The following is a 72,089-nucleotide window of genomic DNA, read 5'->3' on the forward strand; positions in this document are numbered from 1 at the left end:
TGTGGTTCCCTGTGGCAGAGGATACCACTCCCCTCTACGTGCCAGGTTCAGTGCTGGAGCAGCAACTCAGTAGACATGAAGGGTACCTCCACAAGCCCCACAGCATGCAGGCTCACCTGGTCTACCGGCCGGCCAACTTCCCTCCTGTCTCTCTCTCTCTATCTCTCTCTCTCTCTCTTTCCCCCACGGTAAGGCTTTGGCTCGGAGCAGGATTAGCGTCCCTTTCGATTATGGAGGCTGGCTAGGTGACGTCAGCCACGCCTGCCTCTCCCTCTTCCATGCCGGCACACTGACTGGCCTGGCACAGCCGGGAGGAAGATGAAATGGTGAACACAAGACAGTCCGGCACCCGTGTGGTCAAACTGGTTCAGCTCAGACAGAACCGGTGTGGTCAAACTAGTTCAGCTCAGACAGCACTGCTCACATACTAAAGTCAAGGAGATGTTTCACATTCAGATGAGACTCTTCTTCCTCTCTGTCCCTCTGTTTGTTCATGCATCTTTCTCTCTCTCTCTCTCTCTCTCTCTCTCTCTCTCTCTCTCTCTCTGTCTCTCTGTCTCTCTCTCTCTGTCTCTGTGTGTGTTTTAGTGGATGTACTACAATAGATTATTTTATTTGATTGGTTTGTATTGGTTTTAAGCTAGTCATTTTAAATGTATTATTGTATAGGTGTCAGTATATAAAGGCTCTCTCTTTCTCACAGACACACACACACACACAGAGATAGAGAGAGAGAGAGAGAGAGAGAGAGAGAGAGAGAGAGAGAGAGAGAGAGACACACACACACACACACACATACACACACACACACACACACACACACACACACACACACACACACACACACACACACACACACACACACACACACACACACACACACACACACACACACACCCTCCAGTGTTTGTCATTCATTACTCCCATACTACCATCAATGGATTTGGATTTGGACGATTCAGGGAATTAGCCCAGGGATCAAGGGCTCAGGGATATATATACATATCCCCTATTGCATATATATATATATATATATATATATATATATATATATATACTGTATATATACGCTACACAAACAGAGCACCAGTAGCAGCGCTGTGTAATCCCTTCTGTAGGCTATGATTTTGGTGGTAAAAACCAGCCAACTTAACATGCAGAGTGTTTACATCTGCAGAAGAGAACAGTTTGGCACATGACGGGTTCAGGTCTTTTCTACTTCAGGAATTAGGGTTTAGGGCTCAAGTATTTGGATTTAATTTAGTGTTTTCAAGAGTGTAGTGTAGTGTGTGTGTGTGTGTGTGTGTGTGTGTGTGTGTGTGTGTGTGTGTGTGTGTGTGTGTGTGTGTGTGTGTGTGTGTGTGTGTGTGTGTGTGTGTGTGTGTGTGTGTGTGTAGGTGTGTGTGTGTGTGTGTGTGTGTGTGTGTGTGTGTGTAGGTGTGTGTGTGTGTGTCTGTGTGTGTGTCTGTGTGTGTGTGTGTGTAGGTGTGTGTGTGTGTGTGTGTGTAGGTGTGTGTGTGTGTGTCTGTGTGTGTGTCTGTGTGTGTGTAGGTGTGTGTGTGTGTATGTGTGTGTGTGTGTGTGTGTGTGTGTGTGTGTGTGTGTGTGTGTGTGTGTGTGTGTGTGTGTGTGTGTGTGTGTGTGTGTGTGTGTGTGTGTGTGTGTGTGTGTGTGTGTGTGTGTGTGTGTGTGTGTGTGTGTGTGTGTGTGTGTGTGTGTGTGTGTGTGTGTGTGTGTGTGTGTGTGTTATTTGTGTAAGTTCTGCTCAACGTGTTTGGGTGATTGATAGTGCAGCTTAACCTAGAATTGACCAATCCCAAACCCCGCCCTCTTTTCTTGATCCTCCAATCACAACTGTTGCTTTCCCCTGACAAACTTTGAAAGCAACAGTTGTGATTGGAGGATCAAGAAAAGAGGACAGAGTTTGAGACAGGTCAATTATGAGAACAGGACGGGTCACAGCCACGACGTTCTCACAGAACACGCTCAGCACTGGAAGACAACCATACTTGTTACAACGCGATTAGTCTCCCAGTGGAAACAGGGAAGACATTTTCTAACGTTTAAGTTTAAGTTTACGTTTATTTGGATCCCCATTAGCCACAGCAGTGCTTTGTATATATATATATATATATATATATATATATATTTTTTAGCGATGTTCGATATTGGCTTTTTTACCAATACCGATATACCGATATTGTCCAACTCTTAATTTCCGATATCAACCGATATCAACCGATACCAATATATGCAGGGTTTCCCCCCCCCCCAAAAAACGGAATAATTTCAGGTAATTTGTCACAATCGTGGAGAGAGCCGCCATCTCTCTACCTACTTCCACGCCCTTATATGGGCAGCTTCCGACGCCATCTATCAGCCCAGCTGAGAGTCGTCAGCTCATCAGCCCAGCTGAGAGCCGTCAGCTCATCAACGGTCCGGATATCAACCCTGCGGATCCTGTTCCTGATCGTCTCAGTGTTATCCTATCTACCCTAGGTACGAGGACGTACTTAGCCTTGCCTGCTCTGTCTGTACTGCCTGCCATGTCCTAACCTCTGTTCTCCCTGTGCCCAGGACCACCACTCCCGGCCGACGCTGTCTCCTGACGTACTACCTGCCTGGACATTCCTGAGGAACTCTAGCAAGAGTCACTACTCGTCCAAAGTCGCACATTCTTGTATATTCTCTACTGCCTTGTCTGCTTGGTACCCAAAGGAATTAAAACCTACTTAAAACGCTCCATTCTCTCTCTCCCTGTGTTCTGCTATTGGGCTCCGCCACCGCTGCCCTAACATAATTAACATTACATATATCTTGTCGTGGAATTAACACAACATTATGCATACTTTTGACAATAAATAAAATCTGAATTTGTTCTTACTTGCTTGCCTGGGTAAATAAAGGTTAAATAAATGTAAAAATTTTAAATTTAAATAAAAAGAAATTACACAAATTATACATGCATATCTAACTAACGTCTGATTGATTGATTGATTGATTGAGTAAAAAAAAGATACAGTACGGCTCAATACAAACAATTGTTAAAGGGGAACTCCAACATTTTGGGAAATTAGCTTATTTAACATCTTCCCTGGAGTTAGACAAGAAGATACATACCTTTTTTGTCTCTGTGCGTGCATTTAGCTTTGGGAATAGAGAATAGACGCTCCGTTAGCATAGCTTAGCTTCATCACTGGAAGTGAGGCAGATCCGTAGCCTTACAGTGCCTTACAGTGTATTGCAAGGTCTGACATTGACCAAACTTGATATGCATGACCTTGGTGGGCTCTAGGTCAACTCCTGAAAAGGGGGTCAATGTCAGACTTTGCAATCAAAAGTTAGGGGGCTAATAACCCTTGCCATAATTTCAGTGCGCCCCCTAACTTTTGATTGCAAGGTCTGACATTGACCCCCTTTTCAGGAGTTGACCTAGAGCCCACCAAGGTCATGCATATCAAGTTTGGTCAATGTCAGACCTTGCAATACACTGTAAGGCACTGTAAGGCTACGGATCTGCCTCACTTCCAGTGATGAAGCTAAGCTATGCTAACGGAGCGTCTATTCCCAAAGCTAAATGCACGCATAGAGACAAAAAAGGTATGTATCTTCTTGTCTAACTCCAGGGAAGATGTTAAATAAGCTAATTTCCCAAAATGTTGGAGTTCCCCTTTAAGGGGATGCAGACCAGAAAAATACTTTCGTCTTGTTTACATCAGGGTCCCCCATTTTCTATGTATATAATAATATGTACACACACATAGAAACACACACACACTCATGTACTCACGCGCACACACACACACACACACACACAGCAACTGTGTTTTTAGTGAGCTAACAAGAATTCTAAGAATCTTGGTGAAGACTTCTTCACCACCAGTTGTACCTAATATAACTAGCAAAGCCAACTGCTTTGTAGTTGACCATTAAACACTAGTAAACTATCTATTGAACCCTGGATTGTGTGTGTGCACGCGTTTGTGTGTGTGTGTGTGTGTGTGTGTGTGTGTGTGTGTGTGTGTGTGTGTGTGTGTGTGTGTGTGTGTGTGTGTGTGTGTGTGTGTGTGTGTGTGTGTGTGTGTGTGTGTGTGTGTGTCATCTGCCTGCATCAGTCGCTCCTTTTAATCTTTTAAATTATACTTGGTCTTGAAGTTAAATGTTTCCTCTTTCACTACAAATTCCTTACATCTTCAGGAGCTTCAACGCCTTTTACGGGCTTCCAGGTGATTCCAATGATGGGCTGCCTTCTAGACACCAGGGGATTGGCAGGGGAACCTGTCCTGTGTTCTGACTCGTCTGCTGAGTAGTCAAACCAGACGAAACATTCAGAGCATCCACTCTTCTGCAAGACATCAACAGGTAAAGTACAGAGCTCTTAGCTGGATAGTTTTGAAATGTCTTTTCATAGATTACAATTATTAGATTTTTTATTTATTCTTTGTCATACAGCTATCGCCAATCAAAATACCATGTAATACCAGCCAATATCTTATACAAAAGCTTTGAGGAAGTTAAATTAGGATATTGAAAGTATACTACTGTAATACTGGGATGCAGCCAACTTCATTGTCGTATCTTTTCAGCAAAAGAGTGTCTGTCATCATCACTTGAAGTTTTGATCATGGATTGTGAACCTGGTCGCGGGGACAACAGTGGCAATTGTAAAAAACCTGGTAATAGAAAAATAACATCACACCACATTGTATAAAAAGTTATGCCTACATTGACATATTATTTTAAAATGGTTCACCTCATGGTGTGGGCCCGCGTCCACCTAGCGCATATTTCTCCGTGAAACATGCTGGGAGTGCGCCGGCAGAGCTGGCTTGACGCGCATCTTGTAGATGACAGAAAGAAATCTACAGCCATGCCGCGGTTTTGCACATATTATAGCATATTTGAATAACTTTATTGTATATTAATTATATATATAGTTATTGCCTGACACCACAGTTCGCCCTTTGCTTTTTATTAGCTTTTTAGTAGTGTATTCGTGTAGTTATTATTATTAGTTTTGTCGCGAATCTCAATGGTCTGTGTGGAGACAGCCAGACAGGCAGGCAGCTCCGGTGTCAGGTTACAAACACAGTGGTAGATGAATGGCTGTGATTGGTTGTTTGAATATGCGCTCGGCGCACCGCTCTAGAAAAGTTCAGCCAGTTTCAACTCTCTGGCTTGTGCGGCCGCATAAAGGCGCTGAAAAAAGAAGCCGACGGCAGCGCACTTCCTAGAGGCGGCCGCATGGGGCCGCATGCGCTCCCCCCCCATTGTAATACATTGAAAACAGACGCGTGCGGTCCTAAATATGCGCTAGGTGGACGCGGGCCCCACCACCACCACCATCTGCACCATCTGTGGAAGAATATGGAATATGGAAGAATATAAGGCTTAGGACATAATTATCTGAGTTATATCTGTGTATACCCATCAAATGGAAACAATTGTATTTGTGTATTTTTTTTTTACTTAAAAGGGGCCCGCGTCCACCTAGCGCATATTTAGGACCGCACGCGTCTGTTTTCAATGTATTACAATGGGGGGGGAACGCATGCGGCCCCATGCGGCCGCCTCTAGGAAGTGCGCTGCCGTCGGCTTCTTTTTTCAGCGCCTTTATGCGGCCGCACAAGCCAGAGAGTTGAAACTGGCTGAACTTTTCTAGAGCGGTGCGCCGAGCGCATATTCAAACAACCAATCACAGCCAGTCATCTACCACTCTGCTTGTAACCTGACACCGGAGCTGCCTGCCTGTCTGGCTGTCTCCACACAGACCATTGAGATCCGCGACAAAACTAATAATAATAACTACACGAATACACTACTAAAAAGCTAATAAAAAGCAAAGGGCGAACTGTGGTGTCAGGCAATAACTATATATATAATTAATATACAATAAAGTTATTCAAATATGCTATAATATGTGCAAAACCGCGGCATGGCTGTAGATTTCTTTCTGTCATCTACAAGATGCGCGTCAAGCCAGCTCTGCCGGCGCACTCCCAGCATGTTTCACGGAGAAATATGCGCTAGGTGGACGCGGGCCCAAACCCATTCCAAGTAAGTCTCCTACGTGCTTTTTTGTGATCAACTGTTTTTATTTTTATATTTATAAATACAAACACAAACATATAATTGAAACAACAATAAGCACTGCCTACCACCGCAGAGACCCGGGTTAAATCCCCTGTAGCGTCCTGGTCGTTGCAACAGCGACACTTACTGGTTGGTCAGGGCGCCTGTTCAGCAGGGAGGGGATCCGGGAGGCGTCTATGCTTTTACCAACGCGTTCGTGTTTCCGGGTTCCCGTTTTGCGCTCTGATTGGCCACTGACCTACGCTAGTACGCCCCCCTCGCTATGAGCGTAGCAGGACGCTAGTGGGCTAGTCGCTAAAATATATATCGTTTTATATATAATTGTACCAACACAGATATTAGGCAGTACACACATTGTCCTGCAATACATGTACAGTGAATGCACAGCTACATTCGCCATATATTTCTATCGCTGCTGCGGTCTACAGTGAAATGCAATATTATTATTAATATTATTGTAAAGATTATCATTACAATCGCAGCCGCCTGGAGAGGCAATAGGCGTGTCCGAGATTGGCTAGGCGGACATTTAGAATGTTGTCCGACTTGCTCTGGAAATCTCACGAGGCGAGGCGCGGAACTCTTGCGGGAGCGAGCCACGCACAGCCTTCAGAGCGAGGCTCCACAGTACCTCTCACCCAGAGCCGTTGAAGATATTATTAGTAGATATGTATAGGTTGTATATTATTAGTAGAAATGTACAGTCTCCTCCCCACCCACCGTATGTATATTTCTCTCCCACCCACCCACCCCTCCTAATGTACAGTCCCCTCCCCATCATATGTATATACTCTGTCAGGATCTATGGGTAACAGTACTGTATATTTGAATACCGTTTATGTCACAAATGTATCAGTACTAAATACCTGTGTGTCCCTATGCCATAAATGTCATGTATGTTGTGTATGTCATAAATGTCAATATGAATTGAAAATGGGAGACCCTAATGTAAACAAGACAAGAGTCTTTCTCTGGTCTGCATCCCCTTAACAATTGTGTGTATTGAGCTGTACTGTATTGTACCAATTCTGCAATCTGTTAATAAAATGTTCAATCAATCAATCAAAACATTACTACACACACTGAATGGATAAAAATTGATATGTATAAAGGAGGCAAAATAGTCTCTTTGTTTGAATTACACATGTATAAGTATGATATGAATCTATTTGTGTTGGTGTACGCCCTTTTTTTACTAATTGTATATTTGGTCTCACACCTGTGTATGTAAATTGACAGTGTCTTGTACGCCATTGTTGGGCTAGGGCCCAACATGTAATTCATTAATTGACCTATCTCCGCCCTCTTTTCTCGATCCTTCTCGGATGAGGGAAGCAACAGTTGTGATTGGAGGATCAAGAAAAGAGGACGGGGTGGGCGTTGGCGGCTGAGAGAGTGGGGGAAGAAATGTCTTTTGTAATGTCTCTGGCAATATAATTTTATTTTTACATTATGTTTTTATTATTTTTATTATTTCTAATTTATCTCTATATGGGATGGGATGTTTTGGGCCCTTAATGTTATGAGTTTGGTGGTTTGCGGTCTCGGGCTGGTGGGGGCCCCTGGTTCGGGGTCTCGGGGGGTCGGAGTGTTAAAGAGGCATGATGCTCTGACTCACTGGGGCGCTGGACCCGGGGTCCTCATGGGGTGGGGGCCGTGGAGGTCAGCATAGGGGCTCGGGATGTTTCACTTTATAGTATGTCTTTTAATTTTTTATTTTTATGTCTTTAAATTTTATTTACTGTATATTAGAACTATTTTATTGATTTAATTCATTTTATTTAATTGTCTTGTCATTATTGTCATTATTATTATTGCTGTTATTGTCCTGTGAAGTCTTGTTTATTATTATTGTTACTGTATTGTGTTGTGTCTTGTTATATGTGGAAAAAGTGGAAAATAAAGAAAATGTAATCACAAAAAAAAGAAAAGAGGACAGGGTTTGACATATGTCAATTCTATGCCGTCTAATGGCCAATTTCTCTTCTCGTCCCAACTCCACTCTAGGCAAAGTTGTTGCCTTCACAGCCAAACTGAGGATTTGCGACAGCTACCCATGTTACTCTGGTGTGCTGAAGTTCACCAGCGTGCTGATCAATGAGGGAGGCGCATACAGCCCTGGGACAGGCATCTTCACTTGCCCCCTGGATGGTTTCTATCACTTCAGTGTGCACATGTCTGTCTATGGACGGGCCCAAAGTGGCATATCTAAGAATGGCCATAAGGTAGTCTCAATGTATCACACTAGCTTGCCAGATAAATGTAGCCAGGTGGCCAGTATCAGTAGTGTGGTCCAACTCTCCCAGGGAGACCAGGTCTGGGTTGATATCTGGGGGCCCGGTCGACATGACATCTTCGCTACTGAAGATAATGATACTGCATTTGTTGGGTTTCGTCTGGGGTCATGATGTTGTAAAGCCATTGGCAAGGCCTGTACCTGTACCTGTGTTTATGTGATTACCTATTAAGGCCTATACTGATAACTATCTGTAATACGTTTGTTTAAGTTTGATTAAAAGTGAATGGTTGATCTTGATTATGAGACTATGTATTGACAATTTACTAATCCACTGAAATTGTATTTCTTTGAATAAAATGCCTACAACATGTAAAATAATTGCATTGTGTCAAAATGTGTTGTTTGGTCCTCCGCCGCCTAGGAGGCGCTGTGCAGAAATATATTATATGATTAGTAATAGTCATTTGCGCATGTGCGTGTTATAGTGTTTTCAAATACGACGTGAGACGACATTGATGCCAGGACACTAAATTATTCCAACTTTTGCGTCTATTCTATTAATCAAAACCTTGTTTAGATGGATTCAGAAGTTGGCTCATTTGAGCCGGGATTCGTTGGGATCCGATTTTGCCAAGAATGGTAAGGTTTAGCTAAAACTGTGACTCAAATAAGAAGCGACGTAGATCTAGTTAGCCGCACACTGAAATAGTATTTCGTTTTGGCGTTATTTCACGTTAATAAACAAGCACGGAGGAGAGCCTTTCATCACAATGTCTTGACACTGATTCTGTTTTCCAGCAACAACATGTTGTATCCTAAAGAAGACAAGGAGAATCGTATTCTGCTGTATGCAGTAAGTGGAAATGTTGACTAATTTGCTCTAGAAAGTTCTGTAGCCCTACAGTCGTGTAACCAGTCGAATGTCATCTCTACACCATTCCGACACATAGTGACCAAGCTACCTCTTCATTCCCTTTGTTTACATGTTGTACTTGCGGTTGACTGACATTGACCTGGGTCTCTCGATTCTCAGTGCAGAAACTGTGACTACCAACAAGAGGCAGACAACAGCTGTATCTACGTCAACAAAATCACCCACGAGGTTGAGTAAGTACAAGGAAACTATATTCCTACACTGTCATTTTATATAGACTGTTTCAAGAACTGAAACGACCCAGTTTATTTCCTGTTGCAATGTTGGCTAATGCAATAGTTGACAAGAAATACATTTGGGTCCCAAACTGTAGCAACATAATTCCAGTGAAACGTTAACAGAAGGTTAACCTTTCACTACCACACTACAGACGGTTAGAGTGGTAGTGAAAGGGTTAACCTTATGTAGTGTGGTTGTGAAAGGGTTCTGTATTGTCGCAGTGAAAGGGTTAACCATTTGGTAGTGAAAGGGTTAAACAATGTCGGTTAGCCCTAGAATGACTCATTCAAATCACCCTAGTGTCCCTGCAAAGCAGTTTGCAATTCTACAGCTTTCAAGTGTGTGACAATCACTTTGCAATTAATCTAGCTGGTAGACCCAACCTCTACTATACTCAACCGCCTCACGCGGCGGCGGTTAGGTGAAAAATGCTTGCCAATGGGGCGCAACGTGATGTGAAATTACGTTGTTGGCTTTGTTATTACACTACCTTGGTCGTGTCGATGGTTCAAAGTTGCAATATTGAGTAGATCATTTCTAAAGTGCAATATTTATAATCTTTTCCTCAAACTGAGTGTTACACTATCTGACACGATAGTGGGTTTCTCTAATTGGAGTTACCTGCTGGTCACTTCATTTTTGCATAGCCAGTCACCTGCAAATGCAATCATGTGTCAGATTGCGTAGCTCAGGTTGAGGAAAAGCCATATGCAAACAGTGCTGGGATTTTAAACATTGCAATTTACAATCGACTGAATATTGCACTACCAGGTCGAGTATCGCCTAACTTTTGAACTCAGAAAGAAATTGGTCAGGAGGGGCAAGTGGGAGGAGCTCCTGCAAAGCAATCTGCTCGCCTCAAAAAGGGCTGGGCGATATGGCCTAAATATGATATCACGATATTTTCTGACCTTTCGGCGATACACGATACGCATCACAATGTTTTTCTTTTTTTCCCCAAACAATTCATTGAGGCTTACCAAGACAGTATTTGAGTTTGCAAGCTAACATTAAAGACAAAATAAAATACCCATGCATTTAGCATTTTTATATTATATATTAGATTTAGATTATTGGATTATTAGATTATATATTGCATATATTTAGCAATGAGATATTATATGATTTAGATATGAAATATGATGAATTGAAAATGGGGGACCCTGATGTAAACAAGACGAAAGTCTTTCTCTGGTCTGCATCCGCCAGTCCACTGTTGACTGTTGTTGTATTGAGCTGTACTGTATTGTACCCATGCTGCAATCTGTTAATAACGTTTTCATTCATTCAGACGGCAAACAGAATCATTTTGATTGACAGTCGAGTCTGCCAATTACATCACACCGCTTGCACCCGCCCTGCTGTTCTTAGCACCAATCGGCAAGCGCGTATTAATTTTTTACTTCCGCCATTGGAGAGCTCAATGACAACAACAATAGCTCCCCGCGGCCGACGTTTAGCTTTTAGCTCCGCAGGAAGACTAAACGACTGGAGGCATAATGATTTTACTGCAACGGATGTTATAATAAAAGCCTTTCCATACATCTGTCTGATTGAAAACTTTATTAACAGACCGCAGAATGGGCACAACTGAGTCAGCACGGGCTGAGATATGAACGACTAACGCTTGCTATATCTAGGTCGACCTCGGACGTTGCTATGTAAATACGCTGATGTTATTGAACATGTAACTATATAACGTTAATGCCACAAAACGAATGCCTTTGTTATCATAAGTAGTAACTTTGATGCAGTAGTGTGTGTGTGTGGGGCGGCGCTGTTCAAAAGTTTCAACGGTGTGGACCAGATTGACGCGACACAATCCTCTTGGGCAAAACATCACGATATCCACAATATGTTTAAAAAGTGTATCGTTAATGAACTGTACCCGATATTTATATAATATCGTCATATCGCCCAGCCCTACTCAAAACCTATAGTGTCCCGTAAACACGTGTAATTACACTTTATTCACTTTATTGTCATTACACAGTACGAGATTGTGTACGTCCAATCAGGATGTGAGTTGGACGATCAACAGTCAGTTGCAATATAAGACACATATAAATAAAACTGTACAGTAAAGTGCAATGGTTAGCACAATGTGCAATGGTGAGAAAAAAAAATCTACATAAGCTACTATGGCTATATATAGACAGTTATACAGTGAGGTGCAGTGGGCTAGGTAGAGTTTTGATTCAGAAGTCTGACATCTGAGGGGAAGAAACTATTCGTGGTTCTGCCTGGGAGGCTGCGGTAGCGTGCCCCAGAGCGAGTACCCCGCAGGCGGGTGAACAGTCCATGGTTGAGGTGAGAAGCGTCTTTGATGATATTCCGTGCTCTCCGTGAGCACCGCTTCTCATAGATTGATGAGATGGGGGGAGTGGGGTCTTTGTGATGCATTGGGCTATTTTCACTACCCTCTGCAGTGATTTCCGGTCCTTAGCAGTGCAGTTGCCGTACCAGACTGAGATGCAGGTGGTGAGGATGCTCTCAATCGTACAGCGATAAAGGTTCGCTAGCACGGGGGTGGGGTGGAGTTTGGCCAACTTCCTCAGGAAAAAGAGGCGCTGTTGTGGGCCTTCTTGACCAGGGTCGAGGTGTTTGTGGTCCAGGACAGGTCCTCAGATGTGGACTCCCAGGAATTTGAAACTACAGACCAGCTCAACCTCCTCTCCATTGATGTGGATGGGGCTGTCCGTTTTATTTTTCCTGAAGTCCACCACTATCTCCTTAGTTTTTTTGGTGTTGAGGGCCAGGTTATTAGCACACCACTGAGCTAGGTAGTAGGTAGTGGTACTAGGGGTGGGAATCACCAGTTTCATCATGATACGATACGATATCGATTCTTTGGACAACGATACGATATTTGCCGATATCACAAAGTCTCTCACGATACAATACGATACGATTAGATTCAGGTGCCTGCGATCGATATGAGATGATATCATATGCCCATTTAACACAATCAGTAACATTTAGATCAACAAAAAAAAGGTAATGAAAATATCATTTGACATTTGTATTTTTGAGCTCTTCCAGACATTTAAAGGAAAATCAATCTATTGTTTTTAATACAAATAGACCTCCTGTTCACTGTAAAGTGCCACGTTTTTATATATTGAGCTTTAAACTTTAAGCTACATTTTTTGGAACTCAAAACTCACAACCTCCCTCTCCCAAACCGTTCCTACAACAATTTGTTGATGTTGCATGATCATGTATAGGCCTACATTTATTATGTATTATATTGTTTATGTTTAAATAACATTTAAACATCAAACTCCTCTGACCTCATCTGGTCTTTCCAAAGACGCGCGCACACACACACACAGAAAGGGAGAATGCTATGCTGTAACGTCTACACACACAGAGCTACTGCTGTTGTTCTTGGGCGGATATGAGACTCGCCACAGGATTTTCAAAATAAGAGTATCGATATGAATCGATCTTATTACATCGCATCGATCCGATTCGATTGTTGATAATTACATCGATGTATCGATCTGGATCGATGTATCGTCCCACCCCTAAGTGGTACTAGACCTTCTCTCTGTATGCCGACTTGTCATTGTTGCTGACTAGTCCCACCACGGTGGTGTCGTCTGCAAACTTGACAATGGTGTTTGAGCCATGCACCGGTTTGCAGTCGTAGGTGAAGAGGGAGTAGAGAAGAGGGCTCAGCACGCAGCCCTGTGGTACACCAGTGTTCAGGATGAGAGTGGAGGACTTGAGGCTGGTCCAGTCTGACATGGCTGTCGGTCAGGAAGTAATTGCGATCGCCGATGGGATCATTGGAATTATTCTTTTTGGAGTATATTTTGTGAAGGTACATATGTACATGTTATATACCTTTTTTTATTTGGGGTTTCAGGGAATCAACCACGATTCGGGCTTATTGCATATAATGCATCCTATCGGTCTACATGTAACGTATGTGCATCAGGGATATATATGCACAATGTATAGTAATGTTTTTTTTTTTGTAAGTGCTTTTTTAGTTTCCATGTCAGTTGTTAATGTGTTTGTATGAGTCTTTTGTATGTTTTGTATGATGTTACGAAAAAGAAAAAGACAAATCTTGGATGTTGCATATTATTGTAAGATTCTGATCAAACTGGCCAGTATCACGTCTTCGTCTGTTTGGCTCTCCATCCAATTCCTCTGCGTTGTGTACTTTTAATGGTCCTGACGTCTCCGATACTGGTAGATAAGATCCTTATCTTCCCCCCCGTTAGTGCAATCCATAAACCATAATACTTCTCCACTTCCGTAAGAATTCGACACTTCGACACTGTGAGATACCTTATGAGGAGAAGCGTTGTTTATTGCTATACACAGAACCTCCTAATCAGATGTTATCAGATGTTATCAAATTGTATCGTCCTTGAAGAGTCTATTCTAATGATCTTTCGGTGTGTTCAGATTATCGTCCTTTTGCTGTTCAGTCCAATAGTGTTCAGGCCTGTTCGTTAGCCTAACCCTCCTCGTGTTAGCCGAAGCTACTGTAATGATGATGTGGCATTCTCCCTTCCCCCCCCCCCCTCCGTGGTGGAGGAGGAAGAGTCTCTCCTCTGTGTGATCTCAGTCCTACTCGCTCTTGGTCAGATTCTGGTCTGCCTTACACCCGGAAACACCGTCCGACTTATAGATGTTCGTCGTCGCAACGACGGCCCCGCCTTCTGGTTGTCATGCGACGTGTTGTCATGACAACTGAATAACCTTTAACACTAATAAACTCACGTTTCATTAAGATGAACCTCTCTCCCTCCTGTCCTGGGAGACAGTACACTCTAATCTCAGATGTTCCTCTAAGGAATTCATAACAAAACCCTCGCTGACGCGGCCTGTGCCTGTGAAACCACTGGTTCCACCACCGTTCTATCACCGTCTCCTGCTTCCATGCACATTTCGTTGTTTTACCATTTTAGCTGTCATCTCTCCCCAATCTATACATCACATACATTGAAAAACCACCATTTTCTCTCAATCCCCCCTTGATTCTTATCACCCCTTCAGAATCATAAATCATTATTTGGTTTTTTAATTAATTATGCCAAAAATAGCCTGTGGTTGAAGCAAACCAACCTCGTCTCTCGTGCACAAGAAACGAAGACGGCCCACGGTCAACCCAGTGATCCTGCTGCCTGATGTCTGTTTGCGCCCCCCTTCGTGCACAAAGGGAACCGAAACCGACCACCACAACCAACAACATCCAACGACTCATAACCATTGGAGCCCCCCCTGTCTGCTCCCAATAATTATATCCTGTTGTTTTACTGTTCTCCCTCTTATCTACCTTCTATATATATATATCCTTCTATACATATATCTTATATATGAATCCTCCATTTATATCTCATACTCCTAATCAATGAACACAGGACTTCTCGCTGTTGTCTCGTCTCTCGATCTCCTGATTGACTCTGAAAGGAAGTCCCTGTTTTGTTCATGATTCACCGCCCGTGCTCTGTTGTTTCAAAACGCTCTCTAAACAGCGTCTCCGCCGGGAAGGCCCCTCCGATGTCCGCCTCGTTCTCCCCTGGGCAACACCGCCTGCGACCGCTGGACTCCGCCTCGTCGGCCGTCTCCGCCCCGTCGGTCATCTCCGCCCTGTCGGTCATCTTGGTTGAGGCTCATCTCCACCGCCGCCGTCTCCTCCCTCTCGTCGTGGATCATCTGTGTACCAGGCTGCGGTGCCTGGCCCCTGCGGCTTCCTCCTCCTCCAGTCTGTCTCCTGGCCATCTCCATCGCTGTCGGTGTCATTCCCCCCTTGAAAGCAGAAACACAACACCGGCAGTCTTTCTGTACACTCGACCCTGTGTTTTCTATTAGTCTACCGTGGCTTTGGGCCTGCAGCTCGTTCTCTATATATTTTTTCCCTCTGCAAGCCCCTGCCATGGCCACGCCCTTTCAGACTGTTGGACGGTGTGAGTGTCCTACAGCCCATGGCGCTATTTGTTCTCTATTAGTCCCCCACCTTCTCAACACCCATATCTAATCCTACAGGGCTGTTCCCTGTTTTGTTGTCTTCCGGCGTGACACCAGCAGCTAAACGATACCCACTCGGCGCTCTACGTTTGTCCCACGGTTGACCCCCAGCGCGCGCCAGTTCTTTCTGGTGACGTGTCCCCTCAAGACTCTGCCTATTTATTAGGTGTGAGAAGGCCCCACTGGAGATCGAACCTCCCTCTTTATTCAATAATTAACCCATTCAAATAACTGCACCATCTTTCTGTGCAATTCTTATTTAATCAATTAATAATTAAACTTATTTAATTAACCTGTATATCGATCTTATTATTATGATAATAACATACAACCGAGCACACAACATAAGCCCTGTCCCCCTATCTTTTGGCATCCCACGCACTTGGTATCCTCACGCACGGACCCTCTTCCCGCCTCTTTGTGATAACCCAAAAACAGTGCAACAACCAAAAAACCCAGAATCAGTGCCTAAAACTATTTGCATCGCTCTAACATACAACAGAGCAGGTTGGTTCCCTGCTCCTAACTCACATACGTACTCGTACTATCATCTAACATACAACAGAGCTGTCCGTCGCCCTATACCCTACGGGGCTGTCTACCGTCGCCCTGGAGCTGTCACCGTTGCTCTATACCCTACGGGGCTGTCTACCGTCGCCCTGGAGCTGTCACCGTCGCTCTATACCCTACGGGGCTGTACCATCGCCCTGGAGCTGTCACCGTCGCTCTATACCCTACGGGGCTGTCTACCATCGCCCTGGAGCTGTCACCGTCGCTCTATACCCTACGGGGCTGTCTACCGTCGCCCTGGAGCTGTCCCGTCGCTCTATATACCCTACGGGGCTGTCTACCGTCGCCCTGGAGCTGTCCCGTCGCTCTATATACCACACTTTGAGTTCCTTTACAAAGTTCTCACATACACCACCGTGTATACACACAAGCAGTTGCTAATTTTGAAAAAATTAAACTCTAATTAACTTAAACTCTACATATTCGCCTATGGGTAATGGAAACTCCCCAGCACTACCCCCCCCCTCCGCAATTAAACTCCTTAATTGAATTAAACTCTAAATATTCCCCTATGGGTAATGGAAACTCCTCAGCACTACCCCCCCCCCCCCTCCGCCACTAGGTGGCGACCTACTCCTCCATTTGCCTGTATTAGTTGACGTGTCACTTCCTGGTTCTTTATCTGTTATCTCCTCGTGGTGCTCACGGCCATTTTGACTCGCTCATAATGGCTACTCTCTCAAACAAACAAACGCTGCCCTTCCTTCTACGGCCTAAAAACACAGCTGTTTTTCCTCTCTTTCCTATCCATTATCAGGGGACGCTTTCTCAGACTAATACTCTTGCCTGATCGGACATAATACACACTGGTACAATCTCCTTTCGACTTTCCTTCTGTTATGAAAACAGTCCCGCCATAACAATTTTTCGATCTGATTCAAGCGCCCCCCCCCCCCTTTCCTCATCTCGCATTTACCCTCCTTAAACCAAAACTGTGCAGCCTGCCTCGTTTGCTTTTCATTCTCTGTAGATAACACCCTCGATTTTCACCATGGCTCTCTGCTCATATTATTACAGCTGGCATTCTCTCTGTCGAACTAGAAATGTTTACGTTTACGGATTCACTATCTGTTCGTTTTTATTTGGCTTAAAATCAAAACAACCGTGTGCACAGTGAACTCACATTTTTGATCGGAGCGCTGTTTCCCCTACAGCGCTGGTTCGCCTCCTGACCGCTCGACTCGCCGCTCTCTCCCAGGGCTGGCCGGCCTTGCTTCGATCATGATTCTCCCACACATTGATGACTGTTGTCCACTGTCGCCCCATTATTGAAAAAGTCTTTATCCGTTGTTCTTATCTCTTGCAAATCCGGCTGTCATCAAACTGGCCAGTATCACGTCTTCGTCTGTTTGGCTCTCCATCCAATTCCTCTGCGTTGTGTACTTTTAATGGTCCTGACGTCTCCGATACTGGTAGATAAGATCCTTATCTTCCCCCCCGTTAGTGCAATCCATAAACCATAATACTTCTCCACTTCCGTAAGAATTCGACACTTCGACACTGTGAGATACCTTATGAGGAGAAGCGTTGTTTATTGCTATACACAGAACCTCCTAATCAGATGTTATCAGATGTTATCAAATTGTATCGTCCTTGAAGAGTCTATTCTAATGATCTTTCGGTGTGTTCAGATTATCGTCCTTTTGCTGTTCAGTCCAATAGTGTTCAGGCCTGTTCGTTAGCCTAACCCTCCTCGTGTTAGCCGAAGCTACTGTAATGATGATGTGGCATTCTCCCTTCCCCCCCCCCCCCTCCGTGGTGGAGGAGGAAGAGTCTCTCCTCTGTGTGATCTCAGTCCTACTCGCTCTTGGTCAGATTCTGGTCTGCCTTACACCCGGAAACACCGTCCGACTTATAGATGTTCGTCGTCGCAACGACGGCCCCGCCTTCTGGTTGTCATGCGACGTGTTGTCATGACAACTGAATAACCTTTAACACTAATAAACTCACGTTTCATTAAGATGAACCTCTCTCCCTCCTGTCCTGGGAGACAGTACACTCTAATCTCAGATGTTCCTCTAAGGAATTCATAACAAAACCCTCGCTGACGCGGCCTGTGCCTGTGAAACCACTGGTTCCACCACCGTTCTATCACCGTCTCCTGCTTCCATGCACATTTCGTTGTTTTACCATTTTAGCTGTCATCTCTCCCCAATCTATACATCACATACATTGAAAAACCACCATTTTCTCTCATTATGCTGTGGAAAGATGTCTTGTGAATATTGGAAAGATTTGTGCAAAAATATCAACAAAAAAAAATGCGTCCTATCTCGCGATTTATGGAAAAATACTGGATTATTCCGGAAATTGGGCTCTGTTTAGCGTGTAGCGTGTAACAAACTACAGTGTGTAGAAATGAGCTGATTAGGCAGTAATGGACTATGAACAATGCCTGTAAAATGGAACAAAATTAACTTTTTGGCTTACCAGCCAAGGTGGCTGGTAGATTAAAAAAACGACCAGCCAGGCAGATTTTTTACCAGCCAAAAATTAGAAATAGCTTTTTAGTATATCGCCATGTGTTATTATTATTACTATATACAGGGCTCTACGCTAACCTTTTCCCCAGGGAGCACATGTGCTCCTAAATAATAAAAAAAATTAGGAGCACACAAAGAAATTTAGGAGCACAGTGAAAATGTTTCAAGTAACAAAGTTCATTAACAAACTATTTATTACATGCATATTATACTGTGCGTGCATGTGCATACTAAGGGTCAACATCTGTGCAATAGCACATATCACCAAAATCACACATTGGCCCATGCCTACTAGACACAAAGGATATCGGTTGTCAATAGGGCTGGGCGATATGACGATATTATATAAATATCGGGTACAGTTCATTAACGATACACTTTTTAAACGTATCGTGGATATCGTGATGTTTTGCCCAAGAGGATTGTGTCGCGTCAATCTGGTCCACACCGTTGAAACTTTTGAACAGCGCCGCCCCACACACACACTACTGCATCAAAGTTACTACTTATGATAACAAAGGCATTCGTTTTGTGGCATTAACGTTATATAGTTACATGTTCAATAACATCAGCGTATTTACATAGCAACGTCCGAGGTCGACCTAGATATAGCAAGCATTAGTCGTTCATATCTCAGCCCGTGCTGACTCAGTTGTGCCCATTCTGCGGTCTGTTAATAAAGTTTTCAATCAGACCGATGTATGGAAAGGCTTTTATTATAACATCCGTTGCAGTAAAATCATTATGCCTCCAGTCGTTTAGTCTTCCTGCGGAGCTAAAAGCTAAACGTCGGCCGCAGGGAGCTATTGTTGTTGTCATTGAGCTCTCCAATGGCGGAAGTAAAAAATTAATACGCGCTTGCCGATTGGTGCTAAGAACAGCAGGGCGGGTGCAAGCGGTGTGACGTAATTGGCAGACTCGACTGTCAATCAAAATGATTCTGTTTGCCGTCTGAATGAATGAAAACGTTATTAACAGATTGCAGCATGGGTACAATACAGTACAGCTCAATACAACAACAGTGGACTGGAGGATGCAGACCAGAGAAAGACTTTCGTCTTGTTTACATCAGGGTCCCCCATTTTCAATTCATCATATTTCATATCTAAATCATATAATATCTCATTGCTAAATATATGCAATATATAATCTAATAATCCAATAATCTAAATCTAATATATAATATAAAAATGCTAAATGCATGGGTATTTTATTTTGTCTTTAATGTTAGCTTGCAAACTCAAATACTGTCTTGGTAAGCCTCATAATGAATTGTTTGGGGAAAAAAAGAAAAACATCGTGATGCGTATCGTGTATCGCCGAAAGGTCAGAAAATATCGTGATATCATATTTAGGCCATATGGCCCAGCCCTAGTTGTCGAGCTGCTTTTGTATGTTGTACTGTTGTCACAATACCAACATTTGGACTTTGATACAGATACAGATAGGAAAGGTAATGGAATATATTATTAGATGACAGAACATGGAAAATTCTTTATACAATTATTTAATTCATTATAATTTAAACGCTATTGAATAATAGTTAATCAATAGTAATTAATACAATTATTCTGTTACAGCTACTGAGCTATATACTATAGCTACTGTCCATCAATATCTTCCTTTTGAATGAAATAGGTTCAGGAGAGAGGGAGAGAGATACACACACCGAGAGAGATAGACTGAGTACTCAGTTAGCAGATAACATTACAGTAGTTATTGTTTTTTAGCGTGACATGGTTATAACTGGCGAGGATGCAAAGCATGTTAGACAATTGGAACTGCTGCTCGCGGAGTTTTCGTTGCACATAGAAGCAGCGTGACTCGAGATGAGTTGTTACAGAGTAGAGCCATATGAAATCCGTTTTATTATTTTCCAAATTCCATTTTATTTTTTCCCAAATTCCATTTTTTCCGTTTTAATATTTCAGAATTCTGTATTTTGCTTTTTATGCTCATTTTACCATCAGAAATAGTGTCTAATAAGTGGGAATGAATAAATGTCCACAATTGAATAAGATATAACAGTCCATTTAATGTTTTTAAGTGCTGCAACTCAGAAATACAGTTCAATTTTACACAATATTTTTCAATTAATATTGTGACAAAATAAAAATACATATTTCAAGTGTAAACAATAGATACAGCTAGCTACTACTGACATTATCACAATGACAATGTCAGTAACCTAGCTATATCTATTATATTGTGATGAAATATAGTAATGCATAATTTAGGCACCTTTAGTTTAGTTTATTTCGTTTATAAAGGACAGTGTATAATGACAATCGTTTGCATTAAACAAATGGATGGGTGCACTAGATTTAGCAAGAAGCTATCATTTCCATCTATAGTCCTATGTACTGTAACGTTTCATAGCTATTTAAGTTTATTTAGATTATAAAGGGCAGTGTATAATGACAATCGTTTGCATTAAACAAATTGATGGGTGCACCAGATTTAGCTAGAACTTCTAGAAGCTATCATTTCCATCTATAGTCCTATAACGTTACATAGCTATTTAAGTGTATTTAGTTTATAAAGGGCAGTGTATAATGACAATCGTTTGCATTAAACAAATGGATGGGTGCACTAGATTTAGCTAGAAGCTATCATGACCTAACGTTATAGCTATTTCACAATAGTGTCGCAAGTGTTTTTGCGGGTCCAGTCCACGGAACGTTGACAGAATTAGCAAAACACCTTATCACCGGAGGCATAAAAGTCATTAGGATACTGCTCTGCTCTGAATTTAGGGTTTAGTGTGGTATTTCGTAGCTTTTTGGATGCTGTTAATACCGGAGCAGCTACACGCTTGGACATTGCTGTGTTGTTGTGAAGCAGTGTGGAAGTGACGCGCGCGGTGTAACACGCTTTAGCGTCCCGGTCATGTTTGCTTTGCACCAAACGTTCCACCGTTATCCCGAAAACGGAATTACAGTCCAAATTATGGCAAATTCTGCAATATTCCACGTTTTACAGGTAATTCCATTTTTATTGCTCAATTCCGCGATTCCGTCCGCGATTCCGTGATCACGGATTTCATATGGCTCTAGATCCACGCTGCTCCGTCTCTATTATGAAATTAAATTTGCGCAGTTGACACGCCCACTACGCAAGACTATTACTCGCCATCAGAGCCTTGAACACTGAACTCTCCACACACAAGCACACATGAGCACACACACGACACACACACTGTACACACTCACACACTAGCAGCCACTTTAACATGAGCAAGCACACACTCATGCTGCACATGCCCACACTTATGGCCACTAAGGAAAGGTCACTTTAAAGGTGCTATGCAGTGCTATTCCTAGCACTATTTGGGCAACTTTACACAATTCCTGTTGGTCTATTGAAGACATTTGTAAGTTTTTTTTCCAAAAAATGCATTGTTTTATATTTCTAATCAAGTACTCGAAACCATCATTTTTCAGCCTCTAGAAATCAGGCTGTTATGGCCTGGCTCCGCCCATAAGCACTTTGAGTGACAGTGCCACACAGTCTGCACTGGTAGAGGGAGGGAGGGAGGGGGGGAAGAGAGAGAGAGAGAGAGCGAGAGAGGGAGGGGGTGGGAGAGAGAGAGAGAAAAAAAAGACATTCCGCCGGCAGCTTGTTTTTTTTTTTTTTCTTTCAATCTCCCGTTTGCGTGTGTGGCTCGCTGCAGGTCCCCCCCCCCCCCCCCCCCCAAGTGCTCTCTATCTCTCTCCCTTTCTCTCCCTCTCGAGTATGAGGAAATGTTTTTCTTTTTTTCTTTCTTTCAATCTCCCGTTTGCGTGTGTGGCTCGCTGCAGGTCCCCCCCCCCCCCCCCCCAAGTGCTCTCTATCTCTCTCCCTTTCTCTCCCTCTCGAGTATGAGGAAATGTTTTTCTTTTTTCTTTCTTTCAATCTCCCGTTTGCGTGTGTGGCTCGCTGCAGGTCCCCCCCCCCCCCCCCCCCCCAAGTGCTCTCTATCTCTCTCCCTTTCTCTCCCTCTCGAGTGAGGAAATGTTTTTCTTTTTTCTTTCTTTCAATCTCCCGTTTGCGTGTGTGGCTCGCTGCGGGCATTAGCTCCAACCACAGAGCCAATCGCATCACTGTCTATCCACAGCGCCCAGTGACGTGCTCAGGGACTTCAAATCAAAATGACCCGATTTACTAGAGGCACAGAGGGGCTGGGCTGAAACGGAGGAATTCGCCAATTTTGTATTTAGACCCTAAAACACATTGATACGAACTCCTATTACTATAATACAATGCTAGAGACTGAAAAATGACATTTATAATGCATGGGACCTTTAAGAATAGTATAGTATAACTTGAGATTGTATAATATAGCATGTACATAAAGACCCAGTGCCTCATCCGTAGCTAACAGTGTATTGCACTACCACAGGACCTAGCATGTCCTACCATGCTCTGTAAATAACTTATGTACATATACCGATATGCCCTACTCTGTTTACTTGTTTTATTGCACAATTTGTGTACATATACCGATATGCCCTACTCTGTTCACTTGTTTTATTGCACAATTTGTTATTACTATTGTATTATGCACATCGTTGCGGGCAAGACCACCCGCATTTCATTGTATACTCGTATGCCGTGACAAATAAAACTCTTGACTTGACTTGACACACTGCTCCTAAATTATTTTTCCGGTTCGCACAAATCTATTTTTAGAGGCAAATGCGAGTGAAATGCTTGCACTGTATAGCCCCCCTGATATAATACTCTAATATGCTCATATGGCTCCCAATTATTTTACACGCCAGAGTGGCTGAGTAGCCTCTGTAATTTACCAGCCAAAGAGGAAATCTACACGCCATTGGCGTTTGGCGGGTGCTTATTTTGTTCCCTGCAAAATGAGCCATACTATTGTCTCCATAGCTATAATACAGAACACACGATGGGTCTGCAAACATAGCTAAAATGGTAATTAACGCTGGCCCCAAACAGCGCAGATGGCGAAAGCTAGTGGCCGTGAATGAGTTAAAGGGACACACCAAATAACTATTTTAAATGTATCTTGTACAAAAACTGCATAACAACAGCAGAAATGTATTTGGTTTCAGTTAATGAGTTTTAATTTGTCCTCCAGTGATATCATCAGAAGACAATCAAACCTGATGTGTAAAAATGGCATAGCTATAAGATTATTCAGGGATAATGTTACATTAGTAGCACTTTTAGTACAGGGAAGATGCAAGGGGTGGGTTGGGTTTTAAATAAAGCATTACAACCAAATATCTATGAACGTCAGACTTTGAGTGCCAGCCACGAGAAATCTCGTTATTTTATGCCATGCGTTGAGTGCCAACGATGATTTTTCATCAATCTAGCCTCACGTTACCATTGGGACTGGCTTTGAGCTTGAACAGGGAAAATACCGCCCCCTATCGTCTCTGGATGGTATTGCACCCATTGGATTGGACTGAATGAAATGGATGGGAAAAAAAGACTCCGGGATCCACATTTTACTTATCAGGCATGTAACCGGAGACGATCCCATTCATTGCCCACCCTCAGAACAGCGTGGAATATGTGTTTCCAGTACCCAGCGTTGGATCAATAAACGCGATCGATATTTGGAATGGCGATCAGGAATTGGAATAATCTTTTTGGAGAACATCTGATCTGAGGTAAGGAATCAATTTTACCAGTCTTGGGGTAATCAGGTTTTTCAGCCCGCTTCTCTAACGTGCATAAGTACACATATACTATCGATAATCTAGCGTTTATTTGAAAATTATTCATAAATAGGCAACGTGTTTTGTGTATTCCACTAAAGAGCGATTCCTGCAGAATCTCTTTTTTTTCTGGAAGTTTAAAAAAACAAGCGTTTTTCAAAATGGTATAAAACGGAAATGTACCGATTTAAAGAAAAAAAAAAAAAAATACGTTCCGACTGTTGACTGCAATCAAGTCATTGATAAGCGACGGACGTATTAGACACATAGCCATAATTTAAGATATAGTTTATATGTTCGCAAATGTGCTCGCCCTCCCATTGACTACAGCGCTGGCACTCAAGCGCTAAATCGTGCGCCCCCTGCTGGCACTCAAAGTGTTAAGACAAATTCGATTTCAGATAAAGATTTTATATGTCAATAATATATTATATATTAAAGATTTTTAAATGTTACTGTGTCTTTGAAGACGTCTTGTGCAGACTTTTCCAGGTGCACATACCGGTAGTTTGTTTGTGTGCAACACTGCTCACCACAGATGGCCTATTTATTAATTAAGCTACTTTGTGCATCTGGAAATACGAAGCAATACAAGTCCTCAGAAGGACAGCAAAAGCTAATTATTCTCTTTTTGAATGATCTGTTTATTAATTAAAAGGATCTGTAATATTGAGGAGCTACACACAGAACGCAACATATTTGGAAAATCGCAACAATACAAACTTCTTTTTTTTGATCCACTTTTTCTCCCATTTTCTATATTTTCTCCCATCCCAATTTCGTATCATCCAATTCAACCCTCCCCTGTCACGAACGCTGTTTCTTGCCTCCCACAAGCCGGCTGCAGTGAGGACTAAGTCATACATAGCACAAGTCCCCTCCGGTACTTGAGGTAACAGCAGTCGCATCTTTTCACCTGCGCAGCTCGATCTCTTAGTGTCGAGGAGTAACGCGTGGGAGGCTCACGCTGCCCCCGACACTTCCTGATTCTACTGCGCAGGCGCACCAACCGACTTGTAGGAGTCGCTTGTTCACAACGTTCGATCCCCACCCTTCAGTTTTTCCCTCCCCGTAATACGGCCAATGTGTATTACTGCGGACGACCAGCCAAACTGAAAAACAATGTGGAGAGCTGGATTCGAACACGCGAATCCTAGCGTCTCCACACTGGTGGCGAGTGCCTTAGACCACTACACCACCTAGCCGCCCATACAACAATACAAACTTCACGGCAGGAGCAAATGGGAATAAATGAAAGGTGTGTAATATGAGGTCACCTGTTGCTATGTACCGTGGCGAGTCAGCTAACCACTCTGCCCCGTCTCTCTCCAGTGAGTTGACACAAATCATCGCCGATGTATCCCAGGATCCAACGCTGCCGAGAACAGAGGACCACCCCTGTCCCAAGTGAGTTTCATTACACCACATGCAAACCCTCTGTACACATTGCTGTTATACTATATAATATAATAACTTGTTTATTTTTCAACCCGTTGTTCCTAATATTCTAACACACGGCAACATCTCCTTTGCTACAGGAAGCAACAGGGCTTATAGGAAATGTGTTCTCTTGTGTGTTCTGTGGCTCTGTACCATTATTACTATCTAAAATGTAATAATTGTGGAATATTACTGTAATGAGCTGTATGTGTATGATCCAAGCGTCCTATGATCCTCATAGGAGCATAACAGAAAAAAGCATTCCATGTGAAGGTATTCTGTATCTTTGCATGTCAACTAATAAAGAAACTTTTTTTTTTTGATCCACTTTTTCTCCCATTTTTCCATATTTTCTCCCATCCCAATTTCGTATCATCCAATTCAACCCTCCCCTGTCACGAACGCTGTTTCTTGCCTCCCACAAGCCGGCTGCAATGTGGACTAAGTCATACATAGCACAAGTCCCCTCCGGTACTTGAGGTAACAGCAGTCGCATCTTTTCACCTGCGCAGCTCGATCTCTCAGTGTCGAGGAGTAACGCGTGGGAGGCTCACGCTGCCCCCGACACTTCCTGATTCTACTGCGCAGGCGCACCAACCGACTTGTAGGAGTCGCTTGTTCACAACGTTCGATCCCCACCCTTCAGTTTTCCCTCCCCGTAATACGGCCAATGTGTATTACTGCGGACGACCAGCCAAACTGAAAAACAATGTGGAGAGCTGGATTCGAACACGCGAATCCTAGCGTCTCCACACTGGTGGCGAGTGCCTTGCCCACTACACCACCTAGCCGCCAACTAATAAAGAAACTTGAACTTGTTCTTGTTTCAGCAATGGTCTTGTTTGTTTTACGGTAATGATACTAGGGTATCACAGCTAATATATGATATATGACAATAATTTATGATATGATATATTATAATTGAGAATTCTACACATACTGGTCTAAATATGAGTTTTAGGCCATTTACTAATCAGAACATATTTAACTTTTTTTCTTTTTTACGCTATGGTGATAAACCATAGAACTGTATAGAAGAGACGTATCCAATAATTATCTCCTGGTCGCGCTAACAAATGTGTCACTCCTTATAAAACATGTATCTCTTTCTCTGTGCATGTACTTCCTTGTTTACCACCACTTTCCATAGTTCTGCTCCAATTTGCTCATTGCTTTCTTTGAATTGGTGACATTTTTGTTGGCACTAACAGAAGATACATTTGAAGGTGCACTTCACCAAAAACAATGCTGATTTATTTAGCACATAATCTCACACACATCCAAAAACTCTAAACAGTTTTGCACACATTCATTTAGTTTGAAAGTTATTCAGAGTAAATTAGTTTGAATATGGCCACCAGTGATGTCATCAGGGACATTGAGTCATTGTGCTGTGTTAATTCCAGCTCAATGAAATGATATGGTAGCAATCCATAGATTATGTGCAAAATAAATCGCCATTGTTTTTTGGTGAAGTGCCCCTTTTAAGGTTCACCAGTATGGTATTTTAACAAACTACTCCTATTGTCTCTTCTTAGATGTGGTCACAAGGAGGCAGTGTTCTTCCAGTCCCACAGTATGAAGGCTGAGGTAATTACCAAATGTTATACCGGTGTTGTCATGAGTTTATTAGTCATGGGAAATTCCACCTCACTGTGGCAACCCTAACGAGTGCTATCTACACATCCAGATAGTTTTGGTCTGATTCGCCTAGTTTTGCCATCACTCCACTCAATAGAATGGGGCTGAATGGCGCTTGGATTGTGGAGCTCAAAGCGGCAAATATAAATGTGAAAAACTCAAAAGCAATGTTTCTCTTTCCAGAAATTACCCGGTTACTGAAGATAATCCAAAGACCTTGTTGTGAGCAGGTTCATGTAGGAACTATTTTCCACGAAGTACACCCAATTCATTATTATGGGGGTTGTAGTTCGGTAGAAAAAATTGTCCTGGATGAAACTGCTCACAACAAGGTCTGTGGATTATCTTGAGTAACCCGGTTCATTAAGGACTAATGAGGAACTATATGACTAATGAGGAACAGATATTATTTAACTGATTGTTAACTTTTAGAATTATAAGTATGCAGGTCGAATATGGGGATAGTTCTTTACTGCATGCGTCATTTCGAAGCAAAGTATAAGCCGTTATGAGGGGATTTCATTCCACTCAAACAAGGTTTTAATTCTGGTCCACACCTAGAAATGTAATGTAGAGTGTAAACCTCATTTAGGAGCTCACACAAAAATGTTATGGCCTCATAAAATCAGAGCTCCATTCATTGTCAATGGAGCAGCCCCAGATTTTACATCCCAGCGACATCACCGATTGGACTAGGGTTCGTTGAAAATGCAATGCTGCCTGAGGTGGTTGACAAAAATGTTATGGACAGTCATGTTTCTGTGTCTATATCAAAACATCTTGAATAATTACAACCATTTACAACCTTCTCTGGCAGCGCAATTTGCTGGTGTCAGAAGATTTCATTTTCCTTACTTTGAAAGCTTATGAATCATTAAACGACACCCAAAATATCTTAATCTTTAGGCAAGTATCTATTCTTGCAGAATCACAACTTTCAAATTTGTTGGAATACTCCTTTTTAGATCTGATTGTTCTTAGTTGACCACGTTAGTTAGTCAATTAGCCATTTTTAGTAGTTATATCCAGAGAAATGGTAACTAAGCACATCTCTGGTAAGAAAGGGAGAAAAGATGGCTCTGCATGATTGCATGTGGGGAACTACTGGGGATCAACTAATCTATTAGTCAACACAGTCCTTATCACTATTACTATTCCACTATGAATTTCTATTAGTCGAGAACATACCCAGTCTTCCAGTATCATAGACTTCACTGTTTAACCCCCACAGGATGCCATGAGGCTGTACTATGTCTGCACTGCTCCTCACTGTGGACACCGATGGACGGAGTAGAGACGACGATGTACTACAACATATACTACAACATCAGCTGTTGGCAAGACTGCTGTTTTGGGAGGGGTGGGGTGGGGGTTCCCTTTTTTCTTTTCTTTTCAGATGAGTCAGACTGAAAGCGGTGTGGTCAGCATGTGAATTTCATCTGGGTAACTGCTGAGTCATATGGGAGTTTATTTCTTTAGCGAAACAACTGGCTTTTGTTTTAGACGTATTGCTCCAGTTATGTAAAGTAAAGACCCCTCATTCCTGTTAATGTACGGTATGATGAATTGTGTTGGGCCTCGTCTTGTGAATATTATATTGGATACCTTTTTTAACTGATGTCATTTTATTTTTAAATGAGAATTGTGAGATTAATAAAATGTTTTGTTACAAATGACTAACATTATTTAATGGGACATTTTGATGTAGCAAATATGCATATTGATGTCTTTGTTATAATAATAATTAACATGAACATACCATTGCATTTTTAAATATGAGGCTGATTTGTCAAGATTATCACATTAATCCTGTATATATCAGAGTGGCAAATCTGGGTACTTTGGCTTTTGTTGCAGCCGTACCCACTTTTGGTGGAAAACACACTTGCATTGTTTGAATGGTTTGTTTAGTTAGTGCATCAAATTAAGTTAATCAATTACTTTACAACATCCGTTTTCCCTGTTGTATTTCCCCATTCAGCTGCAGAATACGTCCCTACCTGGACATATTCTACTTATTTCTGGATGACCTAAAAATTGGTAATTTTTGGAAGGTGATAAGTCTTAAGCATGATTTATATGTTTGTCCTAAAGTTGTAGTTTGCGATTAAAAGGCAGCATAAATCACAAATCAGGGCAGATGGTCTGATGTAGATGTGTACAGGCTACTTAGTTTAACCATAACGAACACTATCAATTCCTGCCTGAAATTCCTATGTCATTCCAGTGTTGTAACCTAATCTGTGTGCAGAAGTGTGAAGAGGGCAAATCTGCTCTTGCTGTCACCATGTGGAATGTTTGCTGTGTTGCTGCACCTTCCTCTTTTTGCAACCTGTGTATTCCACAGTACCTGTTTGGCAACCAGTAGCCTATTGCCCAATGAGCGTGACCAATTGGACATGATCTCTAAGCTCAGTGTGAGGGCAAGCATGCACAGTAAAGTACACACAAGATGTTACGCACCTAACCACACACCCTGCAACAAATGAGCTCTTTGATAAGTTGGCTGTTATATAAGAATTTTACTGTTGCTGGTCTGGCATAGGAACCGAAAGCAATTTTGAGTGGACTTTCAAATGGACAACAGAGGTAAGAATCAACATAACCTTTAACAACAAATGTTACAAATTGTTGTCTATAAAATGTATAATTTTAAATATAATATTTTTACCACAAACGCATAAGACCATCAAAACCGTACTAACACATCACAACAACGCATACTAAAGAAAACCACTACGTATACATGCTGAAGATCAAGTTAGGGACTCTGGTACACACTTAAAGTAACACACCCAACATTTTGGGAAATTAGCTTACAGTCTTCTCCAGAGAGAGAAGATAGATACCAGTTTCCTCTCTGTGCGTTCAGTAGAAAGCTATCTGACTGCATGTGGAAGCGGACAGTGCCGGTTAGCCTTCGGGAGAGGTGTTAGTTGGACAATGCCTAGGCTAACCGGCACTGTCCGCTTCCATTCATTGTGCTAAGCTAGGCTAACGTGCAGCCAGAAAGCTTTCTACTGAACGGTATCTATCTTCTTGTCTCTCTCTGGAGAAAACTGTAAGCTAATTTCCCAAAAAGTTGGCGTGTATCTTTAACAACAACCATATATATAAATATATATGTACATACCTACACAGTACACCTCTCCACCTAGTTGAGAAACTGGTTATATATCCAACAGACCATATGCATATAATATATCAGAATCAGAGAGGTCTTTGATCACATACAAGGAATTTGTTTTGGTCGTTTGGTGTAACATTAACAGACAATTAAAGTAGAATATAATAAATTAAACGAAATTAAAATAAAAGTACAATAGAAAATAATATAGAACAGGGCTGTACAATTGTGCAGGATGTAGTAGAGTTAAAAATTTTATAAAAATACAGTGGAATAGAATATGTAGCAGGGCTATGCAATTGTGCAAAAAGTATGAACAGTGTCATGTTCAAATGCTCACAGTTTTGAGCATATAGAGAAATATATAGTCCAGTATATATACCAATACATACATATAAAAAGTGTTAATAATACACTGAAGATTAGAATTAACATTGATATATTACCAAGCATGTTAATGGGGTAGTTCTGTTTTTTGGAACCCTGGCCCTATTTCCTATACTTACCAGTGATGATGCTGATTGGTAGATTCCTTTCTCGGCACTGCTGTTCCTCTGGCTAGTTAACCCTTTCACTACCACACTACAGAAGGTTAACCTTCTGTAGTGTGGTAGTGAAAGGGTTAACCCTTTGTCGTGTGGCAGTGAAAGGGTTAACCTTTTGTATTGTCGCCGTGAAAGGGTTAACCATGTGGTAGTGAAAGGGTTATGCCACAAACGAATGCAAAGCCAATGGTGTCAAGTTCCTGTTTGTACAAGCTGACTGAAGCTCACTGAAATGTACTCCCCAGTACACACAAAGTAGATTTCAGTCAGCTTGTACAGACAGGAGCTTGACCCCATTGACTTTGTATTGTGGCTAACTAGCCAGAGCTAGTATTTGGCTGAGAAAGGATTCTACCAATCAACATCATCAGTAAGTAGTAAACAGGGCTATAGGGTTCCCAAAAAATTTATAGATAACACTTTCATTTCAATTAAAGTAGCCGTTTGAATGTGATTTACAGTGACGGTGGTCTCTCGCCTGCAGTGGGGAGCAGTCCCCCCTCGATGCAGGGACATGTTGAAGGGCCCTGCTCAGAGAGTGGTTATGCACCACACGGCCCTAGCATACTGCCAAGGGCCCAAAGAGAGTCAGGACCAACTCACCCTCATCCAGGTGATGCACATGAAAGACAGAGACTTTGATGACGTTGGATACAAGTAAGTTGCACCGTGTTCCTCTGAACAATTAAAGCAGGGCCGGGGCTAGGGGGTGGCTACTTGGGCTCAAGCCCCGAATGTTTTCTGAAAAGCCCTGAATCTATTTAAAATATATATATATATATTAGGGATGTCCGATATTATCGGCCGACCGATATTATCGGCCGATATCGGCAGTAAAATGTGATATCGGAAAATATCGGTATCGGTTTAAAAAAACAAAAAACAATAACAATATTTGTTATATATATATATCCAGTGAAATTATTAGTTACCTGAAATTATTCCGTTTTTTGGACGGGGAAACCCTGCATATATCGGTATCGGTTGATATCGGTTGATATCGGTATCGGAAATTAAGAGTTGGACAATATCGGAATATCGGTATCGGTAAAAAAGCCAATATCGAGCATCCCTAATATATATATATTATAAATATTTTGTTTGGACAATTAATCATTGTTACATGAAAATATGTTTGCACTAGATTTAGCAGAAGCTAATTTCCATCTGTAGTCTATCCAGCTGCTAACTGTATTTGAGTGAGTTAAGTCTTGGTGTTATGGTAGACTCAGACCTAAGCTTTAAATCACAATCAACAAGTTGACAAAAACATAATTCTTCCACCTTAGAAACATAGCTAAAGTACGGCCATTTATAAATCAAAAGGACGCTGAAAACCAGATCCATGCCTTTATCTCAAGCCAACTCGACTACTGTAATGCACTCCTTACCGGCCTCCCGAAAAAATACGATGATAACTATTTCATTGCAATGCACGATTGCATTATTTAATTGTATTCTATTTTACTAACTATTTTATTGCACTGCACTATTTTACTTTGTATCAGTGATAATCAAACCGTAAACAAAGACGCATATTAACACTTTCAGCGCCAGATGGCGCTGTTTACTGTTACTGTTGAAAGGCCAGCGCCTTTTAACATGGGGATACGTGGCTGTGTTTGCAGGCCTAAAGCTATATTATATATTATAGCTATGGATCTAATAATATAGTCGATTGTCATTGAGTTTCTTCCGGTCAAGATGCAAAAAACAGATAATTTTTCCATCCATACATTTCCGTTTTATACCGTCGTGAATATGAGTGTAGTTTCAGGGTGGTCTGGTGTCATTTCCAAAATGACAGACACCAAGCCACATCGTTTCAAATGGAGTGCAATAGCGGCCGCAAGGTGTTAGGCGGCGGTATTGGACTTTTGAGATCTCAGACCCATCCCCAGTGATAACACAGGCTGCCGGCATGTCTTTATGAATGGAAATATCGAATAAAAGAAACAACGATGAAAACCCGACTATACTCTGGTTTTCGGGGGTCCTGGCGCTCAACGTTCGGCGAGTTAACCCTAAATCTTAGATCCTAATATGAAAAACGATGTGATTTAATGTTCTATGTCTTACCTTGACTTTGTCTATTTTACTGCTATCTATTTTATGCTTTATGTCTGCACTTTATGCATTGCTCTTGATCTGCCAATGTTGTGCTCATTTTATGCCTGTCTTTTTGTACTGCTGTGAAGCACTTTGAGCTGCAATTCTTGTATGAAAGGTGCTATACAAACACTGTGTATTATTATTATTATTATTATTATTATTATTATTATTATTATTATTATTATTATTATTATTATTATTATTATTATTATTATTATTATTATAAATTATTATAGTTTGCTTCATTAATTAAAGGGTGTGAATTTAAGTGTTCTCTAGTGCCTTTTGTCCGCTTTAAGGTGGTGGTATAAGTTAAAGGTTGTGGTGTCGAAGTAAAAAAAAATCTAAGCCCCGGATCTCCTACAATCCTAAATCCTTCCCTGAATTCAAGCAGTCAAAAAGATGATGAAATTATCAGTAATAATGACTTATTTAAAAAAAAATATATATATATATATATATATTAAAATGGTTTTATCTTTAAAGGTGCTGTAAGTGGTATTTCGTTAAAATAAGCCCTACATTCAACAGCCATCACTGATATAGAGTGTTTGGTCAGTAACATTGGTCTCCCAGTCCCTCCGCTCTGCAATAAACAGAAAATATATTTTCTGGTATCCCTTCCCACTTTATCCAACCAGGAGAGAGAACCCTAGATATTTTAGATATAAGAAATCTTGCCAAGCCAAATTTTCTGGCAGATTATTTTACTTGTTTCAAGCACTATTTGCTTTTATTTCTTATTTTTGTCAGACCATTTTTGCAGTGTGGAGTTCTCTCCCCTGATTGGATAAAGTGAGAAGGGATACCAGAAAATTTATTTTGTGTTTACTGCAGAGCTGAGGGACTGGGAGACCCATATTACTGAGAAAACACTCTATATGGCTGTCGGAATGTAGAGCTATTATTTTAACATGTAGACCACTTATTGTAACAAATAAAATATAGTGTTTCTTCCCATACTTCACACCGTCCTCTGTCCCCTTCAGTTTTCTTATTGGAGGAGATGGCACGGTCTATGAGGGCCGTGGCTGGGGTGTAATAGGGGCACATACTAAAGGCAACAACCAGGACTCGTTGGGCATTGCCCTAATGGGCAACTTCAACAGTAAGCATACTTCTCTCTAGAATTCATTACAATACCATACTTGTCGGGCAAGACCCTCTTAGTCGATTAATCTGTCGATTTGGTCTTCGGCGACCAAGACTTTATCAGTCAGTCAGTTGTTGTTGATGTTTGTTTCCACGCTGAATGAGGTATTTTCTGAAAAAGCATATATGCACATCTCTGGTAAGCTCTAGATTTAAAGAGTTAATTCTGCACGATTGCATGTGGGGAAAGAAATGTTTACAGATTGAATTCAATTAAATCGATGAAACCTTAATTTAGTCGACAAATTCCGCATGACAGGCTAAGTCGACTAGGAATTTCTTTAGTCAAGGACAGCTCCATATTTGCTGTGTCTTAGGTTGTCTGTCAATTCCGTCATTGCTCTGATAAAATAATGACAGTTCTGTTGATTTCAGATGACACTCCCAGTGCAGAAGCGATGATGTCCGTCAAACAGCTCCTGCAGGCTGGAGTGACCCAGGGGTATTTGTGTCACAGATTCGCCCTGTTCGGCCACAGAGACCTGGGGGACACGGAATGTCCTGGAGAAAAACTGTATGCCTCACTGTTGCATCTAAAGACTCACTGAGGACGAAACACTCTGCATATTTACGGATTTCACAATGTGATTTCCCCTCCTGAAAAGCAACATAAAGGGGCACTTCACCAAAAAGCAATGATGATTCATTTTTCACATAATCTCACACACATTAATTGTGTTTGACAGTTGAGAGTAAATTTGTTTTAATATGGCCATTAGTGATGTCATCGGGGACATTGAATCCTTGTGTTGTGTTAATTACAGCTCCATGAAATGCGAAAAAATAGCAATACCTTGTTTTACATGCAGGGACTGCTACCTTATCATTTCATTGAGCTGTAATTAACACAACAAAATGATTCAATGTCCCTGGTGATGACATCACCGGCCATATTCAAATCCACGCTCCAACTCTTTAACTCAAACCAAATGAATCTGCACAAGACATTTTGTAGTTTTGGGATATGTGTGTGAGATTATGGATGGACATCGTTGGTGGAGCGTTCCTGTAACAACCACCACAGGTCCTACCTTTTATCTCACGGAGATAAATCTGGGAACGAGGTTAGGTCCTACCTGCCAGCAGAGGGCGCTACTGCACAGGAGATTGCTGATGGGATGGGGCTGGCTGGCAGACATGAATACTGTAGGCCTCTGGAAGCGCAGAATAAATCCAGTAGTCTTCATTTGGGGTAAATAATCACTCAGTCATATTTCACGTCATATTTCACGTGTATCGTATTCATTAAATGTATTTAGCTTAATGTAGGCTACTTTGTATTAATTTGTATGTCTAAAGTTGTCACTTTGAATTATAATAAAACGTTATTTGTAAAGAAAAACAAACAAAACACAACTGTTTATGTCGTATTATATTGTTACTAGGTTATTCTTTTTAGAAATAACTAAACCATGGAGCTGATGATATGAGATAATGAGAATGCAAAATCACACAAAAAATGAAAGAAAACAGGAAATCAAGACATTTGGCAGAATGAGAGAAGCTTGTTTCAACAACAATGCGCGCATAGCCGCATTCCCAACGAGTGCTTGCTTGTGCAGCAGCATTATGGGGGACCCCGTATCAAATTGAGAAAAAGAGGTGAAAAGGTTAAATATAAATGCTATATAGGCTATTGTACGCCTTATGTTACTGTACACCTCAGCTGCCTGTCAACCTGTGTGTATGAACGCGCGGCGTGCCCTAAAGGCAAACTTCAGATCTCCAAGTCGTCGTCTCTCTTCTTTTATGCCCCTTCTTGTTTGTTTACTTTCTTGACGCGTTTACGGATTAGTTACGCACCTACAACTCGTTCTTATTTGAAGAGCTGTTTGCCAAGTTATTGTGTCAACAACAGACAGGAACGGAAGAAGTAGAGGCGGTCCCGCAGGGGGCGAGACGCAGGTGAGAGCGAGGCTTGAGTTTCAGGAGCGACGGAAGTGTTCTAATTGAACCTGAGAGTTCATCGATCAGTCAACGAGATTGGCAGCGCACTACTAATCCCAGTCTAAACTTCCCTCGGCTTGGGTGGGTGGGTGCAGGGTGGGTGACCGTGCGCTGCGACGGTGCGCATTTGTTTTCCGGTTGTTGGGCCGAATGCGCACGGTGTGGCGCATTGTGCGTCTGGCACTCCGAGACTTTGGATCAGTGCGCCTCGCTCCGTGGATTTAGGAACGTAATTCAGTCCAGGTTCTCAGACGCCATTTGGGAAGTGGGTGATGTTGAACATGGAGGATTTGAAAGCTCCCGTCCGATTGTTCCACAAGTCTTCATTCAGCATCAGTAGCCTGCTGTTCCGACGAGAAGGCGTGATGATGGGTGATGGAGGGGGCGCCGCGCTGGACGGGGCCCCCTCCCGGAGTGCCAAACACCCGTCTCACATACAATGCTGTGGCGCAGAGACGGAGAAGCCTAGAGGGTGCACTCCTCCGGAGGAGAATGGAAACTTTGCTAAGGATAAAAACTACAACAACTCGAAAGAATGCTTCGCAGAAGAAGTGAAGCCCGTGTCTAGAAAAGAAGGGAATGAGGAAGGACACGAGAAGAAAAGTGGGGAAACTTCAGACAAAGTTAAACCGGAGAAACCTCCTTTCAGCTACAACGCGCTTATTATGATGGCGATACGCCAAAGCCCGGAGCGACGGCTCACACTCAACGGTATCTATGAGTTTATTATGGGCAACTTCCCTTACTACAGGGAGAACAGACAGGGGTGGCAGAATTCAATAAGGCACAACCTGAGTTTGAACAAGTGTTTTGTTAAAGTGCCGCGGCACTATGACGACCCGGGGAAAGGCAACTACTGGATGCTGGACCCCTCCAGTGACGATGTCTTCATCGGTGGCACATCTGGAAAACTCCGGCGCAGGACCGCAGCTGGCTCCAGGGCCAAGCTCGCAATGAAAAGGGGGGCCCGCCTGGCGTCCACCGCCGCAGCCGGCCTGGCGTTCACCACGGCGGGGTCGTTTTACTGGCCCGTGCCGTCCTTCCTCTCTCTCCAACCACCAGTGCGCTCACACCTGAGCACAGGGCCATATCTTGGGCCACATCATCACCACTCAAACTACGCATCATCGGTTGCCTCACAGAGGTCACGCCACCACATGAGTGCAGCGAGTGCCGCTGGGACCGAGCGCTTCCTCCAGACAAACCAGGAGACGTCTTATTTTGGAATTAGTTGCGCGCAATCCCGCCGCCATCAGATGAGCGCAGCCGCCGCGTTCTCCTCCACAGCCATGCCGTGCGGATTGTCTCTCCCCAGTCCCTGTTCTTTCAACATGTTCTCCGGACAAGCCAGCTACTTTTATTCGCATCAAATGCCATATCCCACTACTTTTAACACGTGCCAAGAAGAGTGTTCCGTGTCAAAGAGCTCTCCCGCTGCAGGACACTTTATAGGACTGTCAAAGAATGGGCAGTCAGACTTTGGGAATTCCTGTAATGAGTTCCCAAATTAAGTCAACACGAGCCCACTCTCTTCGAATGCAGGACAATTAAAATATCACAGTAGGCCTACTTACATGTCTACACCCAAAATCGAATCTATGTGCATGGTGTATGTCTGTTAGGCTATAATAAACTATATACTCTATGACGTTTAGATGTATTGTGTTGATTATATAGCCCCGTAAGTAAAACATATTTCGAAGAAAACTATACCAGCCCAGAAAACGTTTAGCAAATACTGTAATTACAAATATCCCATTGGGCTATAGCCTATATTTTCTTTGCGTAAAAAATATATATATCTTTGAGATGGGCGATGCACTATAAAGCCTTCATTGTCATTGTGTCATCATTTTGTTACAAATAGTCTACATGTTGCAAATACGCCTGCAGAGGTATATCCTCTCAAAACAGGTAAAAAAGAAATAGCTTTTAAAATTCGCTGCCTTCAAATTGCCATTGCAAACTTGTTACGTGTATGCTTTATCAAAGATTACAGCAATTTGGATGTTTTTTTTGCATTTTTTCGATTACAATAAATGTTGATTGTTGTCTGCAAAAGTGTTATTGTGAATGTTTTAATTGGAAACATCTCCCTCGGTTGAAAACAGGTTATAAGATTGTTATCATAGCCATTTGTTTAGTTCATTATATCAACACATTTTGCACAATATTCTATTTGTAGTACAGGAAATAAAATTATGATTGTGTGATGATGTGATTTGCATTCATTTGCGGGCCTATAACAGGACATTTAAATATAAATGTTCTGATTCTTCTCATTGTGAACTGAATTATTTTAGCCCCAACAATATACAAATATCACCTTACTTTTAATAGTACGGTCGGTATGTTGAGCCTTTTTGTTTTTAATTGCAAAAATATTTGGCATAATATAGTGCATGTATAGTTTCATATTGACCTCAGTTGAAAAGGTATAAGCCCAAAGCAGACTGTCCAAAGAAGCCATGTTTTATTGTCATGTGTGCAGAGAACAAGCTGCTGTCACCTCCGTTTCATACCTTTACAGTGCAGTGTTCCTGTTTCAGAACAAGGTTTTAGAACAAGGTCAAGTCGCTTAGTAAATAAATAAAAGCAACATTACGATTGAGTAATGCACAATCTTTGCACTTTCTGAAGCAAAGTAATTTCCCCACGGGCATAAGTATTTTCTTATTTTAAGCTATTGTGAAGAGTTTACCCATATTCAAGACTCAAGTAAATGCCTATTAGGGCCCAAGAGGGATTACAATATCAAGTCCACACGGGACATCTTTTAATATGTTCAGATTAAGATTTTAAATGATTACCTTGAATATGTGGGATATATTTTATACATTTAGTTTTCCGAATAAACTATAGTCTAAATATTTCAATTATTTATTTTCCAGCTCATCTTCCTTTCTTGGCCGTTTTGGTGCAGGTGTAGCATGTTGTATTCATTATTTTCTATACCCCACACCAAGTAAATTAAAAGAAAAACGAACGTTTGCAAACTGGGAAGTATTATAGGCATGCAGTGTTCCATGGCTCCAAAAGGACATATAATTAATTAAAGCTAATTGGTTTGTGTCCTTGCATGACATCACAAAGGGTAATATAGTATATATACTCATGAGTGGCTTGTTTAATTGGAATACATTTTTCTCGGATAACAACCCTGGCCAAACAAAGATGACCCGGCATAATTTCAACATGCAACATTTCAAACTGCCAAATCCATACCAAGACAGGCTAACCCCATTTTACATAATATGGGACCTATGATAACGATCTTCTGACTGAACAGGACGGAAATATACATGAATGGATGGATGAGTCAGTATACCTTCCATGAACACAACACTGGCCTGAGGTCAGTTAAATCGGAATGTAAAAGAGCATTTTTAGACAGTTATGAACATATTTTCAACAAACACCCCCTTCCACACACAAATAAATATATTTGTTGATCTTGTTGTTACTTCCTTACTAACAATAAGGAAATGCTTGAGTAGGCTACAGATCATCAAAAGTTCAGATCTGCCGCTGAGGTGTTGCAGCGTCACACGTCAGAGATACCCATCACGTCTTATTGATCCCTATACCATCTGTTTCACCCGGCGCATGACATCACCTGCTGAACTCTCCCTCACCTTTCTCCCGCCGCGTTCCTCAGAGATATATGTTAATAAAAATAGATGTATGGGGGACACAGATAAGGACTGCCGCCGTCAAACAAAAGAGTCTTTTATCAAAAAATAATGTCTCCAGCCAGCCACCTCTCCCAGCCTGTGGTTAAAGCAGACTGGGGATGGATCGAATAACTCCACACAGCGACCCTGTTGGCAAACTTAAGGTCTAGATAGATACAAAGATACGGTGATAAATAATATTTTCATTACTTGCATGAGTAATTGTGGTAGAACCGCTTATGAAGCCAGTGGGAATGGAGTTGTGAATCAACAGGTTATGCGCATATGGCTTCTAAGCCTCGAGGCATGTGTAAAGTGATACTGTTGTTACTGTAATGTAATAAATATCACCCTTCCTTTGACAGGCTCTGCTAATAACCCCATAGCTCTAAATCAACCCATCCTGCAGATGTAGTAGAAGAGAAGAAGTAAATCAACACATGGACACGTTGGTATCAATAATGTACTTTTCACATGTCGGATAGGTGAGATACAGCAGTACAGCTATAGACCACACATATATGTATATACTGAACACTGTGTCTACGTGACTTCTATTTTTTACTTCTATTTTTACATGCTATACTATTTTATTTCATACTTATCTTTTGTCTAGCACAGTCTCTGGAGCGTAACAGAAAGAAGCATTTTGTATAAAATTATTCTGTACTTCTGTATGACAACTATTAAAGAAACTTGAAACTTGAAACACACACGGTTAAGGTTATGAAATGTTACATTTTAGTGATCACCTGTTTAAGATTATATCAGTGACATAATACTAATTTGGGAATTGAATACCCAAGAGAACCATACAGAACTCAGTTTTAAGTTTTCAGAGGAATAACTTTTCAAACGGTATTATATAAAGATGGTAAATTAGAGTGTTGTGTACATTTAGTTAAGTACTTTATTATCTAAAGATGGTCAATTAAAGCATTGTGTTCATTCATAGTTAAAGAAAGCAGACATTGAGTGATGTATCACATTCACACTCCAAGTTATGGATTGACTTTACACCTACAAATACATGAGCTGTCTAATTGAAAACAGATTTACAGTATACTGTATGGTTCTTCAGTGCAAGGGTTCAATTACATATCACAGTTTATTCTGATCAGATTATTGTAATCCTTCACACACACACACACACACACACACACACACACACACACACACACACATAGAAACAGTGATATGGCTGTACAACAGCTAATAGAGCGAGAAGAAGCTCACTTTACAAGCAACAGTTCCACAGCCCCTGGAGGAATGTATCTGGGGCTTATGACAGGCTTTCCCATCAAAGACACAGAAGGAGCGAAGAGGGACAAGTGTAAGTCTTTTGGCTGAGCCAGGTGTGTGTTTCATAACGATAGTCCAGCTCTGAAAATCAATCCCACACGTTGGCCTCGCTCACCTGAACACTGGGCGCAATTATCCCCCAGCAAGTGACCTCCACAGGTAGCTTCGTCACCCTGTGAAATAAGGTTGGTGGCTTGTACACCCCTTAGGCGTCTCACTGTCTCTCACCAGAAAGTCAATCTCTCAATGTCCCATTGCTGCTGTGCATATAATGTACATCTCTGTCTCTCTCTCTCTCTCTCTCTCTCTCTCTCTCTCTCTCTCTCACACACACACACACACACACACACACACACACACACACACACACACACACACACACACACACACACACACACACACACACACACACACACACACACACACACACACACACACACACACACACACACACATACCTCACTCTTGTGGTGTATGTCAAAGAGCAAAACAAAGACTTACCTGTTTGGTCCACATCCCCTCGGCTCCCCATTGAAGAGATGGTTACACAATGTTAATCTGTAAACAAGAGGTTCCTTCTATCAAAATTACACTGACTTCCTTGGATATCCTCAATTCATGCATTTATCCTATGTTCTTATCCAGAGCAACATTATTAGGCTTAAAGGTAATATGCAGAGTTCTGGTACGAGAACTATGCAGCATAATAACAAGCAACTCATAGAATAGAATAGTGATCACCGAGCATAATCACAATCAACAAACAATTATGACCTGGAACAAGCTATCATTATTCAATGCATTAACTTATGCTAAATGTATTCTAGGGAGCACAAATGTAATTAAAGTTCAGTACAATAAAAATCGTGTTTTTCAATACAAATTGATGTAAAAATTGCCCAAAGTGTTAGAACTGTTGTTGTGAAAATGATGACAAAGCCCTATGATCTCTATGGATATCATAATCAAATCATTTCAGATATAGCCTATCCAATCAGCTTCCCTGAAGAGATCACATAATCTGATCGGTTACCCTGATTGGCCCATCAGTCTGTCAGTTAGTCCACAAACAAGTAATAAAACTAGTTTGCTACAATTTAGTAATTTTTTGTGGTTCAAAAACATCCATAGTAACTGTAACAAACTGACGTTGATGTATCACCTACCAGCACAGGTTATCCAATGTTAATCTCCCATAGCAACCGATCACACTTTTGACACATTTGAAAGCTTCATGTATTACAGTTTTTCACGATTGCTAAAACATAAAACACAATACCCTAAACCAAATGACCAGTTCCCTAAACACATTCAATAAAACTAGCCCCCATTTGACAAAACCATAAACACATTTCACCTGTAGACACTATTCACAAAACTCAATCCCCTTTTCTCACAACTCTAAACACATTTTGTCTTGCTAAAACACATGTTGCAAAAATCTCTGATCAAATGTGCACATTGAAGCTCATGTGATGCAAAATGATAGCCACAGTCAGCAAAAGTTGAACACAATGAACACACCTGGTGGCATTGATAAAACACGACTCAAAATGTAAGACACTGGTTGCAACCACACCTATATAGGCCATGCAGAGTGCACAGTTTGCTGAATGTTCGAAAGGATTTTCCTTTTCTTCTTTGGGGGTGGGGGGCAAGAAGGATGTGTACAAGATGCATTACTGTATAGTATAGGCATATATCTTCCAAATGCAGTATGTATACTGTCTGTTACTGTATTCAAATTGCTTACTTGTTGTGTGTAATGGATCCTCCATAGTGTTTACACATTTTTACATTTAGTTGTGATGCAGTTTTTTCAATTGCTTACTGTAAGCACGATTTTGAAAACAGGGCCCGATGTTTCAAAACACTACACACAATTAGTACAACCACACACACAATGAGCAGAACACCTCAGATCCTTTGCTAAATTAAACAAAAACTATACACTAATTTATAAAAAGAAAAAAAACAAATTTTACAGTTTTTCACAATTGCTAAAACACATTTCACAAAACTGCCCTCCCTTTTCCCAAAACTCTAAACACAAAACACACGTTTCATGTGACTTACTATAATTCTGTTTGAACCAGTTACAACACTTTTACGTAGCAATTCTACTTCTCAATGATTATAGTGCTGTAAGTGAAGTACACAGAGAATGTACCACTATACAATAAATACAAGACCAATGCTGCAGACTGATGAAAATATAATTTATTTCTCTCCATATAGGCCCCTACCTAAATCAATCAACATGCATGGAGAATCACAGAAAAACATGTATAGTTTTCATGCTACTATTAGTGTGCATATCACTGTATAAGCTCAGCAAATATCAGACAAACATACTGTATCCAGTACAGGTTACAATTACAGTGGTATATCACAAAAACATAGAAGAAATGAAAATAGAGTACAGAAAATACTAGACATCATCTGTTCGCCTAGCTGGGTCTGGCCAGAGAATTTATGGGAAACTGGGACATGTTTTGTTGTGATTCTCCATGTTGCAAAAATATATATATATTTTCATCAGTCTGCATTGCACATTCTCTGTATACTTCACTCTCCTTCCATTTTGGTTGAAGACAGGTGAACTCACCTGCTGCATTTTTACTGTATAGTGCTTACTGTAACTGTATTTGCTTAATTTACATATTATTCATCTCCTTCAATGAACAGAGGGCCATGCCCCCTCAATATACTGAGAGTTGGCTGTGGTTTGATTGATTGATTGAAAACTTTATTAACAAATTGCAGAATGGGTACTGTTACAAAGGATCAGATTAAACCGAATATATATATTTATTTATTGATATATATTGCATAGTATTTGTATATCGTTTGATATCCCTTGTATATTCCTTGTACATATACACGGAATATCCCTTTAGCCCAGACCATAATATTTCATTCTCCTATTGGACAGCGGTCCACCGGCGCCAGGGACCGGCCTCCGGAGTCAGGTTCAAAGTCACCGTCAAGACATGTCTGGACATGCCCGGCCTTGCCCAGGGATACGCGACAGAAATGAGATTGGCACTAGTTTGTTCACCGTGCATATAAATACGGCGCAGGTGAATACAGAAGTATGTTACCCAATAAGTTGAAGCCTCACCCACGATACAACGTGCGGTGAAGTATGGCCTGTTTGGCCCCAGAATAGAGCATTGAGACCGCGTGCGAATTAATAACTGAATTGTCAGAGTTTGGCGCTATACCGTCGAGTGCGACATATTTCTATTAAGTCATTAATAGTCTATTTGTGTATAGTGTATCGTGCGGCTAAAGTTCTACAGTGACCAGCATCCCCAACGCTTCCTCGTATTAGCTAGAGTTCTTATCCAGGCTGGGCTGCTTTCATGGCGCTTTCACCCGAGGAGACCTAGACGAGAACCGTGTGGACATGTACACTGGATTAATCTACCCGACGACTACATAGCCCTTTGCGGCTGGAATATATTTGCTTTGGTCCTGTGATTTATGGAGCGGAGAATCGCCGACGCCTGCACGTGTTGGATTTACCCCGCGAGGAGCCAAGTCGAGTCGGCGCCTCAGAGAGCCTGAGGCCGGCTAGCTTTCTTCACTGTGGAGCTACAGTCTACGGAGAACAGCTGTATTCGTCTGTGGATCAAGAGGCTATTGCACCGTCTCCTGTACTTGGAGTCTCCTTAGTCATCGTTGACCAGACTCTCTACTACCGACAGATCTTCTACCCCTGCTGGCTTACAACCAGGGGGACCCTTCCAGTATCTCCCGCTATATTACTAGTGTACCATAGATATAATTCCCTAAGATTCAGGTTGTATAATTACCTCCTGCGTAACCAGAGAATGGACATTCATTGTTGATTTGCCTACGCACATTCCTTTGCCTTACAAGTGCATTCAAAGTATAATCGAGAAGTATTATGTACCTTTTGCTGCAATAAATACTTAAAGACAACTTTGTTTAGAACCGGTTCATTGTGGGAAGTGTTCATTATATTCATATATCATGTACTGTATGGCCAGTAATTAAAGTACATAAAGCGGTAGTGGTTTAATGATACCATACTTATCAATACAGTCAGGGAATTGTACCCCTCAGTTACAATTGGTCCTTCGAGCCGGAGGGTAACTAGTGTAATATTAATATAGTGGTATTAATATTGACATGGCCTATGATGAACACTCCACAAAACGGTTCTCCTAAAGTAGATCGCCTGCAGCGTAGACGGCAGACACCTCAGTACTTAGAGGATTACGTTGCCAATATACTACCTAGCCTTCTACAGACGGTAAACGCGGAAAAAGTAGATAGTAAAATTATGTCCGACCCTATCGCCCAGGCTACCCCGCCAATAGAGGCCCTAGTGGGTTCTAACGTAACTGACCAAGCTCACGGTAGGGACCAGGAGGGACCTGACACGACTTTACCCCCCGCCAAGACCGAAGAAGTAGTCCCCGGAGAGCTCCAGGATAAAGAAAGCCCTCCAGGGATGGAACCCGACCCACCACAAGAAGAGACGCGCACCCAGGAGATGGATCTCCTCGGTACGCGACAGGAGAACGGATCTCCAACGAGTACTGCCGGGAGCCGATCGCCTCGACCGGCGTCTTCCCCCAGCGAGGCGGACAAGATGCTGGTGCAGGCACTCATCGCCACCCTGGCAGCCTCCACCGAACGCGATCGACTTCAAGCGCAACAGACGCGCGAGCGCGAACATTCTGCAGCCGAGCGAGAGCGCTTCCAGGCGCAACAAAGGAGTGAAGACGACCGCATAAGACTGGAGACCAGACGCCTTCAGACGGAAGAGAACATTGAAAGAATCCGCGCCGATGCACAGCACGCCGCCGCCAATGCACAGCGCGACGTCGCAAATGCACAGCTCCACGCCGCCCATGCCAGCGCCAATGCCCAGCGCGACGCCGCCAACGCACAGCGCGACGCCGCCCAGGCCAGCGCCAATGCGCAGCGCGACGCCGCCAATGCCCAGCGCGAAGCAGCGCGCGACGCAGCCCATGCCCAGCGCGAGGCAGAGCGCGACCGGCTGCAGGCGCAGCTGATGGACAAATTGGTTGCCATGGCGACACCCCCTCTCTCCGCACGGAGCTCCCGGAGATCGTCACGACAAGGGTCTAGGACGCATTCCCCTACCCGACCAAGCGACCCGGGACCCCGCCAACAGGAGGATCCTGTCCACGTCTCCGAACCCCCTCCCCGGCCGGTCCATACGAGACCCAGCAACCGGGAAGAACCGGACCACGCCGAGAGACTGAACAGAAGACTCCAGGTCCTCGCAGAGGAAGAGGAGGAGGAAGAGGAGGAATGTCAAGCCGACCAGCAGCAACGTACTCTGGACCAGGAGGCCCAGTACAGCCCCGACCAGCAGCAACGTACTCTGGACCAGGAGGCCCAGTACAGCCCAGAAGTCAGCCCCGAGGCACTGCGCTACAAACCCCCGACTCAACTCACGGGTGAGTTTGACGCACCGCCAGCCCAGAGGAACAGCACCTGGGTACCCGGCCCTTGGTACCCACCAAGTACCAGCCCAAGACGACACGTAAGAGGAGACTCGCCTAGGAGGCCTCTCCCCCAACGCTCACCGATGTGCCAGTCATCCATGGCATCGTACCTTAGCACACCGACGTTCCCGGACTTCACACACGAGAACAGAGCACAGTACACAGAGCTACGAATGTGCTTAGAGACAATGATGTCCGATGTAGTTGATGAACCGTACAAATATGCTATCCTACTGAAGCACCTCAAGGTGCCCCGAGCGCACAATATAGCGCTGGCCTATGCCACCTCTACTACCCCATACACCGCGGCTCTAGCAGCACTCGACCAAAGATATGGACGCATATGGGACTACGTAATACAAGAGATAAGGCATATTGACCGCCTACCCCCAGCAACAGACAATCGCTCACTAGATGACCTGTCTATCAAGGTACAATCCCTGGTAGGGATGCTGGGGGCGCAAAGAGAAAAGGGTATGCACGAACTGTACGCAAACTCTAATGTCGAGAGGATTTTAGAGAAGCTTCCGCCCGCCCGACAAGAGCGCTTCAGGCGGCAAAGAGACCACCGTGATCCTAACGGTCCCGAGCCATCCCTCCTAGACCTAGCCGACTTCCTGGCGAGAGAAGTCAACAGCCTACGGTTGGATACGTTCATGCGGAGCACACCAAGCTCCAGAGAGGGACCTAGGAGAGCAAACGATGGCCGCAGATTGGTGACCGTCATGCACCAATCAGAATCAGTACCGAGCAGCAAGAACCACAACACCCCCTCGACGAAAGAGGACCAGTGGAAGATTGAGTGCCAGTACTGTGAGGGAGAACATCGGCTGTACCAATGCGACACTTTCGGGAAGCTGACCACGGACGAGGTGAGTCAGTGGATCAAGGACCACCGCCGCTGCTTCCGCTGCGCGCGCAGCCACCTAGCAGCTGAGTGCCGCTTGAAGAAGAAGTGCAGCAGGTGCGGTGGCACCCACCTGGAGGTCCTGCATGACATCAACAGGCGTCAGCCAGGACAACAGAGTGGGCCCGTCGTGGTAATGTACCATGCCGAGGCGGTGGCACCAGTACCGAAGAGCCACCAGACCGCTCCCTACTGTACCTACTGCGACGGCGGACACTGGCTGGCACAGTGCGCCGAATATAAGACACTGAACCCCGTCCAAGTTGACCAATGGCGTGAGGCGGCCCAGGCGGGCGCCGCTTACCGCGCAGGGGCGGCCCAGGCGGGCGCCGCTTACCGCGCAGCACGGTGCGGAGCCCACCAGAAGATCCAAGGCAACCGACCAACAGGAGTGCTCCACATTGACCAGCATAGCGGGACCCCCCGAGTGCTCCTCAAAGTGGTCAGAGTGCTCCTGAGCTACGAGGACAAGGTCCTGGACACTTACGCCGTCCTGGACGATGGGTCTGAAAAGACTCTCCTCCTCGCTTCCGCAGCAGCCCAGTTGGGCCTGCGGGGTGTCAAAGATACCATGACCATACGCACCATCAGAAGGGACCAGAAGACCATAAAAGGTGAAAAGGTCTCCTTCAAGATAGCAGCGGTGGACCAGCCCGAGAAGCAGTATAGTATAACCAACGTCTTCACCAGCCACGACATAGGCATGTCTCAGTACACCTACCCCATCCCACAGCTGATGGCCAAGTATGTGCACCTACGTCAACTACCTATACCGCTTATCGACGGCGCCACACCGACCCTGCTCATCGGCTCCGACCACGCGGACCTCATTCTCCCAATTGAGGAGGCCCACATCGGACCCAAAGGATGCCCAGTCGCGGTTCAGACCCGACTGGGATGGACGCTCCAGGGCCCCCTCTACGGACTTGACAGTCAACCCATGTCTACACGCTGCCTACACACAAAGGCGAGCGACACCGGCCACTCCCTCGTACAGCAGAGGCTATTGACATTAAGCGAGAGGCCCGTGAGAGAACCGTGGGCACCAGAGGGAGTTCGGAACTCCACCCCCCTCAGCTGCGCTTCAGACGTAGCTGACCTCGAACCCAGCACCCCAAGCGACTCCTTGACGGGGCGGCCGGGACCGGCCCCTCCTCAGACGGGGTACAGAGCAAACAAGAGAAACAGACGGAGGAGGAGGAGGCACAGCCAAGCACAGATCAAAGCAGTCTCAGGCCCGCTTCCTCCTAAGCCCCCCTTCATCCCGTCCAGTCGTCATGACCATAGACCAGTCACTACCCCGAGCTGCGTGGCCGGCCGGCCGCGTAAGCAAAGTGACCACTGGTGTCGACGGAAAGGTCAGAGTGGCAGAAGTGCTCGGCCAAGGGCGGACATACAACCGACCCGTGGCGAGGCTGATAGAGTCGCCAAGGCTCCCCGACTCGCTTAATGACGACCATGACCCATGACTTTGTGAACTGCCCGACCCCCTCACAACAGACATTGAGTAGTGGACAGTGCGGTTAATCTGTCTCTGCTTAGCTAATTAGGTGGGACTAATTAGGGGGCGGCTGTTACAAAGGATCAGATTAAACCGAATATATATATTTATTTATTGATATATATTGCATAGTATTTGTATATCGTTTGATATCCCTTGTATATTCCTTGTACATATACACGGAATATCCCTTTAGCCCAGACCATAATATTTCATTCTCCTATTGGACAGCGGTCCACCGGCGCCAGGGACCGGCCTCCGGAGTCAGGTTCAAAGTCACCGTCAAGACATGTCTGGACATGCCCGGCCTTGCCCAGGGATACGCGACAGAAATGAGATTGGCACTAGTTTGTTCACCGTGCATATAAATACGGCGCAGGTGAATACAGAAGTATGTTACCCAATAAGTTGAAGCCTCACCCACGATATAGAGCATTGAGACCGCGTGCGAATTAATAACTGAATTGTCAGAGTTTGCCGCTATACCGTCGAGTGCGACATATTTCTATTAAGTCATTAATAGTCTATTTGTGTATAGTGTATCGTGCGGCTAAAGTTCTACAGTGACCAGCATCCCCAACGCTTCCTCGTATTAGCTAGAGTTCTTATCCAGGCTGGGCTGCTTTCATGGCGCTTTCACCCGAGGAGACCTAGACGAGAACCGTGTGGACATGTACACTGGATTAATCTACCCGACGACTACATAGCCCTTTGCGGCTGGAATATATTTGCTTTGGTCCTGTGATTTATGGAGCGGAGAATCGCCGACGCCTGCACGTGTTGGATTTACCCCGCGAGGAGCCAAGTCGAGTCGGCGCCTCAGAGAGCCTGAGGCCGGCTAGCTTTCTTCACTGTGGAGCTACAGTCTACGGAGAACAGCTGTATTCGTCTGTGGATCAAGAGGCTATTGCACCGTCTCCTGTACTTGGAGTCTCCTTAGTCATCGTTGACCAGACTCTCTACTACCGACAGATCTTCTACCCCTGCTGGCTTACAACCAGGGGGACCCTTCCAGTATCTCCCGCTATATTACTAGTGTACCATAGATATAATTCCCTAAGATTCAGGTTGTATAATTACCTCCTGCGTAACCAGAGAATGGACATTCATTGTTGATTTGCCTACGCACATTCCTTTGCCTTACAAGTGCATTCAAAGTATAATCGAGAAGTATTATGTACCTTTTGCTGCAATAAATACTTAAAGACAACTTTGTTTAGAACCGGTTCATTGTGGGAAGTGTTCATTATATTCATATATCATGTACTGTATGGCCAGTAATTAAAGTACATAAAGCGGTAGTGGTTTAATGATACCATACTTATCAATACAGTCAGGGAATTGTACCCCTCAGTTACAGGTACAGAGTACAGTACAGCTCAATACATACAATTGTTAAGGGGATGCAGACCAGAGAAAGACTTTCGTCTTGTTTACATCAGGGTCCCCCATTTTCAATTCATCATAATGTGACGGGTGGCATTAATGAGAAAGGAGGAGGGGCCTCAATGAGCCAGGTTCCGTTATAGGGGGATACCTGCGGGAGGAACGTTAGTTGGAATTGTTTGTTGCGGCCGGTGCAGTGAGGTAGGTGCACACCTCACTCCGGAATGCAGGTACATTACACGCTAAGGTAGGCAGTGGTAGTATTATGGTATAGGAATAGCGGGTTTTAAGGTGCTCGGCAATATGTGTGACATGGAGTGTTTGTTCCAGATCACATGCCTGGTTCCCAGCGGGATTGAAAGTAGTCGGTAGGGTAATAGGACCACCGACGAACCAGGTATTTTAAATGTAGTACTTTGTTTTAGCATGTAATGTTGTTTAATAATTATGCGTGTTATTGTTTTAATAATAAAGTGTTTTAATACTGTTGTGTTTGTTTCCCGGCAGAGCACCAGTGGTCCAGCTGCTCTTGTCGTGAAACACTTTTAGTTATTGTTTGGTAGTTATAATATAATGTCTAATCCGCCCGGGCCAATGGGCCGGTAGACGGGCAAAAAGAATTGGGTCTTGCCCTTGGGCCGGATTAGTTTTCTTTACATGTATGTTTGTTTGTTTATTTGTGTGTCCGTTTCCCCCCCACCATAACACCAACCCATGTACAAGGTACCTCTCTCAGACGTGAACACGGGCAGGCTTAGTGTGCCATTATCATATGGATGCCGTGGTTATGCACAGTTTGCACAAGTTGAATCACAGAGTGGTAGGATATCTGTTTACTTCATTGTGAGAAGTTTGATATCCCTTTTTATACAGTTCTTGACGTGGTATTTATTGATGTGTGATAAAGTTTCCTTCATTGTGTGAAGTGCTATTTATTGACAATCGATATCGTATGAAGTGCTATTTATTGACAATTGATATCGTATGAAGTGCTATTTATTGACAATTGATATTACTCTCCTTCATTGTGTGAAGTGTCACCAGGTTGCTGTGAATAAAACCCTGCCCGGTCAAGACTGATTGGGGTTCCTGAGCATGAGGTTGAAGTGGGCTTATAGTAATTTTGTCCACCCCCTTTTATGTAATAAATATTATGGTTAAATTAACCTACATTCTTGTGTCTTTCTTAAAGCTAGGAACTTAGCGGGTGTAACAATAACATATATGACACACACGACATACAGATAGACAGTACTGCTAGTCTGCTACATCTATACATTTATGACATACCAGATTTGCAAATACAGTACTGTTTGTGACACAAAAAGAGTCCAGAAAAGAGAGTATATACATTTTGACGTAGAAACTACATTGGAGGAGGTTGGGTAGGTGGGGTGGGGCTGGGTGGGGGGGGGGGGGGGGGGGGGCTGTACATTGGAGGTGGTTGGGTGGGTGGGGTGGGGGGTGGGGGGGGGTGGGTAGGGGACACTGTACGCTGTACATTGGAATATTGACAAAGCCATACTTGGTCATTTACTGTACATTGGAGGGGGTTGGGTTAGGACATTTGCAGGGGCCAGTTTCGAATTGCAGTCTCCCGTAGGTGTTCTTTGAGAGTGTTTTTGTGAGTGGGTAGTTATTCACATTCCTCAAGTCAAGTCAAGAGTTTTAATTGTCACGGCATACAGGTATACAATGAAATGCGGGTGGTCTTGCCCGCAACGATGTGCAATACAGTGGTACATATAATAGAATCAAAAGAAGAAACAACATTGTGCAGTAACAGATAGCAGGTAACATGGAGTGACATCTCGGTATCTGTACATAGTTATTTACAGCGCATGTGTGACATGCTAGTTAGCTTTGGTAGTGCAATACACTGTTCCTGTTATTCTAATTTAAAGTGTCCTTTCCTTTGGCCATAAGTGTGCGTGTGTGCGACATGAGTGTGTGCCCGCTCATGTTAAAGTGTTAAGTGGCTGCTCGTGTGTGAGCGTGCACAGTGTGCGTGTCGTGTGTGTGTTCATGTGTGCTTGTGTGTGGACAGTTCAATGTTCTGAGCACTCAATGTACATTGTTCATGGCTCTGATGGCCTGGGGGAAGAAGCTGAGCCTAAGCCGCTCTGTCCTAGTAGCTAGGATTTGCAGGCGTCTGCCTGACCTCAGCAGCTGAAACAGGCTGTTATTGGGGTGGTGAGGGTCTTTCATTATCCTGCAGGCTCTGGATTTGCACCTCTTGTTGTATAGAACCTGCAGGGGGGGTAGTGCAATACCCGTGGTACGCTCGGCTGAGCGCACCACTTTCTGTAGGGCCTTCTTGTCCTGTGCCGTGCTGTTTCCATACCAGGCAGTGATGTTTCCGGTCAGGATGCTCTCTACAGCTCCTGAGTAGAAGGACTGGAGTATCTTCCCCGATACTCTGAACTTCCTTAACTGTCTCAGGTGGTAGAGACGCTGTTTCGCCTTCTTTACTACTGTGCCTATGTGTGTTGACCATGTCAGGTCCTCTGAGATGTGGACCCCCAGGTACTTGAAGCTGCTCACCCTGTCCACGGTAGCCCCGTTTATCATCAGTGGTGTGTGTGTCCCCTGCTGTCCTCTCCTATAATCCACGATCAGTCAGAGACTGAGACTGGTCAGAGACTGAGACTAGAGCGTGCACTAAAACAGTTAACAAATCAAATATACATCTGAAGCTGAACAAATGACACTCCAAAACATTCATTTCACACAATAAGCCTTTTCTGCCTGAATTAACATTTTGTACTTGTTCTTTAAGTAGCCCGGAAACGATTCCAGTCATTTCGAGCGCTAGAGCCAAGTAACCCGGAAGCAGTTCAGGCAGCAGCAACACGCGAGGACGCTAGCTACGTTTTGGAGACGAAAGTAGCCGGTTTAAGTCGGGACAGTTTCTTTCTGGAAGTTTTACCACGGACAAGGAAATATGTACGTATATTTGAGTATATGATTATATCAAGTACATTTTAGGAATACATTAGCTACGAATAGTTTCATGTCACTTAACGTTGGCTATATGAATCGCGAGTGGAATGAAAGACCAGTTAACGGTAGCTAGCTTGGTAACGTAGCTAACACAATAGCGTAGACGGAAAGACTTTGGTGTGTGTCGGACACCTACCCTTTGCTAAAAGTTCCTTAAGGGCGAAATTCCGACTGCCGCTAGTCTCAATGCACCAGCACCAGCCCCGTATAACTGAAGTTATCCAACGTGGGATGTAACTTACTAGTTAGCTAAATGCTAACTTTAGCCACAGCAGCACGAACTGCGCGTGCGTGCATGTTAGTCCCTTGTCTTTGTTTTGCCCAGAATTGTACCAGCTATCTGTATTAGTTAGTTAGTAGTACACCCGACCCAGGGCTAACGTTACTCTACGAATAATTCAGATTCGACCCCACATGTGAAGAAGCCCATCTGATAAACGGCACCATGTAACGGACACAAGTTGAACCGGGGTCTACCATGTAGTAGGGACTACTCTACCAGTTTTTTGGTTTGTGGTTTCATGCTTATATTGCATGTTGTGTTTTCCAGGAGTCTGTTGACTAAGCCAAAGTCAGAAATGACTCCAGAGGAGCTCCAGAAGAGGGAGGAGGAGGAGTTCAACACTGGACCCCTGTCTGTGCTCACCCAGTCTGTGAAGAACAACACACAGGTCCTCATCAACTGCCGCAACAACAAGAAGCTGCTGGGCAGAGTGAAGGCCTTTGACAGGTATGAGCCTCAGTCTCTGCACACCTGTTTCTTCTTTTTTATTTCATCTCCCACTGTGCTCCCATTTGATTTCTCCCGTTAATGTCGTCAGATGGCCCTACAAAGAAGTGGCTGGTGACTCGACATGTATAGGAGGAAGCATGTGGTCTACACCCTCCCCAGAGAGTAGGGCAGTGCAACGACCAGGGGGGAATTGGCATAACGACTAAATTTGGGAGATGGGAGCATAAAAGATGTTGCAATATTTAGTGACATAATTTAAACCTCCCTGTCTATGGGAGATTTGTGTTGCCAGATTAGATTGAGAGACAGTTTAATCTACTTCAAACACCACTCTTAACTTCTTTGCAACCTGTCAGTGTCAACCCGGAATGAAGGTGAAACTCTCCAGTGACTGTGCAGTCAGCCTCCAGCACATTGAAGATGTATGAGGGCAAAGCTCCAAAAAAGAGAGCAATATTCATGCTAATCTCTCTCCACCTGGTGTGAATTTTGTGAAACATGTCCCCATTTTAACACTAAAGCCATGTTGGCATTACTAACCACCACACCTTTTAGGCTATAGTGTGTGTTATTGACATTCAATTGCGTTGAGAAATGGCTACACAAACGGAGGAAGGGATGGAGAAAAAGAAGGGTCAAGGTCAAGAGATATTCTGTGGCAGCTTCTCGCATGAGACTTCCAAACTCTTTTGATATGTAGCAATGATGGAATATGCTATATCAGGGAGATAAGTCATGTATTCTCTCTGGTTTCTCTTGTTTTTAGTTTTTTTAACCCTTTCTCCCCCTTGGGTAATTTCTCATGATGATCTCACGTCCTTCCCCCAAAAAAGTATTTTAATTGAGTTCTATAGCATAGTGACTTGTATTAAATCGGGCCGTCTCTGGGGAATTGAGTATGGTATTAAGAGACGTCTCGACTGTCATTCACAATGCTTAATTATACCCTGCACAACCTGGCAACAGAGAGTGAAAGTGAACCTCCTCAGCAGTGCGCAGTCAACCAGTCATCCTCCGACACGTTGAGAATGGACGTGGACAAAATCAAAGAAATATTAAATTTCTCGTCGTCTGGTGTGAAATATTTCCCCTTTCCTATGCAGTGGACTAGTATTAGGCTCCATGGGGACCAGTTGTAATAGAAAACCTCCGCAATCTACAGATTTTTACAGGGGTGTCCCGTAGGGCTCACTTAAATACTTCGAAGCTTTGTTCGATGGGCATGGGATTCGAATATGAAAATAAAATTTGAATATATATTTATTTTTTAAAGAGAAAAATTTATAAATTTTGTTTGCAAAATCAACTCTGCCTCTTTGTTAACTACAACAAGCAATTCTGTTTGTTATTTAAGATGAGGTTGGACTCAGCACTGACAGATTTGTGTTCATTGTGCTGCTTTTATAAAGCCTCAAATGACTGCTTACAATATTTCATGAAAGCAAAGTGTTTTGTTTGTCTAAGATTTAAAAAGGTTTAAACTTTACAGCACTGACAAAGTTGAACAAAGTGCTGTACAAGTCCCACAACATAAAAAAGAAAACATATGTATTAAATTTTTTTTTTTTATCTCTCGAAGCTTCGAATTAAAATCTCTGCCCAGAAGCTTCCAATTCCAAAAAAAATTCAAAGGTCAGCCCTAGAGAGATTGAACTGTTAAGTGAGTGAGTGAAAATCACTGTTTCAAATGGCCTCAACCTAATGTATAACAAAGCCAAATACATCGCCTTGTGCATGAATGGAATCATACAGAGAGAGAAACATTTTTCCAATGATAAATATAATCTATGACAATCATGCAGAGGAAAAATAATGAACTGGTTAATAGTTGCAGTGTTTAAAACCTTCCTATATTCATTATACTAGGCTACTACCCAGAACAAATTACTGAAATTGTGATTTGCATGGGACTAATATCGGATGAACTATGTGTTTGCAGAATAAGATCACAGATGGCCTCCACAATAATTACTAATGAGGTCCCTGTAATGCTATTCCCATGCAACTAAAGGGCTTTAATAGCAAACACCATTCATTGGCTATAGGGCAGATTTCAATCTCAATAGTTGATGCATTAGGATCATTTGAAAGATGAGCGAGAGAGAGCATTGCTGTAGATGTTGTTTTCCTTGCTGAAAACCTCTTTCAAAACGATAATGTACAAAAAACTATGCACAATTTGGGCCATGTTTAACCTCTTAAGCCCTAGCCATATTTTCAGAAAATTCACCTAAAAGTACATACCAAAGTAAATGGAAGATTGCTCCACTTCTACAAGGACAATTAGCATTTTCTTGGTATCTAGGGACATCAGGGAATCTATTCCCAGTGTCAGAAATATTGTTGTCTGTTACTATGCTTGAGTAAATTGTAATGAACCAAAGGAGAATATATACACTTACTTGACTTAATCCTCTTTACCCCGTTGGGGGGCATAGGGCGTCCACCAGAGCTCGCCATCTCACTCTCTTCTGGGCCAGGGTCTTTGCTTCTTGCCAGCTCACTCCAATGTTCTTTAGGTCTTGGAGTGTGGAATGTCTCCAGGTGTTTCTCGGCCTGCCGGCTTTCCTCTTCCCCTGCGGGTTGTAGTCCAAGGCCTGTCTAGTGATGTTGTTTGAGTCCTTCCTAAGGGTATGCCCTATCCAGTTCCACTTTCTCCTTTTGATGGTGGTAGCTATGCTGTCCTGGTTGGTTATCCTCCACAGCTCTTCATTTGTGGTTTTGATGGGCCACCAATGTTAATTGTAAGCTATGCATTTATTAAGAATAATTAAAAGCCATTGTATTTTTTTCTATCTGTGGTGTTGGTGGTGTATATTCTTTGTGTGGAGGGTGTCACAATTTTGAAGACCCTATTTTTCAACGCCTAATATTGGCAGTATGCTCACATGTTTATTTTTTTTTGAGTTTGTCAGGCTCTTTGCTGCTTTATTTTCTTTCTATTTAAGTGTGATTGATCATACAATTCTATTTCAACTCCAGTGTTTTGTACAGCCTCAAGGTCTGTTTCAGATGAAACTGTCTTTTGTAAAAGAGTCTGTCATTTTATATTCCTTTCAGGCATTGCAACATGGTCTTGGAGAACGTGAAGGAGATGTGGACGGAAGTCCCCAAGAGCGGCAAAGGGAAGAAGAAGTCTAAACCAGTGAATAAGGACCGCTACATCTCCAAGATGTTCCTCAGGGGAGACTCTGTTATTGTGGTGCTGAGGAATCCCCTGATCACTGGGAAATAGACTCTTTACTTTGTTTTACCCTGAGGCTTGTTGGAAGAGGTGACTGCTCTTGGCCGTTATCGATGGAGAGGAACCAATTAAGTTTTTTGTGTTTTATGGCTCCGGTCATCATTATGTGGGAATTCTAGTGGGAGGGGTATGATGTCTGTACAATATGAAGAGCTTGCCAGGCTCGTTTAGGCCTGATGTGTTTTTGTCTTTTTTTTTTCCATTTTAATAATAAAAGCGATAAGAGGAGTAATTGAAAGTGGTGTCGTCAAGATATTAACTTTAGTTTTAGACTACATGTTTACTTCATATTCTTGGTGCTTTAGTTTACACCATTTGGTGTATTGTCCAAAGCACCGTATGTTGTATGGTGTGTAGAACAAAGTGGGGGGCACTAGTGGAAATTAAACCCCCTAACCCTGGCGGTTTTTGCGCTAGATTCTACTGATTGAGCTACACAGGATATTTTCAAGCTATTATAAATGCTCAATCATAGTCCAGACATACTATACACGGACCGGACTCTGCTGGGGTCCATGTGCAATGGCGGAACTCTGCATACATCGTAAAGCGTATGCGCCCTGTGCTTCGAGACTGAGCACCTTAAAGGACTCGGACACGGTTTAGAAATACAGGTATACACTATGTAGGAGGACAGTCCGCACAGTCCTTTGCCTTTCATAGTCCAGGCGTGCCAGCTCTTTGATGCACCTTTGTCCTTTTGATCAGCGAGCATGCCGAGCCATTTCATTTCAACCTTTATTTAAAATCGTAAGCATCTGAGGGTTCCCTCATTTACAGAAACGACGATTGTACAGTACATAATAAAAACAATATTCACAGAAATTTAAACACCAGAGTAAAACAAATTAAAAACGTTTAAAAATAATTTTAAAATATCAACTAAAACAGTTACACAATGGTCTGAAATCATACATTTAAACATTCCAAGGGAAGGGAGAACCTCCAATTTTAGCGTGAGTTGAAGGACATTCCATGAGTTAGAGGCATCAAAGGAAAAGGCTGACTTCCCTAGCTCAGAACAAATCTGAGGAACCCTAAGAACCATCCAGTCATTCGATCGAGTTGAATAGGTTCCAATATTCCAATTTAACAGTGAGGAGATATAAACAGGTTGTTTACCAATAAGGGCTTTAAAAAATAAATAAATACCAGTGTTTGTTGCGCCTTTCTGCAAGAGAAGGCCAACCCACCCTATCATACAGGACACAATGGTGAGTATCATATCTGTCACCAGTTATAAATCTGAGAGCTGAGTGATATGCAGAATCCAGAGGTTTAAGAGTTGATGCCGCACCATATTCTACACAAATGCTACATGTAGGTACACATGGACAGAAACATTAAAGGTGCGCACTGTGCAGACATGCTTATGCAGTGGTCCCTTATTTAAGTGTTTTAGTTCCCGTGGACCACCAGCTGAGTCTGGTCTGTATATGTCTGGACCATGATTGAGCCTTTTAAGGAGTCAACTAGTCAAGGCCAAGTCTGATTGCATCAACACCACTAGCGGTCGTTTTGTACCCTTTTCCCCCCCTCTAATCAACACTTTGCCCTCCTGCTATCCTGCCTCCCTCTTTCTTCCTCCGCTCGCCAACCTCTCGACCCTCCCCTGGCGGCATCTTAGGTGTCAGGCTTGATTTCAGTCGGCAGCGCTCAATATGTGACAAAACTGCCGTTTAAAGGCCCACTGCATTATTGATGAGACCAGATGTGCTGACTGTCACTTCACACCCTGCTTGCTGTCTCCATTTCACCCTGGTTCCTCTCTGCTACATGCACCCTCCTCCCAACTTTGTTAATTGCCTTTAATAGCTGCTCTCCACTTACTGCTCTTCAAACAGTTGGCACCACATTTCTTGTTTGCGAGCCCCGTCGGAATAGATGATCAGGTGAAAAGGCTTCTGTTCACACTAAATCATAATTGCTCCCTCTTAATTAGCTAACTAGAGGGGTGGTTGTCATTGATTGCATATTATTGGGGTGTTGTCAGGTCAAAGGTTATATCCAGTGTTTTTCCAAGAGTGGGTCGGAACTCTCATGTAGGTCTTGAGAAGGTTGAGATGGGTCCCCAAGTTCTTCTCTGGATCATGAAGCTGACGCCCTCCACGGAAACGGACATGTTGAATAAAACACTATAGGCTGGTAGCTTAGTTGTCTAAACCCTGGATCATTTTGGTCCTATAATTTGCCAGCATATTAATCTGTTAAAAAAAACGTTTGAGTCCAAATAATATTTATTCTGAAAATGTGGGTCCCCATGAAAAAAAACGTGTTTTTCATCAGAATGACTTGGTGTATAGGAGGTGAAACTTATCTTCAAAATTAGGTCTTGTTTTATAATCCAAAATGAACTACATTGGCTAAACTTATTTACACCCACAACAAACCCATTCCATCTAATTAAAGCTCATCAACCCCAACCAGTTTTCCCCTTTCATCATGAATAAATACATACATATATACAGTATTCATACCCCTTCACTTTTTCCACATTTTATGTTACAGCCTTATTCCAAAATGTATTAAATAAATGTTTTTCCTCAAACATCTACACACAATATCCCATAATGACAAAATGAAAAAAGATTTTTAGAATTTCTTGCAAATGTATTAAAAATAAAAAGATTTAATATCACATGCACAAGTATTCACACCCTTTATATGACACTCAAAATTGAGCTCCGGTCCATCCTGTTTCCTCTGATCATCCTTGAGATGTTTCTACAACATGATGATTGGAATCCACTTTTGGTAAATTCAATTGATTGGGCATGATTTGTAAAGGCACACAACCCGTCTATATAAGGTCCCACAGTTGACTGTGCATGTCAGAGCACAAACCAAGCCATGAAGTCCAAGGAATGGTCTGTAGCCCTCCGAGACAGGATTGTATCGAGGCACAGATCTGGGGAAGGGTACAAAAATTATTCTGCAGCATTGAAAGTGCCAACGAGCACAGTCGTCTCCATCATTCGCAAATGGAAGAAGTTTGGAACCACCAGGACTCTTCCTAGAGCTGGCCACCCGGCCGAACTGAGCCATCGGGGAAGAAGGGCCTTGACCAGGGAGGTGACCAAGAACCTGATGGTCACTCTGACAGAGCTCCAGTGTTCCTCTGTGGAGATGGGAGAACCTTCCAGAAGGACAACCATCTCTGCCGCACTCCACCAATCAGGCCTTTATGGTAGATTGGCCAGAAGGAAGCCACTCCTCAGTAAAAGGCACACGACAGCCCGCATGGAGTTTGCCAAAAGGCACCTAAAGGACTCTCAGACCATGAGAAACAAAATTGTCTGGTCTGATGAAACCAAGATTTAACTCTTTGGCCCGAATGCCAAGTGCCATGTTTGGAGGAAATCGGGCACCGCTTATCACCTGGTCAATACCACCCCCACAGTGAGGCGTGGTGGTGGCAGCATCATGCTGTGGGGATGTTTTTCAGCGGCAGGAACTGGGAGACTAGTCAGGATCAAGGGAAAGATGAATGCAGCAATGTAGAGAGAGATCCTTGATGAAAACCTGCTCCAGAGCGCTCTGGACCTCAGACTGGGGTGAAGGTTCACCTTCCAACAGGACAACGACCCTAAGCACACAGCCAAGATAACAAAGGAGTGAAACCTGTGGCCGCTAGAGAGTGGGGACATTTTGTTGTTGCTGGACGCAGCCCAAAGTCGTATCACATTGTAATTTGTACTGGAAAACTATACTGCCCTGTCAAGGCAGACCACAGTAACTTCCAAACAGTGAAACTGAGAAAAATGGCTTTAAAGTTTTTTGACTTGCCATCCAAAATGTGTTATAGGTAGATAGATGATAGTACCCAGATTTAACATGTATTAATGAAGTAATCTTTAGGCATACAAAAATATGATGTAATTATTTTAATTAACCCCAAAAAAGCAGATACTGCACTCTGCTGCACGATTTCCTTAAATAATTATACAGGTAATGTACAGGCAAAGTGCAGTAACTTCAAATACAATGTTGTTTTCCCTCCAGCTTTCATAACTTAACCTAGCCATTTTATTTGGATCATCATCATTCCAATATATTCAGGTGTTAAATTTCATTTTCAAAATGGCTAGGTTAAGTTATGAAAGCTGGAGGGAAAACAACATTGTATTTGAAGTTACTGCACTTTGCCTGTACATTACCTGTATAATTATTTAAGGAAATCGTGCAGCAGAGTGCAGTATCTGCTTTTTTGGGGTTAATTAAAATAATTACGTCATATTTTTGTATGCCTAAAGATTACTTCATTAATACATGTTAAATCTGGGTACTATCATCTATCTACCTATAACACATTTGGGATGGCAAGTCAAAACACTTTAAAGCAATTTTTCTCAGTTTCACTGTTTGGAAGTTACTGCGGTCTGCCTGGATTTTGAGTGTGATTTTATAGTTACTGCAGTTTTTAAAAGCCCATATCTCCACATCTGAGTGACATTAACATCTGAAACTTGGTCACAAGATAAAACATTTATTGACAAGTTCAATTTCACTCATAACTCAATTTAGACTTTTTTCAAGTTACTGCGGTTAGCCTTGACAGGGCAGTATACCGTCAAATACGTTAGATTGTCAAAACGTATTATTAAATATTGATGAGATTGATATGATCTTTTAGTAATATTGCCCAGCCCTACATACACACACACACACACACACTGACCTCACTCTTTGTCTCAGTCTTTGTGAATGAAACAGACACACATGCATGACAGACACCTCTGTCTGAACTGCTGCCCTCCCAGGAGAGGTGATGGAAGACACATCATCGCTATCCCTGTTCCACTGTTCTGCCTGAGGGCAGCACCTGTGGTGGATCTGTGCGTGCGTGTGGGCAGCGGAATCACCTCACTGATTTATAGCTCTCAGGTGAGGCCTCCTGGGTTTGTATGAGGCTGGGGAATCAATCCCAGTGCTGCAGTCACTGTGACTGTGACTCAGGGTTTGTGAACTGTCTTGTTTTCTATACTGTTGTGTGGTTTCTTTTTGCATCTGTCTGCTTTGAGTCAATGTCCTTGACTTTACATTTTCATATTTTCATAATAACAAACAAACTGGGATTAAGTAGCACTCTTTTACCACTCTGGGTAAGCTTTTAGTTCATGTGGTTATTCTAAAAAGAAAAATCAAGGACCCCTGAATTGTTACACATGTGGACCCCCATCTGATAAGATTTTTGTTGTTAGATGATGAAATCAAAATGTAATTTATATTTTTTACTTTTACTCCACTATATTTCAAAGCAAAATATAGTATTTTTTTTCTTTTTTACTTCACTACATGTATCTGAACATATCGGTGACGGTTACTAATTACTTTGAAGAAAAAGATTTAGAGACTTCCGGTTTGAGATGTTCGGGTAAGCGACCATAGAAAAGAGCTCCCGGTCAAAGAATATCGAAAAAAGGAAGTAAAACTATCTAAAACAAAATAAAAAGTGACAATTCAAGGATATAAGAGAAAAGGAAGGATGAACATGAGAAAAAGCTAGAGAAAAGGGACCCCAGAAGAAGTACAAACACCGGAGGAAAGTTACAAGATACAAGAGTTTTATTTGTCACGGCATACAGGTATACAGTGAAATGCGGGGGGTCTCGCCCGCAACGATGTGCATAATACAAGTAATAATATAATATAAGAGTCCAACCAATAGAGCGACATAGTGCAATAACAAGTAAACAAAGTAGGCATATCGGTATCTGTACATCCTTTTTTTTTTATCCACTTTTTCTCCAATTTTTCTATATTTTCTCCCATCCCAATTTCGTATCATCCAATTCAAACCTCCCCTGTCACGAACGCTGTTTCTTGCCTCCCACAAGCCGGCTGCAATGTGGACTAAGTCATACATAGCACAAGTCGCCTCCGGTACTTGAGGTAACAGCAGTCGCATCTTTTCACCTGCGCAGCTCGATCTCTCAGTGGTGAGGAGTAACGCGTGGGAGGCTCACGCTGCCCCCGACACTTCCTGATTCTACTGCGCAGGCGCACCAACCGACCTGTAGGAGTCGCTGTCCACAACGCCCGATCCCCACCCATCAGTTTCCCACCCCCTAATACGGCCAATGTGTATTAGTATGAACGACCAGCTAAACTGAAAGCAATGTGGAGCACTGGGCTCGAACAGGCGAGCCCAGCGTCTCTGCATTCGTGGCGAGCGCCTTGCCCACTACGCCACGTAGCCACCCGGTATCTGTACATTCTTAAAGTGATCTTTCCTTCTGTAAAGTGTCCGTAGTGTGAGCGTGTGCAGCATGAGTGTGTGTGTGCTCATGTTAAAGTGGCTGCTAGTGTGTGAGTGTGTGTGTTGTGTGTGTGCTCATGTGTGCTTGTGCGTGGAGAGTTCAGTGTTCAAGGCTCTGATGGCCTGTGGAAAGAAGCTGAGCCTAAATCTCTCTGTCCTCGTTACTGGTGCTCGCAGGCGTTTGCCTGACCGCAGCAGCATGAACAGGCTGTTGTTGGGGTGGTGAGGGTCTTTCATTATCCTGCAGGCTCTGGATTTGCACCTCTTGTTGTATAGGACCTGCAGGGTTGGTAGTGCAATACCCGTGGTACGCTCGGCTGAGCGCACCACTCTCAAGTCAAGTCAAGTCAAGAGTTTTAATTGTCACGGCATACAGGTATACAATGAAATGCGGCTGGTCTTGCCCGCGACGATGTGCAATACAGTGGTACAACATATAATAGAATCCAATAAAAATACAGTGGTACAACATATTAATAGAATCCAGTAAAAAACAACAGTGCAATAAACAGGTACATGGTGTGCCATCTCGGTATCTGTAGTAACATAGTATTTACAGAGCATATAGGACATGCTAGGTAGCTTTAGTAGTGCAATACACTGTTCCTGATGTTATACTAATTTAAAGTGGCCTTTCCTCTGGCCATAAGTGTGCGTATGTGCGGCATGAGTGTTAAAGTGGCTGCTAGTGTGTGAGCGTGCTCAGCGTGCGTGTCGTGTATGTGCTTGTGTGTGCTTGTGTGTGGATAGTTCAGTTTCTGTGTCTCTCAATGTTCATTGTTCAAGGCTCTGATGGCCTGGGGGAAGAAGCTTAGCCTAAGCCTCTCCGTCCTAGTAGCTGGGGTTCGCAGGCGTCTGCCTGACCTCAGCAGCTGGAACAGGCTGTTATTGGGGTGGTGGGGGTCTTTCATTATCCTGCAGGCTCTGGATTTGCACCTCTTGTTGTATAGAGCCTGCAGGGGAGGTAGCGCAATACCCGTGGTACGCTCGGCTGAGCGCACCACTCTCTGTAGGGCCTTCTTGTCCTGTGCCGTGCTGTTCCCATACCAGGCAGTGATGTTTCCGGTCAAGATGCTCTCTACAGCTCCTGAGTAGAAGGACTGGAGTATCTTCCCCGATACTCTGAACTTCCTTAACTGTCTCAGGTGGTAGAGGCGCTGCTTCGCTTTCTTTACTACTGTGTCTATGTGTGTTGACCATGTCAGATCCTCTGAGATGTGGACCCCCAGGTACTTGAAGCTGCTCACCCTGTCCACGGTAGCCCCGTTAATCATCAGTGGTGTGTGTGTCTCCTGCTGTCCTCTCCTATAATCCACGATCAGCTCCTTTGTCTCTGTAGGGCCTTCTTGTCCTGTGCCGTGCTGTTGCCATACCAGGCAGTGATGTTTCCAGTCAAGATGCTCTCTACAGCTCCGGAGTAGAAGGACTGGAGTATCTTCCCAGATACTCTGAACTTCCTTAACTGTCTCAGGTGGTAGAGGCGCTGCTTCGCCTTTTTAACGACTGAGTCTATGTGTGTTGTCCATGTCAGGTCCTCTGAGATGTGGACCCCCAGGTACTTGAAGCTGCTCACCCTGTCCACGGTAGCCCCGTTTATCCTCAGTGGTGTGTGTGTCTCCTGCTGTCTCCTCCTAAAATCCACGATCAGCAGTTATCGACACGAGGAGGTGGCGCAGGAGGTAATTCAAGCTAGCATGACGCAGGGCGGCAGACCAGAGATGCCCACCTGGGTAGCGGAGCTACAAGCTAGCATACAGACTAGCATTCAAGCTTGCGCAATAGCTAACCAAGCTAACACGCAGAGCATTCGGAGCGACATCGACAGACTCAGGGAAGAATTAAAGAAGGGTCAGGACGAGCTCAAAGAATAAATAAATAAGAGACTCGAGACAATTGATGGAAAATACAGGAACAAGAGAAAGATATAAAGATGCTAGAAAAAAGGACAGCTGAAACGGAGGAATGGAATATAGAAATACAAGAAATTCTAAAGGCGACGCTTGAACAACAAAATATGTTGAGAGAAAAGCTAACGGACTTGGAGGGGAGGTCGAGGAGAAATAATATATACGAATATGGGGACTGAGAGAAGGGATAGAAGGAGACTCGATGACCAAATATGTAGACAATCTAATTCGAGGAAAATTGGAAGTGTCAGACCTCGCCAAGATAGAGATTCAAAGGGCACACAGGACCCTAGCGCCGAAGCCACAGATAAACAGACCACCGAGAGCAGTTATAGTTAATTTCTTGAAATTCGAAGTCAAAGAAAACATTGTCAGAGCAGCCTGGCAGACGAATGTAGCCGGTGTGATCTTACTGCGTTGTGTTTATTTCGATTAAGGGATCGCCCTGAGTGGGAGTTGAACCCCGGTCTCCCGCGTCGCGGGCGGCATCACAGACCACTATACCAAGAGGTGAATTCACTTCTTGCTACTGGGTCTGGATGCCTCTGGGGAGTGAGTTTACTTGCAGTACCGCTTAACGTCTACAGCCACTTCACTTACTGTCCCTCGTGACTGTGGATAGACTGCGGTACCTCCGTTACACTCACCCCCCTAAACTCACTCCACCCAGGGCATCCGGGTCGCCTATTCTTTAATTGGAGCCGAAGAGTGCTGCCGAGTGCTTCCGCGTTTTCCCTGATTGGCTGCGACACGCCCCTGCGGTGCGGTTGGTCTCAAGTTCGAATCACTTCAATTTTTTTTTCTTTTTTACGTTTATCATCTCTCGCTATAAACGTGCATTCTTCCGCTTGTTAAGTTTAGGCATTCTTTCGGAGTTGGTTAAGGTTAGGGTTAAGTTAAGGTTAGGGTTAAGGTTAGGCATTATTTCGGAGTTGGTTAAGGTTAGGGTTAAGTTAAGGTTAAGGAGGGTTAAGGTTAGGCATTATTTCGGAGTTGGTTAAGGTTAGGGTTAAGTTACGGTTAGGGTTAAGGTTAGGCATTCTTTCGGAGTTGGTTAAGGTTAGGGTTAAGGTTAGGCATTATTTCGGAGTTGGTTAAGGTTAGGGTTTGTCACAGAGAATGCCTGTCTGTCTTTCTTGACGTGGAGGATGCAGCCTATTTCCGCACTGCCGCTCTCTCGCGCTGCCGCGGTCACATGGGCGTCATGGCCAATCAGAGAAACGCGACGCACTCTTCGGCTGTGATAAATATAGATGCATCCGGGTCTATCGGCACCACGTGTAGCCGGTGTGATCTTACTGCGTTGTGTTTATTTCGATTCGACCCCTGTTAAGGGATCGCCCTGAGTGGGAGTTGAACCCCGGTCTCCCGCATCGCGGGCGGCATCACAGACCACTATACCAAGAGGTGAATTCACTTCTTGCTACTGGGTCTGGATGCCTCTGGGGAGTGAGTTTACTTGCAGTACCGCTTAACGTCCACAGCCACTTCACTTACTGTTCCTCGTGACTGTGGATAGACTGCGGTACCTCCGTTACACGAAGATGGAGGTGGAGGGGCAGAGAATGACCTTCGACCATGACTATTCAACAGAGGTGGCTGTAAAGCATCGGAGCTATGTTCAGATAAAAAATACTCTGAAAGAGAAAGGAATCAGATTTCAATCATCAATGACCATGCTGAAGGTTCATTGGAAAGAAGGCATAAAGGTGTACAACGACGTGAGGGAAGCGACGAGGGACATGGACCGGAGAGGATGGAAGGTGCCGGGAGGAGAAGAGGAGAGACCGACGCTGATGCAGAGGTTGGAGAAGGCGAGAAGATGGACCAGGGTCGGGGGACGAGGAAGAGGAGAGGAGGACGGGACGGGACGGTGAAGGAGATCTGAATCGATTCAAAGCGGATCAACTGAGAAGAAAGACGAAAAGACACGGAGAAGGGGAACAGAGAGGAGACGAGAGGGGACACAGTGATCCAGGGAAGGATAAGTACAATACACATTAAACTGGTATACATGGGACACACACAATACAAGTAAAGGTAAACATGAAAAGGACTTATACAATGAGAAGATGGTAAAGTACATACGAGATAATTATACCAAAAGTAATAAAAAAAGGACATGGAGATTCAAGAGATATATTGAGGCGGATATGAAAGAACCACAGGATTACACGTGACACATAATACAAATAGACGGGAACATGAAAGTGACTAATGCAGAGCTTATGACCGGGAGCTCGGAGGTCGCACACAGAACAAGCTGGACATGTATAGTGCGCATTTCTTAGCCACTAGGGGGAGCCCTCTTACTAGGAGAGCCACTACTCCCCACCCGCCAGCGGGGGAAAGAGGGAGACGACTGAGTCCCTCAACTACCATGGAAGTTCCAAGTGTTAATGTTGAAGTTAATGTTGATTATGGTTATATATGTATGTAAATCAGACAGGGATAGCAGTGGCTACAACCACAAATATTATTTTATGTGACATGGGTAGAACGGGAGAACATTTGGAAAATAAATATGACACAAGTTAAGGGTATCAAAATGATGTCACTGAATGTGAATGGTATGAATAATCCGATTAAAAGGAGTAAGGTGATGACGAAACTTAAGAAAGAAGAGGCGTGGGGGAGCTCCAGTAGCTCACCGCATATCTCGGCGCTATTTCTGCGTCGGGGAAAACCGTGCTGCGTCACGGATCTGGTGGACTCCGAGTTCGATTCCCGGACCCACCGTCATTTACCAGAATGTCTTCCCCTGCTCTATATCCCGTTTCACCCTGTATCTGTCGGTCATGCTTGACCAGAAAAGCGATAAACGCTAAAAAATAAAGTTTAAAAAAAAAAAAAAAAAAAAAAAAAGGCGCAGGTTATCTTCTTACAAGAAACACATCTAATATCACAAGAACATGAAAAACTGAAGAGATTCGGGTATGAGAATCTGTTTTATAGTTATTTTAAACAGAACCTTAGAAGAGGAGTAGCTATACTAATTAAGAACACAGTGAAGTTTGAAATGATCAGGGAAATAAGGGATAAAGAGGGGAGGTATGTAATGGTCAAGGGGAAAATGGAAGGTCAAATGGTAACACTAGTGAATGTATATGCTCCACCAGAAAGTGAGAAATATTTATTTGAAACAATCTTTGATATCATAGCGATGGAAGGGGAAGGGGTCCTAATCTGTACAGGTGATTTTAATGTAGTACTGAACTATGACATAGACGCGACAAGCACAAAGAAATGGAGGACAAACATTAGCAAATATATGAATATACAAATGTCAGAATTAGGAATCATGGATATATGGAGAGAAATGCACACACTAGATATAGAATACACACATTATTCGCATCCACACACAACATATTCAAGGATAGACTATTTTCTCATGACAACAGGGGACAGATACAGGGTAGAAGACTGCAGGATAGGGGTGACGGACATATCAGACCATAGCGCAATATATCTGACAGTGAATCTTAAAAGTATGCAGAGAAATACAGTTTGGAGACTGAATGTAGGACTATTAAATAACAAAGGTTTGGTTAATGACGTAAAAGGAGACATAATTAGATACAGAGAAGAAAATGATAATGGAGAGGTAGACCCAAACATTTTATGGGATGCACTAAAGGTAGTAATACGTGGAAAATGTATAGCAAAGACGGCATTACTCAAGAAGGCCAGAATAGAGACATACCAGAACTTGATAAAGAAACTGAAAGAATTAGAGAAAGAACACCAAAGCTCAAAGAACCAAAAGACACTTAGAGAGGTAAAGGAAGTTAGAGGAAAGATAAACAAAGAACTGCTGACAGAAATAGAGAAGAAAGCTAGATACATGAAACAGACATACTATGAAGGAGGACCGAGAGCGACCAGACTTTTAGCTAGACGAATCAGGACACAACAAAAACTGAACACAATACACACAATAAGGGACACGAACACAAACAAAATACTAAGAGAACCAGCTGAAATAGAGAAGACATTTGAAGAATACTATAAGAAACTATACACACGCGGCTAGGTGGTGCAGTGGGCAAGGCGCTCACCTCCAATGCTGGAGACGCTGGGTTTGAGCCCAGCTCTCCACATTGCTTTCAGTTTGGCTGGTCGTTCGTACTAATACATTTGGCAGTATTAGGGGGTGGGAAACTGATGGGTGGGGATTGGACGTTGTGGACAGCGACTCCTACAGGTCGGTTGGTGCGCCTGCGCAGTAGAATCAGGAAGCGACGGGGGAGGCGTCCCTCCAAAGCATAGACCCCTGATGCTGAAAGATCGTGCTGTGCAGGTCAAAAGATGCGACGGCTGCTACCTCGAGTATACCGGAGGGGACTCGTGCAATGTATGGCTTACACGTCCACATTACAGCCGGCTTGTGGGAGGCATGAAACAGCGTTCGAGATAGGGGAGGGTTGAATTGGACGATATGAAATTGGGATGGGAGAAAAATAGAAAATGGGAGAAAAAGTGGATAAAAAAAAAGAAACTATACACACAACCGATAGCGACAGGAGAAGAGGAGATAGAGACATTTTTAGGGAAATTAGATCTACCATCGAAAAAATTAAATAAAATCTTCATTCAATCAATCACTGTGCAGATTGATTGATTGAATGAACATTTTATTAGCAGATTGCAGAATGGGTACAATACAGTACAGCTCAATACACACAATTGTTAAGGGGATGCAGACCAGAGAAAGACTTTCGTCTTGTTTAGATCAGGGTCCCCCATTTTCAATTAATCATAACATATATGACATACATGACATACAGATAGACAGCAGTACTGTTACAAAATAATGAATGCCAAGGTGAATGAACATCTAAATGTTTCTGAGGGCCCCCATCAATGGCGGTGGGCTTAACAAGGGTGTCATTCACTTTGCTCGTGTTTCTTAACCCACCACTAAAAAGATACTTTGAAAAGTGAATTTCCCTCCAGATTTTGGGCTGATCCTTGGCAGGGGATGTTTTATTCAGTAGCATAAGCAAGCGGGCAGAAGGCGCGATAAGAGAGGGGGGGGGGGGGGGGGTGATGATGATAGCGATCGGCCATGTGTCGATACTCTACCCTCCGAGGAACGCGACACCTTAAGCCCGTGCACAGCTACAGTAACACCCGGCATCGATCGTACCCGGTAACCAGAGCTGCCGCAGTTTGTTTCCAAGCAGATCCACGGTCCGGGTGTCAGTGCCACGAGGCCAGGTGAAGAGAGAGTGTCAGAGGATGTATCAACTCTCTCTCACACACACACTCACACACACACACACACACATACACACACACACACACACTCACGCACGCACACATGCACGCACGCACACACACACACACACACACACACTGACCTCACTCTCTCTGTGATTGTGAATGACAAAGTGCTGCTGCAAGGACAAGCCCATTGACAGTCGAACCCAACGGGATCACACAAGTCACACAACGCCTACAAACAAAGTGAATCGCACAAAGGTAATAGGAGAAGTGACACCCATATAGGTGGTATTTATTTTCGATAGACTATGGCATGTGTTTGTGGTAGCTGGTAGGTAGCTTGTGTAAAAAAAGGTGTAGGCTACATGCTGGACCTGCATAGTTTAAAGGTGGGGGGCATGGTAGGCTATTGTTCTCTATCCTGTTCATAATCAGATAAGACTGCGCTTATATGCTTCATGGCGACACGCGCAGTGGTGTAAGTAGTACACAGTTCCCAGTTCCTTTACTTAAGTAAAAGTAGTAAAAGTAAAAGTAGAAATACCCAGACAAAATACTACTCTGGTAAAGGTAAAACTCCTCCATTCAAAATCATACTCTTTACACATATTGTACTTGATGCATTCTACATGACGTTTGTGTATTCCATTGCTTGGGAGCATTCAATTCCTCTTAACTATTGACCACTAAAGCTTATGTTAAAGTTGTATGTGGCAGTTATGCTGGTTCTGATTACATCCTCTTGAAGTTGTCAGGCTTCAAATTTGAAAGTACATTATCTTCATCAATTGTTGCCATGTTTTCTATGCAAAATATTTTCTAACTAGTAAATACGTGTAGTGAAGTAAAAAGTACTATATTTCCTTTGAAATTTGAAAAATGAAAATACTCAAGTAAAGTTCCACAACATTGTACTTAAGTACAGCACTTAGTAAAAAATAGTTACTTTCCACCACTTGGACACAGGTGTAGCCTTAATGTTGTTCTTAACTTGATTGAACCAGACTTCTTAAACTATGTATTGTGAACTCGCATAAACCACGATTTATCTAAATGAATTTCCCCTTATAATGAAAATTAGGTATTTTATGTAACATTATACTGCCACCTAGCTGTTTTTAACAGTGCTTGCATGACTATTGACACCCCCAGTAGAGGGCGCGCTTACACTGGACAACTTCCACCCCGGTTTGTAAGTCACTTTTCATCATCAGAATTGTGCGTGCATACAATTTAATAGTCATTCCCCAGCCTTTAAAC

At 43.2% G+C, this 72,089-nt stretch overlaps 4 protein-coding genes across 6 annotated transcripts; all 4 read left to right on the forward strand.

Moving 5' to 3' along the window:
• Positions 1-8,824: 8,824 nt before the first annotated feature.
• polr2i (RNA polymerase II subunit I) lies at positions 8,825-28,964 on the forward strand. Its single transcript, XM_084325074.1, has 6 exons — positions 8,825-8,971; positions 9,131-9,185; positions 9,366-9,439; positions 25,540-25,614; positions 27,186-27,237; positions 28,520-28,964. Exons 1-6 carry the CDS (start codon positions 8,910-8,912, stop codon positions 28,580-28,582), a joined length of 381 nt encoding a protein of 126 aa, XP_084181200.1. The 5' UTR covers positions 8,825-8,909; the 3' UTR covers positions 28,583-28,964.
• A 780-nt stretch (positions 28,965-29,744) lies between these two features.
• Positions 29,745-35,542, forward strand: pglyrp5 (peptidoglycan recognition protein 5). Of its 3 annotated transcripts, none has more exons than XM_084322318.1 (4): positions 29,745-29,877; positions 31,422-31,617; positions 34,062-34,180; positions 34,600-35,542. In XM_084322318.1, the coding sequence occupies exons 1-4, from the start codon at positions 29,865-29,867 to the stop codon at positions 34,770-34,772; spliced, it is 501 nt and encodes a 166-aa protein (XP_084178444.1). In that variant the 5' UTR covers positions 29,745-29,864; the 3' UTR covers positions 34,773-35,542. The 3 variants fall into 3 exon arrangements, with proteins under 3 accessions (XP_084178444.1, XP_084178445.1, XP_084178446.1); XM_084322319.1 differs by having other exon boundaries at positions 29,774-29,877; positions 31,401-31,617; XM_084322320.1 differs by lacking the exon at positions 29,745-29,877 and adding an exon at positions 31,262-31,330 and having other exon boundaries at positions 31,398-31,617.
• Positions 35,543-36,290: 748 nt separating this feature from the next.
• Positions 36,291-38,332, forward strand: foxg1c (forkhead box G1c). The gene has a single exon (XM_084314140.1). It carries the CDS (start codon positions 36,444-36,446, stop codon positions 37,680-37,682), a length of 1,239 nt encoding a protein of 412 aa, XP_084170266.1. The 5' UTR covers positions 36,291-36,443; the 3' UTR covers positions 37,683-38,332.
• Positions 38,333-53,268: 14,936 nt separating this feature from the next.
• On the forward strand, positions 53,269-57,672 carry snrpd2 (small nuclear ribonucleoprotein D2 polypeptide). Its single transcript, XM_084321978.1, has 3 exons — positions 53,269-53,400; positions 54,008-54,187; positions 57,251-57,672. Coding segments are annotated over exons 1-3 (357 nt in total). The 5' UTR covers positions 53,269-53,398; the 3' UTR covers positions 57,426-57,672.
• The last annotated feature ends 14,417 nt before the right edge of the window (positions 57,673-72,089 follow it).

This window comes from Notolepis coatsorum (assembly GCF_963971535.1).
Source record: "Notolepis coatsorum genome assembly, chromosome: 1".
NCBI lineage: Eukaryota > Metazoa > Chordata > Actinopteri > Aulopiformes > Paralepididae > Notolepis > Notolepis coatsorum.

Excerpts from the sequence above, each read along its gene's own strand:
- polr2i (XM_084325074.1), top strand. The coding sequence starts at position 8,910 with ATGGATTCAGAAGTTGGCTCATTTGAGCCGGGATTCGTTGGGATCCGA. Across the intron at positions 9,186-9,365 it reads ATCGTATTCTGCTGTATGCA|TGCAGAAACTGTGACTACCA; the intron begins GTAAGTGGAAAT and ends CTCGATTCTCAG. Across the intron at positions 25,615-27,185 it reads GAGGACCACCCCTGTCCCAA|ATGTGGTCACAAGGAGGCAG; the intron begins GTGAGTTTCATT and ends GTCTCTTCTTAG.
- snrpd2 (XM_084321978.1), top strand. Across the intron at positions 54,188-57,250 it reads AGAGTGAAGGCCTTTGACAG|GCATTGCAACATGGTCTTGG; the intron begins GTATGAGCCTCA and ends TATTCCTTTCAG.
- pglyrp5 (XM_084322318.1), top strand. Across the intron at positions 31,618-34,061 it reads TTTGATGACGTTGGATACAA|TTTTCTTATTGGAGGAGATG; the intron begins GTAAGTTGCACC and ends TGTCCCCTTCAG. Across the intron at positions 34,181-34,599 it reads CCTAATGGGCAACTTCAACA|ATGACACTCCCAGTGCAGAA; the intron begins GTAAGCATACTT and ends TGTTGATTTCAG.
- foxg1c (XM_084314140.1), top strand. The coding sequence starts at position 36,444 with ATGTTGAACATGGAGGATTTGAAAGCTCCCGTCCGATTGTTCCACAAG.